Genomic DNA, 69,496 nt, shown 5'->3' on the forward strand with positions numbered 1-69,496 from the left:
GTAGCACTCCTTCGACGTCTTTTTTAGAGAAGGTGATTATGGCCTGATTGTCTCTCTCTTCTGAAGGTGACTCCTGCCTGATATGCATTAATGTCCAGGCATATCTTTTTCTAACAGAACTAGTTTCACCTCTTCCTGCAAATCCTCCATCAATGGTATTTAATGTGTGACGAGTCGTGTGTACTTCATCTATGTTCTTCCCCTTCTTCTGTATAGGGTTGTCTGAGCTAATGTCTTCTCAAGGAGGGCTCATTTTTCCAGAAAGTCCTTCGACATCCTTAACATAGGATAACAACTGACCCTTCTGAATTAAGGCCTCAATTTCTTTTTTTAGTTGATGACAATTTTTTGTATGGTGTTCTCGGATTCTGTGGTATGCGTACCATGCATTGCCATCTTTTCCCATCACAATATATACCTATTTTCGTCATCTGGGTATGGGGAGTAACTTAAGGTGATAAACTTCTTTTAGGATATCTTCCCGTCTTGCGTTTAGTGGTGTGTACTCCTGCTATATTTCAAACAACCACCGGGATGGTCTTGCTATTGACTGATCTCTAGGTCCCGACTTAAAGTATTCTTTCTTATGCCTAACTCATTATTCCTTTTCCCGCACTTTTTATTTTGTATCTCAGGATCTTTTTTCCATGTTACTTTCCTCTCCTTTAATGTAACATTCTGATCGGGTGATAACCTCATCCGTGTTGGATGGCGGCTTTTGTGCTAAAGATTCATTGAACTGCCCTACTTTGAGGTCGTGTTGAAATGCTTGGACGAACATTTTCTGATTCGGATAAGATACCTTAATTTTTTATTCAGTGAGTCTTGCCACATATTCCCAGAGAGATTCGGTTTGCCCTTGTCAGACGCTAAATAGACTGGTAGTCGACACTTTCCTATGCTTACTTGTCAAAAAGTGATGTAGCATCTTATTGGTTAAATCTTGGTAGCTTATGATCGAAAACCTGGGTAGACTCATATACCACCGCAAAGCACCCTCTTTGAAATTATCGGCCATGAGCATATACTTGAGTGAGTCAGAAGCCCCTACTATTGCCATTTGATTATTGATGGCAATAATATGCTCATGTGGATCAGTTTTACCATTGGAAGATACTAACAATGATGGCTTGAAGTTCTTCGGGACTTGATCATCCTAGATAGCTTCAGATAAAGGCTGGGAGTCTACAGGCTCCTCCTTTATATCTCCATCCTGAAGACTTTGTGTTTTTAAAACTTGGACACTATCTTGCAAGGCTTCATTTTGCTGACCAAGTGCTTCCACCACCGTGAGCAATTGAGTTATATCTGGTGGCGGAGTTGGATCTCTTCGACTGGGAGATGATCCCAACATTGTCCATCTGAAGTATTAATACTTTTGCTTATTATTTTGTGTGGCATGGACAAGTTTTACCGAGACCCCACGGTGGGCGCAAAATGTTCTTGCTAAAAAACACTAAAAGGTTGACTTCCTTGTTCTTAATCAAGGAGACCTAAAATGATTGGTTGGAGTGTTTTTTATGTGCGTTTGTATCATTTTTTCTTGTCTTTTACCCTCCAAACATTCTCATAGTTATAGGTATCCATCTCCTTCTCTCCCTCCTTGCCTGGCTCCCCGTATTCTTCATAAATATCATCTGTCAATAACGTTCGTTGTCCTTATAATTGTCATGTAACGTTTGCCTCTTCGCTAATTATAATTCCCCTGGCATAATATATTGTCATGTAATTGTTTCTTATGACCTTTCAAATGGCATTTTAACCTTGTCATCGGATCCGACTTGTACTAACCGGATCATTCTCGACTTATAGGAGGTCGGCTCCGTCTTTCTTATTTGGATACCCTAGCCAGACTCTGATTAGCAGATGACAACACGGCTATCCGGTCTGTTAACCTCACCATACTCGGTTGTCATGCCAACTCGACCTCAGAGAACTCATGTTCACAAATAGGCTTCGTCGATATTATACCCGGTTGGTCAAACTAATTTTCCAGGATGTACACAAAGTATAATACTTTACATATAATATAGATTTGCTTTTGTACTTCTGTCACTTCAATCAGTTGTTGACCTTTGGATATAAACTTCTAATCAGAGACTTCATTTAACAGTTAATGAAGCCTGAGTAGAGTTCAGAACCTGTCTTCAGAACTTGGTGAGACTTCAGAGTCTATAGTGCTCAGAGTTTTGAGACTTCCAAATGCTGGTAGTCATAGTCTTTATCAGAGTATATCTGGATAGTTTCTTTGCAGAAATGTTGACTTAACATTTTAGAAGCTTGACTTCCTAGTAAACACGCTATAATTTATCCTTTGGTTTAGAGTCTAGACATCTTCAGAGTCATAATCTGTTTTCTATTATCTACACACACTTATCAAAATAGTTATAGTACAAAATTGTTATCTACATTTTGTTATCATAAAAAACTTAAGGATAGTTGTAGAACCAAACTTGTTCCAACAAACACTTCTCGTGGTATTTAACAATTTTTCAATACGATTAGTTTGTTCATTCTGTGTAATTCAATAGTCCAACTTGATTATGTTATAAATTGGTTAAGTAAATTTGTTAATCTTTCAATCGATAAGCATAATCCCTTTTACGTTAAATTTGCTTCTGCCACGCAAAATAAACCATGTTTTTGAAACTTTGATAAAAACCTTTTCAAACATATTTTTAACTTGGGAGGTTTACTCACCCCCTCCCTCTAGACCGATTATTGTCCATATTCTCACCCAACACAAGCTATAGACATGGTTGCATAATTCAACATTCTTAAGTATGTAAGGAGAGCTCTAGATCATTGCGAGTTGTTGGAGAATTATCTAGGGCTATTAAGGGATTGTCTTCCTTTAATCATGTATCGTTGGCTCATGATGAAGCACTAACTACTCCCTTTCATGCTTCCAATGTTGTTGTACATGCGCATGACCCACATCCAATAGTTGGACCAATTGTTGTCGCATTATATAGTTTTCCTAGAGGTCCAAATGACATGTCACTGCATCCCGATGATAGAATAAATATTTAATTACTCTTTTAAATATTTATTTTATACAAATTGTACTGTATGATGTCGATGTATTTTTTTTGTAGTACCGTGATAGAATGGAGTGCATAAATCATGCTAAGAAAATATCAAAGTTCCCCTAATAAAATGAACCTTGGTTTCATGACATATTGAAAATATCTAGTGTGATTTTTATAGGACATCATATGGTTATATTGACCATAGTCTTTCGTCTGTATTTGTTGAGAGATAGCATGTAGAGACATCATCATTTCATCTTTCCATTAGTGAGATGAAAATGACCATGTATCATGTCTTATCCATCTTACAATCACATGGAAGGTTGTTGAATTACTCTACCATTTATAGATCTGAGACACTCAACATGATGGTGACATAATTAAGAGTTGAGCGAGTGAGGCCCAAAAGTAGATAAAAGACACTATAGAGTGTCAAGACAAATATTTATTCCAACATAAAAGTATTTTAATCACTTGAATGCAGTTGTAGATGTTGCGAGTGATGATGCACATATTGCATACCATAGACAATGTGCATTGAAGACATACATTCTGATTTTGGTTGACACATACATTTTTGTGGATAAAAATGAGATCTACGTCGATGTTATCTACCTTAAATATTTCATGAACTTAGAGGTTTTCACTAGTACAATTGAGGGGCAACTAGTTAGATTTACATGTATTCCAAGTTAACTTAAGATAGTAAATGGAAGATGAGTCAGATGGTTGGATGTAATTGTCTATTTTATATAATATATTTACATGTCATTTATATATATCATACTACTTGTTCTACATCCTTACTTATATTTTATCTGAACCATTTTCGGGCGTGGATCCTCCAGCATTTACCAAGTATTGCTGGTTGAAAATATGTTTCTAACAATATTGAAAAATTTCCACATGTTTTCTCGATTAACCCACTCATGAGAAATTCAATAACTGAACTATATAAACTTGATCTTTACCAAATTATAGTGGATGGAATTTTTTCTCACCGTACAATTTGCACTATCTATGAAGGTGATATCCAGGTACTCTGGATGGCTGGCTTGTGGGTCTCGACATATGTACCCACGTCTACCTGAGCAAATACTGTAACAGTTCGAATATCTATATGGTATATCTATCAACCCCACGATTGTTGCTCTTATCACTGTCCTCAGCAGGGATGTTGCTGATGCGATATTTTTCGACTATCAAAAGCATTTAATGCTAGAGAATTTACGCTATGTGTCATCTCCTCGTGCATGGAGTATGATATACAAATACATCCAATAATTTTATAGAGTGTACATCCTTTATGACACTAGTGTCAGAAGGAGACCTCTAGACCAGTTCATCGAGAGTTACTAGAAGAGGAGCAAATAAAGATGAATCATCTTGTAGATGTTTTGTCTATGTGTCGATATTGTTTCTCTTGAAAGAGATCTTGTAGCTAGAGGAGAGTTTTAGGAAAGCATTCCCGAAAGAGGCACAATTTAAACCGCAGGATAGGAGACAAAAGAGAAAAAGAGATCTTGTAGCTAGAGGAGAGTTTTAGGAAAGCATTCCCGAAAGAGGCACAATTTAAACCGCAGGATAGGAGACAAAAGAGAAACACGAGAGTTAGATTTACCCGATAGTTGTATTTTAATGTAAATATTTTAAATGACTATGGTGTGAATTATATATAATTTATGCAAATGACTAATATGTGAATGATTTATGCAAATGATGTGTGAATGACTTATAAAAGTTGACACTCTTTTTTAGAAATGACATTTAGTTTATGAATGTCTTATAAATTATGTTATCCAAATTCCATAGTAGCTTAAGCCAACAATATTGTTCCAAAAGTGCATCTAAGGATTGGAATCCAGATACAGAGGTGAATTTGGATATTGAAATTCGAATTCTTCGATATGAGTAAATGTGCCAAAACTAATGCTTCAGAAGTGTATCCAAAAATTTGAATCCAGATTTACCAAAAAATATAACCCTAAATTAGAATCCAGATTTACTCTATGCATATAAACCTAATATACATCCAATATAATCTCAATTTGTTGTATTTTAAGTGCATCCAAATTTCAATCTCTGACCAACCCAAAAGGATAATTTTGAATTTTCAGAGTTTGAGAATATTGTATGTGATATAGTAGGCTAAGAATAACAAACATAAGGTTTTTAAAACTTGCTGATGAAAATGTAAGAAAAGAGGTGTATTCGGCATAGACTGTTAGTATATAAATATGAGATGAGAGGTTAGGGGTAGGAGGCAATACTATGGTCGAAGGCTTGGCATAAAGCAATGCCATCAAAACTTTCATGTTTGTTGGAGATTACAATTTAGAAATATTCCTCAACAGTTAACCGTTAATGTAATATTTTTAATTGCTACTGAACAGTATTAAAAAAGTTAACAGACCGTTAAGTATAATCTCAGATGAAATTTTTTGCAGAATGTTCATCTACTTTTCTTTATCAATATCTTTCTGATATTTACAAAAGGTTTTCTAATTACTTGGCATAGTTTTAGTGAGCAACCCCTATCCCGGGATCATAGCCCCAGTGCCCCTCACAAAGCAAGCAAGTTGCAATGGGAGTTGAAATAAAAAGCATTCCTTTAGCAGTTAAGTCAATTACCCTCACAATTTCAAATTCTTGTCAATAAATTCCAATGTGTTCTAGTTGAGGTTATGACTAATGCCGCCTTCGACCAAGCTTTCTGTTTCTCTTGCTGTTTCCAGGAGAAGGTTGCTCATGAACCACTGGTAAGACTGTTCCCTCCTTTATTCCATTCGAATCTGACATCTTCTCAATTGTTTTTTGTGCTTCTAGAAAAATAGTGATATCTCTTATCTGTTTGTATAGTCACTTAAACCCGTCAGAGAACAATTAAACTGGAAAGCTTCTACACAGAATTAATGAAGGGAGTTGTAATACCTGTTCCTCCAAATCAAGTATCCTCTCATTCTTCGACTTCATTGATGCAGCTTCCCTAAATGATCACATATAAACATGTAACGAGAACATGGTGCGGCAGTAACCAGAGAAAAAAAACAACTTCACTAACATCTTAATAAGTTATGTAAGCATATGACTTTATTTCAAACAAATGCTAGCTTAAGTGGTAATATAATTACCTCTCTTCAGCTTCTTTAACCTTCTCTCGCCACGATTCTTGATTTTTAATGAGCTTCCGATTAACCTAAGGGAAGAATGAAGTGTATAAATGGTAGAGTTTGAGCAAACAGTATAGAAAATGCAGGAGAAAAGTTACCTCAGCAACAGCATTTCTTTCTTCAGTACACTTTTCTAGTTCATTTTGGATATCCAGCATTCCAGAAGTTGCCGCTTTCTCCACTGCTTCAGATATGGAACTTTCTGCTTTACTTTTTGCTTCTATTAGTAAGGATTCATAATACTAAAACAAAAATGGTATGAAGATAATCAGATTTCACAAACACAACATCATATTACTGCAGCTAAAGATCAACCAATTGAGAGTATCATAGCAACTGTCCCAAAGTCTTTCATCATACGTGAAAGCAACCTGAGACTGACAACCACAATAGAAATCACATCACTTCCAATTAGAGATGGAAATATGTTGGACCGAGGTAGGATTTATCAAGCTTAAGTCTCATATAAAAAAAAAATCAAGGCCTAGGCCAGGCCTGTAGTCTCTCAGAGGCTTATTTTTAAGCCTGAGTTTGTCTTTTTGAAAGTCTGGTTGGCCTGTTAGTTTACTTAAAAACCTATTTCATATTAGTAATTCGATTTATGTTTAAATAGACTAACAAGGTAAAATACCAATGATACTAAGAGTTAGTTTGGATTATAACTAATTTGAGCTTACCTAGTGACATAAGTTGTGAGACTATTTGTTTATGATAACTTACGAGAACAACTTATGTCATTGTTCATAAGTTGTTTTCAGCTTATTTTCATACAAAATTTAAGATAATTAAGCTTATTTGGTATTTAACTTGACATTTTATAGAATCTGACAATATAAATATCATATTTCAGTTCTATTAATAATACTACATTTAAATATGCAAAAATAAATAAATTAATAGATTAATAAGTTTAAATTACTAAAAAGGTTGATAAATTTATAACAATATAATATAAAAAAAACATTTTTCATATTTACTTATGTCGGTCGGTCCGGTAGGCTTTAAAGACTTTTTTTTTGTAGCTTGTGTGGCTTAGCCTTTTTAGCTAAATAGACTTACAAAATGACTCAAGTCTTCTCTATCTAAAAAAGCGTCAGGCCTAGCATAGGCCTATGTAGGCTAGGCCGTAGGCCCCTGTCGATCGGCCTGACCTATTCCCACCCCTACTTCCAATGACATTAAAGAAACTGGTAATTTTCAGCAGAGTTGGTAGCTTGAATAATCTATAGCTGTGTAACCCAAATTCAGAGTTTCATGATTACAGAATTATTTTGACCCCTCGGTGAAAAAGTTTAAAGGATGGCAGAGTTAACTTACTTGTCTTTGAGTTTCCAGCTGAGATGTTAGAAGACGATTGTATTCATCCATAATCTGGTCATGTCCATCATTTAATCAGTGATTGAGCACGGGAAATAAAAAAGAAAACTTTTGGGAGCACAAGATACATTGAGTACCATACAATGAACAACTAAATGTGTGACATCAGACCATGAAACAGTGTGATAATCACCTGTGATTACTTATTAGACATTTCATTTCATCCCATTTTATAGAATAAATATATGGATCTGTCTCTATGTCTATATGACAGTGCAGGTATTGAACGACTCATATATAAAGCCCGAGATTAGTTTGCAGCAAACAAAATCATACCACAGAAGTTTGTGTTTCAGACTAATCTGTCCAACTAGTGCCAGCATAAAATAAAATTAAGAGTTCAATATGTGAGACAGATAAGCTCCACTTAAGTGAGCTTGTCACTAAAATGAGCAAATAAAAAGGTATCTACCAATGATTTAATATTGAAGTGCATTGGAGTGTTAACTTGTTAAGGCTAGCTACACCCTAACTTCCCCATTTTAGAGACGCTAATTTTGGATAAACTTTTTTCCATGAGAAACATACCGCTTCGACTTTGCTGTTAAAGAAGGCCCCATTAACTTCTAAGTCTTCATGACATTCACATGTGTCGCAATCCCCTTCCTGAGACATACAGCGAAAATGCATCTCCTCCGACTTGCCATCAATTTTAGATTGGTCCTGATTCAGTCGATGGACATAATTGTCCCCTACATAATCCCAAATTTGTTGTGTTTTAGAGTCAAGAGAATAGCAATGCTGGGTATCTTGCCAATGTCGAATAGCATGCCCTTCTTTATATCTAGATTAAAAAAGAACCATGGTATTAAAGTCTCCCCTGACAAAACAAAAGCATACAACCTATTAAGGACAATAAATTGTGATTGTTTTGTTTAACATATTAACTAGGGGTTTTTGTACACAAGTTATTACCAGTCGGAATTGAAGAACTGACGCTAATAGGTTACCTTCCACATCCGACGAATCCACAAATCATACAAACCCAGACATCATCTAATGTTCCACAAATAAGACAGGCTTGCTTCTCGTCCTGTTGTTGACAGAATTGACAGACCTATAGTATAGACATCATAAGTTCTTTACAATAGTATTCTCCATCAATACAATAATACTTTCCACATGCATTACCAATAAAACCAGTGCTTTAGGTAGCCAAGACATGCATGGAATTTCAGTCAACGAAACATTAAAAAATGCCACTACTAATAAAATACAGACAAAGTGTTTGCGTTACCATTCAAACAAAACCACTCTATATGTAATCATTATTGCAGAGATGGCGCCCTAATTTCCGTCCTTTCTTGTTCATTAGAAAATAAAAAAGATCAATGAATTCTTGCATCCCAACTTCAAAATAACAATTAGGGGGGAAATCAACGGAATCGGTTTTAATATCTGGATTCTGGAATGTGCATAGTTGGCCATGTTTGAAGTTGTTACCTTGATCGTGAGAAGGAGGATGCCAAAAGCAAGGCTATATTTGAATTGGAACAGGCGACTTGAACACCTTTCTAGATATTCAATCAATTTTAGCTCGTTTGGTTTGACAATACTTCACACTCAACAGGAAGTGAACTATGTCTAAATAAATTTTGGAGAAGATAGTCTTCTTTCGTTTCTCGACAATGAAAGACTAAGCTCACGAGCTTTTCCTAGGTTGGAGAAAATTGATAGGAACTATTTTTCCCGTATGATGCACCTTCTATGAAGTCCGAACTCGGACACCGACACGGGACACGACACGACACGGACACGAGGACCCCGCTAATGTAAAAACCATAGGACACAACACCTTTTATTTTACAAGAGTTTGAGCTTTTGAAAGATTAAATTATTTTTTCTATGAAAAAAATTCTGCTACCTTTTAAACCATTCATATTGGGACTTAATAAGTGTATTAACGTGACAATAAGATGTACAAACAAAATTACAGGAGTCTCTCAACTTCCCAAGAGAGTGCCATAATTATGAAGTTATAGAATTCAATCCAAATGTGTTCTTAAATTATTGTTAATGAAGAGCTTGTGACAACCTGTGTACAACTATGATGGATTTCAAGTTTGCGGGTAATAGCAATAGGTGATAAACTTTTAAACTCATTTGAAATCCAAAAGGAGGCAAATTAATCAATGCTCAATGCAAATTAACCTCAAGATAATATCATGGTTAGCCAATATAACACCTAAAAAATTTGTGCCAGATGAATGACCAGGCTTCTTATGAAGAATCATTATCACCTACCGAATACCCAAGATCTAAGAATTTAAGTACAAACTAATGTGTTAGGACAATAGAATTACCTGTACCAACTAAAACTTTAAAGAGTAATAAAATGTCAAAATAGGATTTCAATTTTCATGCACTGAAGAATCTACATACCTGGCAAGACAAATATGTCCATTTTGAGACACAAGGGCATCGGAATGAGTGATCACAAAGTGTTGTGAGTATTCCACTGGTATCAGGGTCCAGTCTCTCTGGCATTCAAACAGAAAAATAAAAGACACATATCACCATAAATATCAATCCATACAATCACAATCACCTCAGACAAACTAAAAAAGAGTCAACAAGATTCAAGCAAACAGAGGGTCACAACAAAGAAAAATGGAACTCACCTAGGCAAACTGGACAAGTTGGTATTTCTGTACAACCGGCAGGAGGAATCCCAGCAACTTCTTCGCATTCTGAGTACTCCACGGAAAGCAAAAACAAAATATGGCATATCTCTGCCTACATTTTGATCATCATTTGAAAAGTGGAAGGGAAAGAGAGAGATAAGTAATAAGCAAGATCACTAAATTTGAAAAATGACAAAAGTATCAACTATTGAGGAAATGCACATAAATACTAGTCCCTAAATATAAGCTTCATTTCAAATCATTAGATAAATTTGTTATTATTTATTTTCAATTATACCCTAATTAATACCATTTTTTAACATAACAAATCAGAATTGAACACTTCCATATAGGCATCTCCAAAAGTAAACTCCCAGTTCCAGTTCCTTCATAAGTGTCATTTTTTTACTTTTTACCCGTACAAAGGAAGCTAATAAATTTTGTTAGGGTTTAGGGTTTCAATTCCATTAAAAATACAAGTACAAACTTATGGCAACCCATTATTACTCACCTCACCCGGAGAAAATTTCTTCCCATTGAATTTGCTATGAAATCCATCAGCAGCAATCTGGTCATTAAACCTAATCAACACACTATATCTATCTTCCATTCCATCGTTCCTGCCCAGTCATAATAAAAGATCAATGTTAAGATATAAACTAGGGTTTTATAGCATAAAAATGCAGTACAGTGTGTGCCACTACCAAGCAACAGAGAAATAGAACTTCTCCAAATGAAGTAACGAAAATGGAATTGAAACAGTACCTGATGAAGAGAAGGTGATGAAGATGATCAAGATGGTGAGGTCCACAGAAACGAATGAAGTCATCGAAGGAGAGGTAATTGGGGACGGCGACGATGAAAAGGAGAGAGGAAAGAGAACTGGAGTTTGGGAGAGAGGATTCGGAAGCGTTTCGGAAGAGATGGAGAACGCCTCTGCGTTCGCTGAATTTAGGGTTTTGAGATTGGGGAGCTGAGAAGATAGTTTCGGGATCGAGGGTGCTCTCGGCGTCTACTGAGTGAACTCGGAGAAAGAACATCGTGAGTGACTCGCTGTGATCGGAGAATAGAAGTTTGTGTCCAAATTGTGAAACTGAAAAAAAAATGGAAGGACTTAATGTGTAAAAGTTAAAATATAATACCGGTTTGGGTTTGGCGGGTTCTTTCTAAATAACCATCATCATTATATAAGGGAAGATTTTATTTTGAGATAAATAAACTCACAAACCATAAAAAAAAAAAATATATATATATATATATATATATATATATATATATATATATATATATATATATATATATATATATATATATATATATATATATATATATATATATATAAAATTCAATCATCTGTAATTAATTTAATTGATCTAATTTTTGTTTAAAAAACTCAATTAAGAATTTCATTTCATATCTAAGATATATATATAATTCCAATCATCTTTAATTAATTTAATTGATCTAATTTTTGTTTAAAAAATTCAATTAAGAATTTCATTTCATATCTAAGAAGTGTTAAATTTTCTTGAAAAAAAAATGTTATTGTCTATGATTTTTCTCGGTTCAATGGATTAATCTATGTAACATGAGTGATGAAAGTTTTAATTTAGAGGAGGAGGAGGAGGAGGAAGAGGTTATGTAAACCAATGATATTTACTCTTTCCTTTTTATCAATGAAAAATGAATTTCTTCTATATTTGATCCAATGATATTGTCTGAGTAGTTTCTTATTTCCAAATAAGTGAACCAAATGTCCAAGAAAATTCATGAACCAATTCATCCATTGACTCGTAAAGAAAGTAAAAAACAATTCTGAATTGTATTTGACTAAATAATGATTCCTATAAAGTATGGCTTAGAGTAAGAACACGTAAGCAAGCACATATTAAAAAAGAAGCATAATAGATGAACGAAAAAAAATCCATAAGAAAGAAAACAGTATATAAGAAAAAAGAATGAATATCACACAAGACAAAAGATTCTAAAATCTTAAGTTTATGGTTTCTTCAAAAGATCCAACACGGTTCTAAGATCAAGACCCATAGTGTCTTGTCTAGCATCCATTGACTTCATCATTTCTTCCATATCATTTGGCTTGATAACCATGGCATGTTGAGTAGCAGTAACATAGGCCAGTTTTTCTTCCAAACGTTCTTGTCTTCTACTTGAGAAAATGGCAGATGCTGAAGTGACATCCTTCAGATTCTGAATGGCTGATACAATAGATGTCTCGAGAGATTCCCTTTTAGCAGCAAAGGTTACTGGGTCAGAGGAAGATGTTCTCTCTTCGATCGGACTTTGTATCTTATCCAGAAGGATTGATTCATTACTTCCAGGTTGGTTTGGATAATAGGTGGATAAGATGAAATGTTAGACTGTGAAGTGTCAGAGGATTGGTTATTATGGACATATAGTTTTGGGGAGGTTTACAGGTGAAGGTAGTCAAAAGGGATGTGTTCAGATTCAATTTTAGATTCAGATGCGAATTAACCCATGGATAGATTCTGAATAATTTATTCAGTTTCGCCCTGAATTTTCAGATACATCTAGACCTTGAAGTTGAGTCGGAACAGGGCTTGATGCTTTATAAGGTGTAGATTTAGGTGAGGGTTGAAGGGGTTGAGTTTCTGGTGGATAGGTAATTTATGGTAGAACTAAGGTTACATGTTTTGCTTCAGAAGCAGAACATGTTTGGGTTGATGGTAGGTTTTGAGGGGAGAAAGTTTGAATAGGAATGGTTGTGATAGGTTTGATGAACATAGCTGAAGAGCTAGAAGAAGTAGCTTTTCCACTATAAACATCTATGAGAAGTTCAAGCATTATGTTCAGGGATGATGGTTGTTCAGAAGCGGAGAATACGATTAACTGATTTTGAACATTAGTGGATTCATCAACAAGGGGAGAAGTATGTTTTGGAGATTGATTGGGTGAGGAAATTGGCGAGGGGGTTGGAGATATGTGGTTTATGGTGGAGTGATCAAATTCATCCTCAAAGATAAGGTTGAGATTAATACCTATTATACCAGTATTCATATCTTCTAAGTAGTCATATTTTCTTCAACAAGAGATTCTGAAACCACTTCTTCAGGGATACCAGAAGCTTTAATCTCAACAGACTTCAAACTAACAATCACTTCTGCAACTTGAACCTCTACAATCTCTAGATCACCAACAACAACAGCCTCTTTAATCAAAGAATCAGAGGTTTTTGGATGCTTCTCTAATTGTTCCAACTATTGACTCCTAATTTTGACGCCCATATTTGGAATTAAGACATGGAGTTCCTTGTGAAGATGTTTCGACTGGATCTGATATTGGAAGCTCTGGTAGAAGATGCCCGGATGAGAGGATCAAGATGCAGCAGGGACTTAGAAATTTTCTTTAGTGTTTGAATACGTTTTCGACGAGAGACTCAAATTCAAATAAAGGAGGGAATTTTTTGTTCTTATCTGAATTGTTGAAGGTACACGTGGAACATAGTGGATAGTTGCATCCATGCAAAGCTCCATTTGTCTCAATGTGATAGAAAGACCGTTAGAAGTGGTTATTTCGATTAGTATAAATAAAAGGTCTTAGTGATAGGATTGGTGTGTGTTCAAAGTGTGTACAAAATCTGTAAAATTTACCAATTATCTGCATGTAGAGAAATAGTAAATTGAGAAATGTACATTTGATTTACACCATTGTCATTTACTTAGAAGTAATTCAATTCATCTTTATTTTCCAGAAATATCTCTTTATTTAAAGGATTTATCTTTGATGCCATTTATCTTCGTTCTTACAACGTTTTCTTTACTTTGTGTTGGTCATTTCCTTTTAAAGTATCTTAACGAATCACTATTATTGCAAACACTGTCAAAGTGTTTATGTTCACTAGAATTCACTTTAAGAAATAATTAGCACATGTCCTAGGATCAATCCGATCGATCCTGTAAGTAATCAAATTTAGTAATTTGGAAGATCAGCGATTATTTACCAATTTTCACGGTAAAGAAATTGGCACGCCCAGTGGGACAATGCTAACGATTTTGAAAAGTGAAATTTTCCTCATTTTTAATTCTGGTTATTCATTCATCTTCTCCCTTTTGAAAGGATTCGTTGTATGTTATTGAGAAGTGGTAAAGTAGCCACAACCAACGAACACAAATTAAGTAGAAGGTTCGCTAGAAGAATGGCGAATTTAAATGCGCCAAATAACTAAAGCTCTCAAAGTCCATCAAACAACAATGTACCACCCCCTCATTCTTCGATAGGGGCGAACACGACTACAATGCACATGTCTGAACCGGTACCATCTCCGATGCCTACGCATTCGATTTCCCATACTAAACATATTCAGAATCAGTGGTTAACATAACCTCCCTATTACAAGGGTCAGGATCTGGGGATAACGTGGGTCGAAATAACCAATCTTTAGGCTTGGGATAACAAACACAAATACCTAGTCTTACCAATAGTTCCGCAGCAGTATGGAGACAACAGATGGACGAAAGCAACCATGATATGGTCCAAATGCTTACCCAAACATTGACCACCGTTTTGGATCCTTTGATTCAAAATACGACACAATCGAATCAGTAGATGACAGCACAGATGGCGCGAATGTCTGACTTCTTGGGTGTACCACAGCCTCATCGACACCCTCTGAGGGATTGGACAAGGGAAAATCAGGGAGTAACCTTCAAGGAAGACCCTACTATTAACCAAATTCCAAAAAATCAACCGCCACCAGAGATGGTAAACCAGGGAGTACGAGTCGAACCCCCTAAGGCTGAACCACAAATCCCCAGAGAGAGAAAGCCAAGGATAGTAATGGTAAATAGAAACCAAAATGTCGATAATGTCACATGGCAGATTCGACATGATGATATGGCAGCAGATAACAATCTAGCAGCCATGGTCGAAAGGATTATGGTACAAAATGGGATAAAATTTGGCCTTCGAAGACCAAATTATACATCACCTTTGTCGGAATATATCCTACAGACAGAAACACCACCTAGAACAAAAATCCCCAAATTCACAAAGTTTTCTAGGGATACTACTGAATCCACTATCGAACATGTGGCTAGATATTTAATAGAGGTAGGAGACATTTTGAACAACAAAAACCTTAGGATAAAATATTTCCCAAGTTCTCTCACAAAGAATGTCTTCGTGCGGTTCACCACCTTGCCACAAAATTCGATCCATACTTGGAATCAGTTGGAGAGAATGTTCCATGAGCAGTTTTACATGGGGCAAACAAAGATAAGTCTGAGGGAATTGGTCAGTATTAAACGAAAATTCACTAAGCCAATTGATGACTATCTAAATAGATTTCGATTACTCAAAACTAGGTGTTTTACACAGGTAACAGAGCGGCCTTGACTATTCTATCAGGAAAAAGTTAGACACTCAGTATTCGAGAGATATGGTCCAATTGGCTTATAGGGTTCGACAGTTAGAACGCTTGAAGGAAGAAAAGGCTAGAGCAAATAAGAATAAAAGAGTAGCCTACGTCGAATTCAGTAATGATGACGAAGGGTCCTATAATGAGCCTTTTGGCTTCGACGAAAATGAGATTGACCTTGGTGAGCTGAAACAAGGGCCACCTTACGCTTGTAAGGTCTTGGCCCCGTCGAATGGAAAGAACCCTATTGAACCAGAAAAGAATGATAAATTTCCTAAGAAAACTTACACTTTCGACGTTACAAAATGTGACGAAATCTTTGATTTGTTAGTTAAGGATGGTCAAATGATAATGCCTCCTGGTGCTAAAGTGTCTCTTTTATAACAAAGAAAAAAAAGAGGGTTTTGCAAGTACCATAGTTTTCTAGGTCATAAAAAATCTCAATGTTTTCTTTTTAGGGATCTTGTTCAGAATGCTATCCAAGAAGGGAGACTCAAGTTTGGAGACAAACCTAAGAGCCAGATGAAGATCGACTCCAATCCTCTGCAAACGGCTGATGCCCACTACACAGAACTAGAGGAAGTAAACATGGTCGAAGTCACTAATGATTTCGACATGACCGAAGTTACTGAGCTGCCACCTTCATTTCTTCTACAATAGAAACCTTCGTATCAACCTGAAGAGGAACCTTTATATCAATCTATGGAGGAACATTGATATCATCATTTGAAGGAACCTCAACATCATCAACAACGGCAAAATTGGACTCGACATCAAGATCTCTGACTCGTACAACTCTACCACTTATACACTCCATATTGCGGGGTAATCGAGATTTCTTTATCCTCCTAAAATAAGAGCATGCGAGAGCTACTATACATGCCCTAAGATGCAACTATTATTCGTCATCTTCTCCGCCTTCACTAGAGTATTCAACAACTACTCTCTATGTTCTATCGGTCAATCTAGAAGCAACCTTGTCGTCTCTTTCGCTGGTCTATACTACAACAAAAAAACAAAAAATTTAAATATTTGAAAATTAATATGGTTTTACCGACATTTTTGAAAATTGCAGTAACCAACATGCATTTTTACCTGTATTTTTCAAACTGTCATTACGCATGCATGCGTTTTTACCAAACATTTCAAAAATGTTAGTAAAAATGCATGTAGCTTACCATATTTTTTAAAATAGCCGATATAAATGCATGTGAAATATGAGATTTTATCAGATATTTTAAAAATGTCGATAAAAATGCTTGTGTTTTGCTAAAAAATCGGTATGAACACTAAATTTATGGTATAAATGTATAAATTTAACAAAAAAAAGGATTACTTGTAAACATTAAAATATTCAATAGAAGCTTAAAAAAAATGCGGTAGAAAATCTAAACTTTTCCAAAATCTTTGAAAAAAGATAAATGAATAGTAAAAATTGTATATTTTAAGTGGAAGATTATTATAGTAAAAGCACTAGTAAATGGGGTGCTAAGTTCAAAGTTATTGGTGACGGATAAAAAAAACTCCTTGTGTTATATTTTTCATATACTGTTTTTTTGTTTTAAATTATTAAATGAATTGGATTAGGCCTTGTATCAATAAAAAATTTGAGGCCCCTTTTTTTAGGCTCTATGCAACGGGCCAGGTTGCATAGGCGCAAATCCGACCCTAAGCAGAATTATCATTTATATTGTGCACTGCATTTTTTGTTTTCTATAGTTGTAACATTCTAATGAGATATTCATTATTCACACGAGTTATAAGTTATGGGATAATCCTCTCCGCCATATCACTACAACTGCAATTGTTTTCTAAATATAACTAAATTTTGTAAAAATTTATGACCTCCGTACCTAGATATAAGATCCCATAGAATAAATTACGCTAATTAAGAAAGTTTGTAAGAGTATTAAATTTATTTTGTGTTTGTATAATTTTATAAGTTTATCCTTAGCAGAGATATATAATAAATGTTTATACAAGTGTATTTATTACAACTTACAGAAAAATAAGTAATATAATTAGAGGTATGTTAGTCAAGAACACAAATAGAAATCACATGAACTACGAAAAGATGGCTATGTTAGGGCAAAACTATGAAAACCAGGTGAACCAAGTGGAGGAAGACGAGCAGAAGGATCGTAGCACCAAGAAAACCAAAGATCCAACAATGCACATGGGTAACGAAGAGGAAATGACAGATGTTTTCTCTTATAAAGCAATAGTCACCGGAAACGCGATGGCCATCGATGGAGAAAGTGGATCATTCGCCGTCATTGGGAATGCTGGGGAGGAAGGAAATCTGTGAGTGGAAGAGAGGAAATATGGGGAGTATGAATGTCCTGAAATCATACTTTCCGACAAAGAATAGATGAGGATTGTTGTCCTTGGAAGAAAGAAGTGATAGTGAAAATGCTTAGTCGGCGAATTGGCTACAATGTTTTAGCTAACAAACTAGACCAATTGTGGGCTAGAAAAGGAGCTTTGACTATAGTAGATGTTGGAAATTGTTTTGCAATATTAGTTCCAAAATGACAAAAGAGTTAAATAGCATTTAATGCTTTGCTTTAAGTCTCACATAGAAAATGGAGACATCCTTTAAAGCATTTATAAATGCTTTGGAACTTTAACTCACCAAAGGAACAAAGAGAATAAGGTGCCACATGGACATGTGGTGGTCCCAAGCATTATGCCACTTGACACAACCAATGGACCCTCGCCGGTGTTGCCACCGGCGACACCGGCTCCGGCTCCGGGACCGGTGTAGTGATGTATTCGTCACTTTATGATTTATTGATTAAATCAAAAGCAAAGCATACAAAGAAATCGAGTCGCCACCGCACTTTTATTTATCCTAAGGAATGGCTAAAAAGCGAACAAAAGCCTAAGAAGTTTTACACATAGAAAACTAATGAAAAGATCAGAGAATCTGGGTAAGGGGTTAATTACGCAATGGGAAGATGAGAAAAGAATATACTCCTAGGGAGCCCTTTTCACACTTGTTGTATAAAAAGTTTATTTGTTTATGACATATTGTGCAAACATGATTGGGAAGATGAGAAAAGAATATACAAGTTATTATTTTTGTGTTTGAACGGATGAACCCGTTGCCTACGTACCTTTCCATGGAAGGTAAGGATCAAAACGCCGTAGTTCGGCTAAAAAATTTCCAAAATATGAGTGGGTTCATTTTAAAACAAAAGCCCTAAGGTCTTTCGTTATCCACGGGAGAAAACTCAACCTTATACAAACAACGAGTCCACCATGTGAGAACAGCTTCAACTTGCTAGTGAGGGGTTAACCCTATAATAAGCAAGGAAGTCTTACAATTCAATCACTAAGGACAAAAAGGTGAGATTAATATCAACCAACTAGGATAAATCAAACCTATGGCTAATGTATGAAAACTTATCAAGAATGGACAAAGCCACAAAACAATTGAATGAGTTGGATTAACCAATTTAGAATTTATTCACAAAAAATGGTCAAAGTATGATTAGAATTCAATTCAAAGAAGTATTATGAAATGGAGTTTGAAAAATCAAAGGCCTAAAGCCTAGGTTTCTAATTTGAAAAGAAATGAGAATGTTTGCACAATATTTGTCAAAGTTTTTGAATTAGCATGTGAAAAGGGAGTTTTGAAAACACACACAAAAATGGAAGGGTGAGGAAGTAAAACTTCTTAGATGTTCACCTCTTGAAATCATATGTAGATGATTCAAGTGTGTCCTTTGGAATGAGGCAACAAAGCAAGTAGGCAAATGGACAAAGCAAGGTGATACCGGATGCCAATCAATGGACTTATACCAATCTCACAAACAAAGGTGGACACCGGATACCAATCAATGGATTTACACCAATCTCCTAAAACCAAACAAAATGATACCAGATGCCAATCAATGGACTTATACTAGTCTCACAAACAAACATGGATACCGGATACCAATCAATGGATTTACACCAATCTCCTAAAACAAACAATGATACCGGATGCCAATCAATGGACTTATACCAATCTCACGAACAAACACGGATACCGGATACCAATCAATGGATTTACACCAGTCTCCTAAAACAAAACAATGATACCAGATGCCAATCAATGGACTTACACTAGTCTCACATCATATCATTGGAACAACTGCCAAGTAATGGGCTTATGCTTGTCTCCTCCATGGACAAAGCAAAAAAAAAAACTATAAAGCAAAGCTTATGAAATGATATACAAATGATGATGATAAATGCACTAAGGCACACTTAAGCAAATATGCACAGATGAATCAAGTAAGCAAACACACAAGTCAATTAGCACACACTATATACAAGAAATTTGGCTCAATCAAGGTTAGACTTTACAGTCAACTGGAATGGGGTAAGTTGTGCTCTTAACCTTAACATTGAGAGTTAAGGTGAAGTAGATGAAAAAGAGATGAGGGGTGTGCCTCATAGCTCTTATCCCTGGTCAGGGAGAGCTTTGAATGATAGAATGTGTGGGAGTTCAGAAAGTTGGAACTCTCTCCACAAGTGAATGACTCTATAGATCTTGGGTTAATGTCCACAATGCATCAACATGTAATGTGAGCAAAAGGATGACACACTGAATAGTAGGAGATGGACTACACATCTCTTTTATCTACCAATTGCCTCATATGAGGACTTTTCCTGCTTGGCACAAAGAATAAACAATCACAAGCATTGCCTCTTAAGGAGGACTTCAGACAGGTGCCTGGCCACATAACAGGCCAGGTCTTCCAGACTACATGAAGAAGAGAGGTTATACTTAAAGTGGTTAAGCAACCAAGCAAAAGCAAGTTCAAAGTGAACTTAAGCAGCTAATGTACCTCTTGAAGAGCAGTTTGAAAATCCACGAGTTCCTAGCCTTGTAGTGTTTAGATCTTCTTCTAGCAAGCTTGTGGAGTGTATTGGATGAGGTTTGGATGTTCAATTGAGCTTGAAGCCACGGATTTTGCAATTCACCATTGATGTTCTTCAAGCTCAAGCTGCTTCAAATGGCACGGATTCACCTGGATCTTGCTCGCAGCTTACTCTATGATGATGTTAGATGAAGAATCAAGCAAGGAAAATGCAATTAGAATGAAGAATTGTGAGAAAAATTTGAGAGAAAGTTTGAGAAAAAAATTCTAGATCTGAGATTTGTGAATTGTGGTTAGTGTTTTCTGTTAGGTTTTCACTTATATACTCCTAATTAGTCAAGTTCCTAATCATGTTTAACAAATGGTAATTGAAATTAATGAAAACAAGGTGTTTGGACAAAATGTGGTTTTTCACCCTTGCATGAAAATGGTGCATGAACAGTGCACAAATTTAGTTCAAATTCACTTAAAATGACATTTTGGAGCTATTGGCAATTGTAAAATATTCAAATGAATTACCAATTTTAAATTGTGAAAATTCTCTCCAAAATCAAGATTTTTGCAAATGATCATGAAATGAGAAATGATGTAATGTAATGCAAGATTATGAAATTATAGGTCATGACAAGAATTTAGCAAAAAGAGCCACATGATTTGGAGCAATGGTTGAGAAGTTATGCACTTTTGAAGTTCAATCCACACTTAGCCATGTTTTGATCATATCTCTTCAACCACAAATGAGAAATTGATGTTCTTGGACATTTTGGAAATGGGAGAGAAAGATCTACAACTTTCATGTTCAACAAAATTTAATTTGAAGCATTTTTGGTGATGTAATCTTGAGGAGAAAACCTTTCCATTTTTGGAAAGTTCAAATTATAGGTCACTTTCTATTTTTGGCAAATTTTGATCTGACTTTATTTTCTTCAATGTTGATGTTTGAAATGTCAAATGAGACTTGTTTGAACATGAATGAAGTATTTCCCATCACTTCCCCCCTCCAAAAATCACAGTTGACTTTCAGTTGACTGGCTAGGGCTTCAGTTGACTGAAGAATGCCTTGATGAGATTCAAGCCTCTACCACTTGGGATTTTGATCCAAAATAACATCATAGCTCATATGAACTCTTGATTAATGATCATGGTGCCCAAATTCTCAAGAATGGCCACCATCTATTGCTCAATGGCTGCCTTTGACTGCCTTGACCTGTGATTGCTTCATCTGCAAGTAACAAGGTTAGATGACATATTTTTGTACTTTTGGTTAGTGAACAAATGAAAAGCAATGACACACAAATGCAAAACATGCTTGGTGATCAAGAAATCACTCTCGAAAGATAACCCACCCACAGGGAAGGAGGCAAGGTGCACAATGATCCTTGAGGAAATGATATGATATAATATGATATGATGAGGTATCTTAGGGACAAAATTGGGGTCTTACAACCGGGACCGGGGGCGTGGGCGTAGAGGCGCTAGTGGCGGCTTGTAGGCGGCACTTGAAATAGTTTTTTGTTATTGTTTTTTGTTTGAATTTTGAATTCAATTTTCATATCTTTTCATGAAATAGTGTCATATATGAAACATTGTGTTTTATGGTGAAATGGTGTTGTTTCATCAAAGGTTGCAAACTTTTTAAACAACATCCATATCTCCTATAAATATATGATTCTATTCAGAAAAATAACACAAGAACTAAAAACGTATTTCTCTTCCAAAATTCCAGAAAAACCTTCCTTGCATTTCGGGTTCTTCACTTGTCTTGTGCAGACTCGAAATTAAGGCTGATATTATCCTGAGTGTTCTTGCATTTTCCAACTCTAAGACATAATAAAAGAGTGCTTGAAATACTTTTAAGGAAAGTGATTCTCAATCACGATTCAGTCCTGGATCCATTTAATTTTACCGAATTTCCTAACAATTTTAAAAGTATTAGTAACATAATGGCTTCAGATGCTGCTGTTTCAAGCATCAAAGTGATGAACCAGGATCTTGTCAAGTTAGATCGATTTGATGGAACAAATTACACAAGATGGCAAGACAAGATGACATTCCTATTGACTGCCCTGAAGGTTCACTATGTTCTTGATCCCGACCTACAACCAATACCTGAACCAACAGAAAATGATTCGGAAGAACTCAAGAAGGAGCGCAAGAAACACAAGGAGGACGAACTGCTTTGCCGTGGACACATTCTGAATACTTTATCTGATCGTCTCTACGACCTCTACACAGACAATCCATCGGCAACAGAATAATGGAAGGCACTAGAATTCAAGTTCAAGGCTGAAGAGGAAGGTACGAAGAAGTTCTTAATATCTAAATATTTCGATTTTAAATTCTTAGATTCTAAGCCCATTCTTCCCCAAGTGCATGAATTGCAAGTTATGGTCAATAAAATAAAGGCAGTAAAAATAAACATCCCTGAGACCTTCCAAGTCGGTGCAATTATTGCAAAATTACCACCTTCATGGAAAGGCTACCGAAAGAAATTGTTGCACAGTTCCGAGGACTTCTCCTTGGAGAAAATTCAGAAACATCTTCGAATCGAGGAGGAATCGAAGGAGAGGGAGAAATCAGAACCCCCTACTCATTTCAAAACAAACGTTGTGACCAACAAGGGAAAGAAGAGACATGATGGCATGAAGAGTCATCTTGGACCAAAGAAAGAACATAACAAGTTCAAGAACTCTGGCGGTCATAAAGGTCCAAAGAACGGATGTTTCGTATGCGGTAAATGTAACACCCCGATAATAATATAATAATTATTTAAATTAAGTTAATAATATGTTTATTAATTTAATTAGATAAATGAATTATTATTATTATTATTTTGGAATAATAATTATTGGGATAATTATTTATTTGGAATAAAATAAGTTGGAATAATAAAAAGTCCCATTTTTGGTAAAAAGGGTTGCACGTGAAAAGGAGAACACAGAGAAGCGGTTGAAAGTGGAAAAAAGGCAAAAAGGTAGAGCAAGAGAAGAGGAAAAGCTTGGAGATCAGAGATTGCTGGATTAACTCAGGTAAGGGGGGTTTATCATCGGTTAAAGGGCATTATGTGATAATATGTAGTGGGTAGTGATAACCATTGTTTTACCTCTGATTAGATTGATGCATGATGAATTTGTGAACTTTTTGGATAAACGAAATTGGGGTATAATTGAGAAAGAATTCGTAGGAATTAGATGTAAAAGTGTCAGATTTTGTGTAATCGAATAAGATATGAATTGTGTTGAAAATATGAACGATTTCTGTGTAGAAATTGGACTGTGGAAAGTTGGATTGGGTAGATCTCGTAGCAGAGAAAGCCATTGCAGATCTGAGAGTTCTGGTCTCTGGTCATACGCGTATGGCACTAGGCAATACGTGTATGAGATGGCTGGTACGCGTATGGAGGAAGCCTTACACGTATGGGTGAAGAAGAGGATATTTTGAACGTAAATTGGTCTCTGTTGGTACGCGTAATGGGGGATTGTTACGCGTAGCATACGCGTATGAGACAGGCGATACGCGTATGGGTTGGGCGAGGAAATGCGCAATACGCGTATGAGAATGGGCATTACGCGTATGGATTTGGTCAGGCGTGGGCAATACGCGTATGGGCATAGGCAATACGCGTATGGGCAGAATTGTGATTTTTCTGTGCTGTTGTTATGCAGTTTTTGGTTGTTTAGGCTGAGTGATGTACTTAGCTGATGTATGATGTAGTAGGGATCATTTCCCGTGGCTTTGAGTAGTATAAGTATTAGTAGAGTGTACTAATACTGTGGTTGTTGTTTGGCATGATCTGATATGCTTATGTGATAAAATATTGATGATGTATGATGATATGCATGTTGTTGTGAATGTATATATTATGCATGTAATTGTGAATGGACTGTTGTATGGCTTAGAGTGTGAGCACAGGTCCATTGTGGATTGTTGTTGATGCTGCATTTGCTAGATGATTAGCATGCATGGCATAGCCTGTTGGGCTGTAGCTAATTCCCATGGTGAGGAATTAGTGAGTGAATTGTTATGGAATTGTTGTTGATGTTTGCATACTAGATAATTAGTGTGCATAGTCTAGCCTTTGGGGCTGTAGCTAATTCCCATGGTGAGGAATTAGTGAGTGAGTCATTAGATCTCAAATGAGTGGGACTAGTGAGCTTAGTAGCCGTATCTGGAGTTGATCGGTGAGCTTGAACTGTATGTTCAAGAATAGTCGGTACCGCATATGTTGAGTCTCATTGCATAATGAATGTATGGCATATAATATGAATGGATATATTCCAGTATTATATGGTTATTATGTGTTGTGTTGTTGATGATTGAGTATGGTTTGAGATTATACATATGATATATGTTATTGTTGGGTATGATGTTGAGTTGGTACTGCCGTTGCTGAGTGTGTAGTCTGGTTAGGGTGAACAAATGCGTATTTACTTAACATTACATAATGTTGTATAATGCTTATTATATTGATTGAGAAACTCACCCTTACATCTATTTTTCAGGTAACGAGCAGTGAGTTGAGTAGAAGCTAGTGCTATGGAGTCTAGTGTCGTCCTTAGTGGGTCATGCTCTAGTAGATGTAACATCGGGAGGGAATGTTTGACTATGTTTTAATTTAGTTGTTGATTCAACTTTACATGTAATGTAGTACATGATTTGAATGTCGATGTTTTGTACCCGCTGCGAATTATGCAAAAGAGTCTTATTTTGATTTAATAAATGAGCATGACAGGATATTTTGATAATTGTTGTGGAATGATTGTGTGACACCCTTCGGGGCATAATTACTCTGATTGATATGTTATTATTTTAATTAAATATTTTGGGGTATTTAGAAGGGTGTTACATTAGTGGTATCAGAGCATAGTCGGTCGAGTCGAGTCGTAATTATTTTGTTTCCCCTGTACGGTATAGGTGTTGTGTAACCTATCAGTACTCATTGTTTTAGTTTGTTTGGGTTTTCAGAATAGAGATGGCTGGAAGAGGTAGAGATGATGATGCGATTGCTGAGGCTCTGGGTATGCTAGCTGGAGTACTTGGAGGAAATCCGAATGTTGTGGGAATGGGAGCTGCTCGTCAACTGAGTGAGTTCCAGAAGAACAATCCTCCGATGTTTAAGGGAGCATACGATCCAGATGGCGCTCAGAAGTGGTTGAAGGAGATCGAGAGAATCTTCCGAGTAACTGAGTGTGCCGATAACCAGAAGGTCAGGTTCGGTACGCATATGCTGTCAGAGGAAGCTGATGATTGGTGGGTTGCTACCCGCACTGAGTTGGAAACTGCGGGGAATGCTGAGATTTCTTGGGCAGTGTTCAGAGAGAGATTTCTGAGGAAGTACTTTCCAGAGGATGTCAGAGGGAAGAAAGAAATAGAATTCTTGGAATTGAAGCAGGGTAACCGGTCTGTTACTGAGTATGCTGCTAAGTTCACAGAACTGTCAAAATATTATACTCCCTATAGTGAGGCTACTGGGGAATTTTCCAAATGCGTGAAGTTTGAGAACGGGTTGCGTCCCGAGATCAAGCAGGCGATTGGATATCAGCGGATCAGGGTGTTTTCTGATTTGGTTGATTGTTGCAGGATTTTCGAACAGGATTCCAAGGCTAGAGCAGAGAGCTATCAGCAAAGGGTTGATAGGAAAGGTAAGAATCAGATTGATCGTGGGAAACCGTATGCAGCTGGCAAAGGTTTCCAGAGGCAGAGTGGGATGAAGAGGCCTAGTGGGGGAGACTCTAGTGCTCCTGTTAAGTGTTACAGATGTGGTCGAGCTGGACATCGTGTTCATGAGTGTACTAGTGCTGAGATGAAGTGTTTCAAGTGTGGAAAAGGTGGTCATTTGGCTGCAGAGTGTCGGTTGAAGACTGTGACTTGTTTCAACTGTGGAGAGTTGGGTCATATCAGTCCACAGTGTCCTAAGCCGAAGAAAGAGAATCAGTCAGGAGGCAAGGTCTTTGCTTTATCGGGTTCTGAGACTTCTGCAGATGATCGTTTGATCCGAGGTACGTGTTATATTAATGGCTTTCCTCTTGTAGCTATTATTGACACAGGTGCTACTCATTCTTTTATATCTTTGGATTGTGCTGTGAAACTTAAGTTAGAGATATCTGAGATGCGTGGTAGTATGGTGATTGATACTCCTGCGAAGGGTTCAGTGACTACTACGTCAGTTTGTTTAAATTGTCCTTTGAGTATTTTTGGTAGAGATTTTGGGATAGACCTTGTGTGTCTTCCACTAGTGCAGATTGATGTTATCTTGGGAATGAACTGGTTGGTGTTTAACCGAGTCTATATCAATTGTTTTGATAAGACTGTGATTTTTCCTGAGATTGAAGAAGGAAAGAGTTTGTTTCTATCAGCAAGGCAGGTGAATGAGGAAGTAGCTGATAGGGCAGAGTTGTTTATGCTGTTAGCGACTATGGAAGCTAAAGATAAACTGGTAATTGGTGATCTAGCTGTGGTGTGTGATTTTCCTGATGTGTTTCCGGAAGAGGTGAATGAATTGCCGCCAGAGCGTGAAGTTGAGTTCTCGATTGATTTGGTACCTGGTACTAGACCGATATCGATGGCTCCATATCGTATGTCTGCTGTTGAGTTAGCTGAATTGAAGAGTCAGTTGGAAGATTTGTTGGATAAGAAATTTATTCGTCCGAGTGTGTCACCGTGGGGTGCACCAGTGTTGTTGGTTAAGAAGAAAGAAGGTACTATGAGGTTGTGTGTGGACTACAGGCAACTGAACAAAGTGACGATCAAGAATCGGTATCCTTTGCCGAGGATTGATGATTTGATGGATCAATTGGTTGGTGCGAGTGTGTTCAGCAAGATAGATTTGAGATCTGGGTATCATCAGATACGTGTGAAAACGGAGGATATTCAGAAGACTGCTTTCAGAACAAGGTATGGACATTATGAGTATTCTGTAATGCCTTTTGGTGTGACTAATGCGCCTGGAGTATTTATGGAGTATATGAATAGGATTTTCCATCCGTACCTAGACAAGTCTGTGGTAGTGTTTATTGATGACATTTTGGTGTATTCGAAATCTGAAGAAGAGCATGCTGAGCATTTGAGAGTGGTTTTAGAAGTTCTCCGAGAAAAGAAGTTATTTGCTAAACTGTCTAAGTGTGAATTTTGGTTGGAAGAAGTTAGTTTTCTTGGTCATGTGATTTCAAGAGGTGGTGTTGTTGTTGATCCTTCTAAGATAGAAGCGGTGTCTAAGTGGGAAGCTCCGAAGTCAGTTTCTGAGATAAGGAGTTTTCTTGGACTTGCAGGTTATTATAGAAAATTCATTGAGGGATTTTCCAAGTTGGCGTTACCGTTGACGATGTTGACTAGAAAGGGGCAAGCGTTTGTTTGGGACTCGAAATGTGAAGAAGGTTTCCAAGAGTTACAGAAAAGGTTGACTACTGCTCCTATCCTGATATTACCGAGTTCGTCGGAACTATTCGAGGTTTATTGTGATGCTTCATTGTTGGGTTTAGGTGGTGTGTTGATGCAGAATAAGCAGGTTATAGCTTATGCTTCGAGACAACTGAGAGTTCATGAGAAGAACTATCCGACGCACGATTTAGAGTTGGCAGCCGTGGTATTTGTTCTGAAGTTGTGGAGGCATTATTTGTATGGATCAAGATTTGAGGTTTTCAGTGACCATAAGAGTTTAAAGTATTTGTTTGATCAGAAAGAGCTGAATATGAGACAGAGGAGATGGTTAGAATTCTTGAAGGATTATGATTTTGGTTTGAATTACCATCCGGGTAAAGCAAACGTAGTAGCTGATGCATTGAGTCGGAAATCATTGCATATGTCTATGTTAATGGTTAAGGAATTGGATTTGATTGAGCAGTTTAGAGACTTGAGTTTGGTGTGTGAGAGTACTCACAATAGTGTTAAATTGGGTATGCTGAAGTTAACAAGTGGTATTTTGGATAAGATTAGAGAGGGTCAGAAATCCGATATGCTTTTGGTTGACAAGTTGACTCTAGTGAATCAAGGTCAAGGTGGTGAATTCAGAGTTGACGAGAATGGTGTTTTGGAATTTGGTAATCGGGTGTGTATTCCGGATGTTACTGAACTTAAGAAGAGTATTCTTGAGGAAGGACATCGTAGTGGCTTGAGTATTCATCCTGGAGCTACGAAGATGTATCATGATTTGAAGAAGTTATTTTGGTGGCCAGGAATGAAAAGAGAAATTGCGAGTTTTGTTTATTCCTGTTTGACTTGTCAGAAGTCAAAGATTGAGCATCAGAAGCCGTCTGGGCTAATGCAACCGTTGGCTATTCCAGAGTGGAAGTGGGATAGTATCAGTATGGATTTTGTTTCTGGGTTGCCGAGGACAAGTAAGAATTTTGAAGCTATTTGGGTGATTGTTGATAGATTGACGAAGTCGGCTCATTTCATTCCGATCAGAATGGATTATCCGTTAGAGAGATTAGCCGAGTTGTATATTGAGAAGATCGTAAGTTTGCATGGTATTCCGTCGAGTATTGTGTCGGACAGAGATCCTAGATTTACATCGAAATTTTGGGAAGGTTTGCAGAGAGCTTTGGGAACTAAGCTGAGATTGAGTTCTGCATATCATCCGCAGACTGATGGTCAGACTGAGAGGACGATACAGTCATTAGAGGATCTTTTGAGAGCTTGTGTTTTGGAAAAGGGAGGTGCTTGGGATTGTTATTTACCTTTGATTGAATTTACCTACAACAATAGTTTTCATTCGAGTATTGGTATGGCACCGTTTGAGGCTTTGTATGGTAGGAGATGTCGGACACCGTTATGTTGGTATGAGTCCGGTGAGAGTGCTGTGGTTGGACCGGAGATTGTTCAACAGACTACAGAAAAGATTAAGATGATTCAGGAGAAGATGAGAATTGCTCAGAGTCGTCAGAAGAGTTATCATGATAAGAGGAGGAAGTCACTTGAGTTCCAAGGGGGAGACCATGTGTTTCTTCGTGTTACTCCGATAACCGGTGTTGGTCGAGCTTTGAAGTCGAAGAAGTTGACACCTCGTTTTATTGGTCCTTATCAGATTTTGGAGAGGATAGGAGAGGTAGCCTATCGTATCGCTTTACCGCCGTCGCTTGCGAATTTGCATGAGGTTTTTCATGTGTCTCAGTTGAGGAGGTACATTCATGATCCGTCACATGTAGTCCAAGTAGATGATGTACAGGTGAGAGATAACCTGACTGTTGAAACATCACCTATGAGAATCGAGGATCGAGAGTTGAAGCAATTGCGGGGTAAAGAGATCGCCTTGGTGAAGGTAGCTTGGGGAGGACCAGCAAGTGGCAATGTGACTTGGGAACTTGAGAGTCAGATGAAGGAGTCTTACCCGGAGTTGTTCGCTTGAGGTATGTTTTCGAGGACGAAAACTCTTTTAGTGGGGGAGAGTTGTAACACCCCGATAATAATATAATAATTATTTAAATTAAGTTAATAATATGTTTATTAATTTAATTAGATAAATGAATTATTATTATTATTATTTTGGAATAATAATTATTGGGATAATTATTTATTTGGAATAAAATAAGTTGGAATAATAAAAAGTCCCATTTTTGGTAAAAAGGGTTGCACGTGAAAAGGAGAACACAGAGAAGCGGTTGAAAGTGGAAAAAAGGCAAAAAGGCAGCAAGAGAAGAGGAAAAGCTTGGAGATCAGAGATTGCTGGATTAACTCAGGTAAGGGGGGTTTATCATCGGTTAAAGGGCATTATGTGATAATATGTAGTGGGTAGTGATAACCATTGTTTTACCTCTGATTAGATTGATGCATGATGAATTTGTGAACTTTTTGGATAAACGAAATTGGGGTATAATTGAGAAAGAATTCGTAGGAATTAGATGTAAAAGTGTCAGATTTTGTGTAATCGAATAAGATATGAATTGTGTTGAAAATATGAACGATTTCTGTGTAGAAATTGGACTGTGGAAAGTTGGATTGGGTAGATCTCGTAGCAGAGAAAGCCATTGCAGATCTGAGAGTTCTGGTCTCTGGTCATACGCGTATGGCACTAGGCAATACGCGTATGAGATGGCTGGTACGCGTATGGAGGAAGCCTTACGCGTATGGGTGAAGAAGAGGATATTTTGAACGTAAATTGGTCTCTATTGGTACGCGTAATGGGGGATTGTTACGCGTAGCATACGCGTATGAGACAGGCGATACGCGTATGGGTTGGGCGAGGAAATGCGCAATACGCGTATGAGAATGGGCATTACGCGTATGGATTTGGTCAGGCGTGGGCAATACGCGTATGGGCATAGGCAATACGCGTATGGGCAGAATTGTGATTTTTCTGTGCTGTTGTTATGCAGTTTTTGGTTGTTTAGGCTGAGTGATGTACTTAGCTGATGTATGATGTAGTAGGGATCATTTCCCGTGGCTTTGAGTAGTATAGGTATTAGTAGAGTGTACTAATACTGTGGTTGTTGTTTGGCATGATCTGATATGCTTATGTGATAAAATATTGATGATGTATGATGATATGCATGTTGTTGTGAATGTATATATTATGCATGTAATTGTGAATGGACTGTTGTATGGCTTAGAGTGTGAGCACAGGTCCATTGTGGATTGTTGTTGATGCTGCATTTGCTAGATGATTAGCATGCATGGCATAGCCTGTTGGGCTGTAGCTAATTCCCATGGTGAGGAATTAGTGAGTGAATTGTTATGGAATTGTTGTTGATGTTTGCATACTAGATAATTAGTGTGCATAGTCTAGCCTTTGGGGCTGTAGCTAATTCCCATGGTGAGGAATTAGTGAGTGAGTCATTAGATCTCAAATGAGTGGGACTAGTGAGCTTAGTAGCCGTATCTGGAGTTGATCGGTGAGCTTGAACTGTATGTTCAAGAATAGTCGGTACCGCATATGTTGAGTCTCATTGCATAATGAATGTATGGCATATAATATGAATGGATATATTCCAGTATTATATGGTTATTATGTGTTGTGTTGTTGATGATTGAGTATGGTTTGAGATTATACATATGATATATGTTATTGTTGGGTATGATGTTGAGTTGGTACTGCCGTTGCTGAGTGTGTAGTCTGGTTAGGGTGAACAAATGCGTATTTACTTAACATTACATAATGTTGTATAATGCTTATTATATTGATTGAGAAACTCACCCTTACATCTATTTTTCAGGTAACGAGCAGTGAGTTGAGTAGAAGCTAGTGCTATGGAGTCTAGTGTCGTCCTTAGTGGGTCATGCTCTGGTAGATGTAACATCGGGAGGGAATGTTTGACTATGTTTTAATTTAGTTGTTGATTCAACTTTACATGTAATGTAGTACATGATTTGAATGTCGATGTTTTGTACCCGCTGCGAATTATGCAAAAGAGTCTTATTTTGATTTAATAAATGAGCATGACAGGATATTTTGATAATTGTTGTGGAATGATTGTGTGACACCCTTCGGGGCATAATTACTCTGATTGATATGTTATTATTTTAATTAAATATTTTGGGGTATTTAGAAGGGTGTTACAGTAAACCTGGACACTATGCTCGAGATTGCAGACAAAATAAAGCAAAAAATGAGATCAATGCAATTCGATCGGATGATGACATAATTGCTACAGTGAGCGAAATTATGGCAATCAAAGGAAAAGTTCAAGGTTGGTGGTATGACACTTGTGCTACGGTGCATGTTACTTATGACAAGGCTGCATTCAAAACCTATTCTGAAGCAATTGATGGACAAGAGGTACAAATGGGAAATGAAGTCCGCTCTAAAGTTGTTGGAACCGGTTCGGTCGAACTTAACTTCACTTCTGGAAAGAAAGTTACACTTGTAAATGTGTTTCATGTTCCAGACATGAATAGGAATCTTGTTAGTGGGGATTTATTGGGAAAACCGGGTATTAAATCTGTATATGAATCGGGCAAACTTATTTTGACCAGTAATGGTGTATTCATTGGAAAAGGATATTCCGCAGAGGGAATGATCAAACTATGTACTAATGATAATATTATTAATGAAATTTCTAATTCCGCTTACATGCTTGATTCCGTTTCTTTATGGCATAATAGATTAGCACATTGTGGTATTAGTTCTATGAAGAGACTAATTAAATCTGGACTAATTTCATGTAAAATAAAGGATTTCAAAAAATGTGAATTATGTGTTGAATCAAAAATGATTAAGAAGCCTTTCAAAAGTGTTGAAAGGAAAACGAAATTACTTGATCTTGTGCACTCAGATTTGTGCGAATTTAATGGCATGTTGACACGTGGAGGGAATAGATACTTTATTACATTCATAGACGATTCCTCTAGATACACTTATGTATATCTCTTAAAGCATAAAGATGATGCATTTAATGCCTTTAAGACTTATAAAGCAGAAGTCGAAAATCAATTAAATAAAAGTATAAAGGTCCTTAGAAGCGATAGGGGTGGCGAATACTTTTCAATTGAATTTGATGCATTCTGTGAAGAGCACGGTATAATACATGAATGTTCGGCACCACGAACACCGCAACAAAATAGCATGGCAGAAAGAAAGAATCGAACATATCAAGAGATGATGAATGCCATGTTGATGCATTCTAAATTACCCCTTAACTTGTGGGGTGAGGCATTATTGTCCGCCTGTCATATAATCAATAGAATTCTGTTAAAGAAAACTGGTATATCTCCATATGAGTCATGGAAAGGCAGAGCGCCAAATATCGGTTACTTTAAAGTGTGGGGGTGTGTGGCATACTACAAAAACATGGACCCTAAAAGAACCAAGTTGGTTCCTCGAGGAATAAGATGTGCTTTTGTAGGATATGCACAACACAGTAAAGCATATAGACTCTTAAATCTAGAATCTAATGTAATTGTTGAATCCCGGGATGTAGAATTCTTTGAAAACCTTATCACAAAGGATAAAGGATCGGAGTCGGCCACTAATAAAGAATCTCATGAAGATAACTCTTCTCGGATTGTAGAAATACAAACTGAAGGCACTCCTATAATCATTGAACCACAACCCGAGCCTAGGATAAGCAAGAGAATTCGGAAAACAAAGAATCTAGGACCAGATGAGATTGATTCTCAATCTATTTCCTTTTATCTTGTTGAGGGAAATTGTAAGAACTTTGTTCAACGCACTCCGATTATTCTTCAAGTGGAAGATGATCCAAAAACTTATAAGGAAGCAATAACTTCAAGGGACTCCACTTTTTGGAAAGATGCTATCCAAGATGAAATGGATTCAATTGTATCAAACCACACTTGGGAACTTGTTGACTTACCTAAGGGATCAAGGCCCATTGGATGCAAGTGGGTGTTTAAGAAGAAATACCATAGCGATGGTACTCTAAACACTTATAAAGCCAGATTAGTGGCAAAAGGATTTAGACAGAAAGAAGGCATAGATTACTTCGACACATACGCACCAGTAGCAAGAACAACTACTATTAGATTGTTGTTTGCCTTAGCATCTTTGAATGATCTTATAATCCATCAGATGGATGTTAAAACAGCGTTCCTAAATGGAGATCTCGATGAGGAAATCTACATGAAACAACCGGAAGGCTACCTGCTTCCTGGAAATGAACAAAAGGTGTGTAAACTTGTCAAATCCTTATACGGACTAAAACAAGCACCAAAACAGTGGCATCAAAAATTTGACTCTGTAATACTCTCAAATGGATTTATTCCTAATTCTTGTGACAAGTGTTTATACACAAAGACGTGCAAAACCACTGTAATATTCCTTTGTCTCTATGTCGACGATATGTTGATCATTAGTAATGATTTAAAAGGAATCTTAGAAACAAAGAAGTTTCTAACATCCACTTTCAAGATGAAAGATCTTGGACTTGTTGACACAATTTTAGGGATCAAGGTTAAGCGAAATAGTGGGGGTTATGAACTTAGTCAAACCCACTATATTGAGAAAATGCTTGATAAGTTTAAACATCTAAACTTTAAGGAAGTAACCACTCCATTTGATCATGCCAACAAACTTCAAAAGCATAATGGAAGATCAGTGGCTCAATTGGAATATGCAAGTGCAATAGGGTGTCTAATGTACCTAATGCAATGTACCAGATCCGACATATCATTTGCAGTCAGTAAAATGAGTCGATTTACTAGTAATCCAAGTAATGAACATTGGAAGGCAATTACAAGGATTTTTGGTTATCTACTGAAAACCAAGGACCTTGGTCTTCACTATGGAAGGTTCCCTGCCATATTAGAAGGATACACTGATGCGAGTTGGATATCTAATATTGGAGACCATAAATCTACAACTGGATGGATATTTACACTTGCTGGTGGAGCAATTTCTTGGAAGAGCAAGAAACAAACATGCATTACACTTTCGACCATGGAATCAGAGTTCGTGGCTCTCGCTTCCGCCGGTCAAGAAGCGGAATGGTTGAGGGATCTTCTGTTGGAAGTTCCATTGGCTAAAGACAATGTCTCAAAAGTGATGATACATTGCGATAGCCAAGCCACATTAGCAAGAGCATTCAGCGAAGTGTATAATGGAAAGTCTAGACATATAGAACTTAGACATTCGTTCGTAAGAAAATTGATTAAGGATGGAATCATTTCACTCACCTACATACGAACATGCTATAACTTAGCAGATCCGTTTACTAAGCCACTGGCCAGAGACTTAGTACGAACAACCTCGAGAGGAATGGGGTTGAAACTCCTTAAATAAAAGTTCCGACAGCGGCAGCAACCCAATCTTATGTTAACAAAACATTAACTTCAAGATTCAATGGGTAACAACAAGTCGTTGAATTGGATGTAAGTCAAGAATTTGGGAAATAAGGTTGACTGTGTTGAATTGAGGGTTGAGGTTTCCAAAACCTCTTAATGAAGTTCATTAACGAAGAAGAGTATCTATTGGAAAGGATGCTATATGTGTAACACCTCAAAATTTGCCCTCCTCTCTTGGGACTAGCTTAACATATTTGAATATCATTTTAGGTCATTAGGCATTGCATATTGCATATCATGTGGTTACATTGTGCAAATTATCCTCCTAAGTCTTGATCAGAAGATGAGGAAGTCAAGGTGCAAGCTAGGGTTTTATTGGACTGGTCATCAATCATCTGAGGATGTGGAGGTCCAAATTAGGGTCTCATGATTCTCAAAGGATATTGGTCTTCATCTTGATTGAAGTGATACATCATCATCATCATGGTTTGACATCATCAAGTGTTGAAGCGGATTCCTTGAGATTAGGGTTTTGACCACTGGTCAACCCTAATCAGTTGCATTGGGTCAATCAGGGCATAATCAGGAGATGGGGTCTATGATGTATATGAGGATCATCCCATGGTTGTATGGAGCTTATTGAGGCTAGGGTTTCACCTTTGAGCCATTTCATCAGAGGATTGGAGCTCAGTTGGATCAGTGCATTGCCAAATTCATCTGTCAGTTGAAAAAGTCAACTGTGGTCAACTGTACATGATCTGATGGATTTGGAGGTGAAAATGAGTTGGATACACTTCATTCATGTTGAAACAAGTGTTATTTGACATCTCAAAGCTCAAGAATGAAGAAAATCAAGTCAGGACAAAAGTTGCCAAAAATAGAAAGTGACTTGTAATAGAAGTTTCCAAAAATGGAAAGTTTTGACCTCAAGACCACGTGTCCAAGGAAGCTTCAAATGAAAAATTGTTCAACATGAAAGTTGTAGATCTTGTTCTCACCTCTCCAAAAAGTCCAAGAACTTGAAAATCCCATGTATGGTTGTCAAGTTATGGTCCGGTGAATTTCAAAAATGACCCATAATCAGGAGGGCATAACTTCCACACGGATTGTCCAAATTGGATGTTCTTTATATGCACAAACTCCATTTGACATGTACTTTCATGGTGCATAATTGGATTTCTTCAAAAATGGTCAATGCAAAAGGTCAAATTTCAACTGGACAGTTAAATGGACCAGGGGCAAAATTGTCCAACTTGTGAAATAATTGGAATTTTTGAGTGGGGATTTTTGCAACACTTCATAAATGGCATTTGAAACTTGTTGGAATATTCATAACATGCTAAGGCTTCATGGTTTGGAAAATGGTTTTTGAAATGAACTTGAATAATTGAACACATAGCCATTCACATGTGGAATTTCCAAAATACACATCCAATGAGCATAAGCCAAGCTGCAACAGCTCACACATGTCATTTTGAGAGAGTGTGATCTGTCCATGAGCTGGCAATGAGTTGGCATGAGAAGTTACATTTTTGCCCTTGGTGTGAAAATGACATTTTGGTAATCACTTGGCATTTGGTTAATTAGTGTGATTAAGCATGGATTAAGCAAGAATATATAAGCCTAATCATAACTAACTCCAACAGAAAATCACAATTCCCAAAATCAGATCCAAATTCTCCAAATTCATCACATTCTCTCAAGAACACAAAACACAAAAAAATCCTTCAAACTCTTCCAATTCTCCATGGAATTCGAAAATTCTTGTTGGTCCAATCTTCATTCAACTTCTTCTTGGACTGTTGTTGGAATTCATCATCAAATGCACACCTAATCGCGACTGTCCATACAAGATCCATCCATGGTGAATTCAGATTTCTTCTTCTAGAAGCCATTGCAATAGATCCTGAGCATTTCAGTCAACTTGAACACGCAAAGAACATCCAATTCGATACTGCCTTCAAATCAAGGTCAGAATTCGAATATCACCATTGCCTTCATGTTTATGTGCGTATTGTAGCTTGTTTCATGTGGATTTCAATGATGCTTCTGGTTTGTGAAATGGATTAGTGTAGAGGAAGTGATGTTGATTAGAAACTTTGATGCCAAACCCTAAGTTCTTCGATTTAGAAAATTTAGGAACAATTGGACGAAATCATGATGATATTTGGACTCTACGTGACGAGACCTTTCCAACGCCTATTCGCTTGTTGATTTTCATTGAAGTTTGTTGTTCTTCATGTTTATGGATTTCTGGAAAAAGACGTGTTGAAGAAGAAGGAATTCTGGAAAATATAGGCTGTTCAATCCGTTTTTTCATTTAAATTTTCAAACAACGTGTTTCCCGCGCCTGTGAAGCATTATTTACCATATTGCCATTAGTTAACTTAATTAAATTAAAACATTCAAATAATTATTAAAAAATCACATGAATCTTAGAAAAATCATAAAAAATAATTGGCTAACCCAAAAAATGTGTGGATTTTTTTGTTGACTTCCTAATTCCCTGTAGAATTTTGTTGACCTATTGTTGGAAGTTGTGCTTGATGGAAATTTAGTTTGACCTAGGGTTATTTGACATGTATGCAATTTTGATACATTTTGCCATTTCCATTGTGAAATCCTCATGCTTACAAAGAAATTCCTGGAAATTTTTGTGGTGATTGTAGACATGTCAATGGTGATTTACATGTAAATTTTGTGAATTTTGGATACCTGGTGATGGAGTTATGAATTTTTGAATCTAGGTGTGACAATTTGTGTCACACCTAGCTAGGTTAACTTGCTGGATTTATTTTCATGACCTAGACTTGTTAGAATGGAATGAAATTTTGCATGGGTGTTCATTAACATGTTAAGATGCTATGTGAATTTTTATGGATTTTTCCATTGCATTTTCAATTTGATTGGTATTTTTCATCTCTGTTGGTCAAACATGCAAGCTTGTGTGACATAGGTTGGTATTATCTTTATGAAATACTCATATGGTATTGAATGAACATGAAATTTGGTATGCTGGTTATAGACACATTATATGACATGATGCTTTTGGTCCCATTCATTTCTTTATTGTTTTCATTGACTTATGAATTTTTGAAGTGAATGCAGGTGTTGATGTTGTGATTTGGCTCATATAATTGTGTCTGTTTTTGTTGATTTTCATTGACATGGTTCCCTTTGTCCAATTGAGCTAAAATTTGACATGCCATACCTTGAATATGTCCTGTTTAGGTGTAAATTATTTGAGGATTTTTGGAATTGTTTTGACATGGAATTGAATGCAATAGTTCTGTTTGGATGTTTGGTGTTCCATTTGACCTAAATTGAATTGTTTTGTGCATGAAATGAATATAATGAATGGTATGAGCATGGGACTAATTGTGTTGGCTTTTGTTTGACATTAATTTGACTTTGGTTAGAGATCCCTTGCTGTTTAGACATTTTTGTCACCTTTGGACCCTAGGCTTGGCCTAGAGGTCCAGTTTCTCACATTTGCTTGATTTTTCAGGATGAAATGCATAATGCCTAAAGGGATTGAGCCAAGTTGATTAAATTGGATGTGTTTGATGTTGAGAACTAACATGAATTTGTTTTGTAGGTTGTGAAGCTTGAGCTTGAACTCATAGCTTGCCTTGTTGTGTGTTATCTGTATAGTCTGACTGATTAACATTTGCTGTTTATTGTTGTTTGTCTGAGTGCTGATGATACTTGATTGATTTCAGGTACATTTAGTTGCTTACAGTTCTTTAAGAACTTGCTTGCTGTTGCTTGGTTTTTAAACCACTTGAGGTAGGACTTCTATTCTTCATGTAGTCTGGAGACCCGGTCTGTTATTTGGCCGGGCAAACTGTCTGAAGTCCTCCTTAAGAGGCGATGCTTGTGATTGTTTAATATTGTGCCTAAGCAGGTGAAGTCCTCTATGAGGCAATTGGTGGAAGCCAAGGGATATGCAATCTATCCCCCACTATTCTGTGAGTCGTCCCTCTGCTCACACGGCTGTGTGTTGATGCATTGGGACACAAACCCAAGATCCCGTGCTGTTGCACAATCGAGTCAGAGTCTTTGAGCGTAGAAGGGTCCCTCCATTCTGGACCCACGCTCCTTTGTCTAAAAGCTCTCCCTGGTCAGGGATAAGAGCTGTGAGGTCTCATCCTCACTTCACCTTTTCATCTGCTTCACCTTAGCCTCGTAATGGCAAGGTTAAGAGCGAGCAATACCCATGTACAAATGACTTGCTTCGGCAGTCAAACCTATTGTTTGAGCCCACTTGATTGGTTATAGTGTGTGCTATGTGGATATCTGTTTGAGATGCTTGTTCTATTTTGATTGATGCCTGTATGCTTGTATGCTTGCTTTCTTCCTGGATAGGATTAGCTTGCAGTTGTGCAAGTAGGTAGAAACCTGAACGTAGGGTAACGATGCATGACAACACTAGGCTCGAGTCCAGCTCCCTGGTAGTGTGTCGTCCCGTGGTTTCTGGCTAGATTTTCTTTCCCTTGAGGGGGAACTACATCGCCCTGATCCTTGTTCCAGACGAGGTATGTAGGCAGGTGGTCGTGCGAGACCACTTCGGGCAACCTTTTTCTTTTTTGTGTGTGTTTACTTGTTATCTGATTGTGTTTTGGTTCGGATGCCGACGTAAGCCCATTGATTGGCAGTCGGGCTCCACGTTTGCCCCTTTGAGTGTGTTTTGGTTCGGATGCTGACATAATTCCATCAAGTGGTTGTCGGGCTCCACGTTTGCCATCTGTTTGCGTGTTTTGTGTTGTTTGGCGTGCGTAAGCCGAACTACAGTGGCTCTGATTCTCGTTCCAGACGAGATATGTAGGCATAGGATGCGATGTCCTATCGAGCTCCCTTCTCTTAACCCCACCTGCGTTCCTTGTGTGTGTGTGTGATGTTTAGCAACCTATTCTTTGTTTTAGAACGTGGATCCCGTCGAGTACGACGGACGTGAGGGGTGCTAATACCTTCCCCTCGCGTAACCGACTCCCTTACCCTTTCTCTTTGGTCGCGAGACCATTTCCTTTCCAGGTTTCTCTGAGCGTTTCCTTTCCCTATCTTGGGATAAATAACGCGCAGTGGCGGCTCTGTGTTGTGTTTTTATTTGAGCCTCGCCGGTTGTTTTTTCGCGGATGCGACAATATGAACCTCACCTATGTGAATTTTGAGATGGTGCCGTCTCAAAGTGAGAGTTGGAGTTTCTCTCATGAAAAATTCATGAAAAGGATAGCATATGGCCATAAATAAGTGCTAAGCGAGATATGTAAAGGAAGAACCTTTAAAGAGTGTGTGTAAGGTAACGCCGGTCTGATCCCATGGATTAATGGTTTAAAAGCTTTGCTACCAAACATTCCGATTAAACTTTGCGTTATCCTCACTAAGGTTAAGTTTAAAATCGAAAGATACTTAACTGTATTAACACTTTTTATATTTCACTATCTGGAATGATTTTTGTCATTATTAGAACTAGTGGGGGATTGTTGGAAATTGTTTTGCAATATTAGTTCCAAAATGACAAAAGAGTTAAATAGCATTTAATGCTTTGCTTTAAGTCCCACATAGAAAGTGGAGACATCCTTTAAAGCATTTATAAATGCTTTGGAACTTTAACTCACCAAAGGAACAAAGAGAATAAGGTGCCACATGGACATGTGGTGGTCCCAAGCATTATGCCACTTGACACAACCAATGGACCCTCGCCGGTGTTGCCACCGGCGACACCGGCTCCGGGACCGGGACCGGGACCGGGGGCGTGGGCGTAGAGGCGCTAGTGGCGGCTTGTAGGCGGCACTTGAAATAGTTTTTTGTTATTGTTTTTTGTTTGAATTTTGAATTCAATTTTCATATCTTTTCATGAAATAGTGTCATATATGAAACATTGTGTTTTATGGTGAAATGGTGTTGTTTCATCAAAGGTTGCAAACTTTTTAAACAACATCCATATCTCCTATAAATATATGATTCTATTCAGAAAAATAACACAAGAACTAAAAACGTATTTCTCTTCCAAAATTCCAGAAAAACCTTCCTTGCATTTCGGGTTCTTCACTTGTCTTGTGCAGACTCGAAATTAAGGCTGATATTATCCTGAGTGTTCTTGCATTTTCCAACTCTAAGACATAATAAAAGAGTGCTTGAAATACTTTTAAGGAAAGTGATTCTCAATCACGATTCAGTCCTGGATCCATTTAATTTTACCGAATTTCCTAACAGTAGACTTATGCCAAGACTATCTTGTTACCTTTACTTGTGAAGAAGATCAGTATACAACACTTATGGAAGGCCCTTGGCTCATATATGACCATTATCTTTTTGTAAGGGAATGAAGTCCAAATTTTTGCCCAACAAGTGATGTTATTGAAGAACTTGCTACATGGGTTCGCATTTCAAGACTGACTATAGAGTATTACATTGATCGCGTCTTCTCATTCATTGGCAATCACATAGGTAAAACTATCAAAGTGGATATAAACACTTTATCAAAAGAAAGGGGGAAGTACACTAAATTGTGTGTCCAAGTCTACTTAACCAAACCACTCCTTGCCATGTTTTCCATTAAAGAGAGGCATTATAAAGTGGAGTATGAAGGTTTGTACCTCATGTATATGTTATGCGGTCGTTTTGGGCATAACAAATTAAGGTGTGGGTAGGTAAAGGAAAGTATAAGAACAACCATGAGTCATAATGAATGAGGAGATAACGAGAAAACTATGGTAGCACATGCACAAGTAGAAGATAGACCATGGCAAGTGGTGCAAAAGAACAAAAAAAAATCACAAGAGAAAGAAGGCAGAAGATCGTCGAATGGAAAAAGGTTCAACAAGTAGAAACGATAGACTTCAGGCGAGAGTTAATGGCATTAATTTCCAAGGATCATCTAGAGAATCACTATTTAATATCATTGAAGATAATGTCTAAGATTTCAATAATGGTGATAAAGGAAAAACAGTTGAAAAAATCCCATAATCATTGAGTCACTAATGGAGAATAAAGAGAAATTATTGGACGCACAAAAAATAAGGGAGGAAAAAAAGGAAACATGTAAGAAGGCAATTCAAAAAAAGAAGAAGAATGTGGCACAGAAAAAGCTAGTGATTGGCACATGTGGAATAGACAAAGGAAAAAGTCAAACGGGCCCACATGACAAGAAGCAAGCCATATTGGAATGTATTATGGTTGTAGGGAGATTGACTAAAGCGATCATAGGCATGAACATAGATGATAGAAACTATAAAAAGTTAGGCCTCGAGATACTTGGGAAGAATTACACTGACCCACCAAAGAATAACCTTGACCAGTTGGGCCCAAAAATCCTTAGAGCCCATGGATCCAGTAATGCAAAAGTAGACAACAAAGACGATTCGTTTGACTTTTAGAACATCACTTCCTCCAACTGCTTGAAAGCTCAAACGGTCAAAGGTGCAACTGAAAGTGAAAGGAAAACAAAGGAAAACAATGATGGAGAATCAAATATGGTCTTGGTGGAGGCGACGCCAAGTGAAAAGCATGGACCAAACTTCTAATCTATTTTGATGGTTTATCAAAATATTCGTCTATTTGTATGGAATTGCAAAGGAGCTTTGAGTAAAGCTTTCAAAAGGGTTTGCAAGCAATATTGGAAAGTCAACAAACCAAATATTATGGTTAGTTTTGAAACTAGAATCAACCTAGAGAAACTTACAAGAACTTTAAAATCTTTGGGTTTTGATGGGTATGACTACACTCAAAATCAAGGTTTTGCAGGTGGAATAGGTTTGTCTTGGATTCAGCAAAAACTTAATGTCAAGATCATGGAGAAGAGTTTTCAGTACATGCATGTCAAAATCAACATGAGTCATCATGAAGAATGGTTTTTCACTCCCATTTATGCTAGCCCAAGTGAAGAGAACAAACAAGACCTATGGAGGAACCTTAAAAGGATTGTTGATACCATGAGAATGGGGTGGATGATAGGAGGATATTTAATGATATCCTTAATGCCAACGGAAAAAGGGAGGAGATTTGATGTCTAAAAGAAAATGTGACACTTTCAAAGCCAGGACTGATCAATGTAAACTGATAGATCTTAGGTTTTCAGGCCACCGTTTCACTTGGGGGGTCCGATTTTCCATGGAGGTAACATAATCTATGAAAGGATAAATAGGGATTTAAGTAATTATAATTAGCGTCTTATGTTCCCGGGTGCTCTAGTGAAGGTCCTTACAAGGTTAAAGTTCTATAACCATCATCATTTGCTCATTCCTTGTTTGAACCTGAAGCGAACAAGAGTATTCCTAAGTTCAAATTTGAAAATGATTGGATTTTAGAAGAATATTATAAGGAAATGATTAATAATAACTGGAAGGAACACCTCAGTCTAGAAGAGAACTTAGAGAATCTGAAGCTAAACATTACTAATTGGAAGAATTATATTGTTAACAACCTGTATCAAAAGAAGAGGCGGATTATGGGAAGGTTACAAGGAATACAACATGCTCTTGACCAAGGTAGATTCTTTCAAGGTCTGTAAAATCTAGAGAAGGAACTTCAAAAGGATTTATCCATTACCGTACAACAGGAAGAGCTCATGTGGTTTCAACGATCTAGTGCCAAATGGCTAACTGATGGGACCGTAACACTAGATACTACCACATTAAAGTTGTTCATCAAGGGAGGAAAAAAAGAGTCAGCATGATTAAAAATAGTAATGGTGATTGGATTAAGGATAATAACATCATCAAGAACATGTTTACTGATTTTTATCAAAACTTGTTCAACTCTAACACTGATGTTAGTGATTGATTTCAAACTGATATTTCTTTTCCACCGATAGACAAGTTTAAGATCTATGTTCTAAATTCGAAGGTGAGTGATGTTGAAATCAAAGATGCTTTGTTTGACATGTCTCATTGGAAAGCTCCAGGCCCAAATTGGCCTTCACCTGACCTATGATAGTGGCTATAGAAAAGTTCAGTTGCAAATTGACAACAAGGAAATTTATCATGCTATCACTAAGAACAAGCCAATCACCACATCTATCAAGAATATGCTAGTGAACTTGAAGCAGATATTGAGCAGAGAGTGGGACATAAGAGTCTTCCATGTGTATAGGGAGGCAAACAAAACTGTGGATGCGTTAGCCAACTTGAGTTTCAACCATGACATAGGTACTTTGTTGTATGAAAGTTGTCGCCCCAACATTTTTGTCTGATTTGTTATGAGAGGTCTCTCCTTGGATCGTTCGTGTGTAGTTTCTTTGTTTTGGGGTTTCAACCCTCCTTGTTATAAAAAGATACTCTCTTCGTTCCTTTTTAAGTGTCATTTTTTTAACTTTTTACATATACCAAGAAAACTAATTATTATTGTTACTTTTCAAACAATAATTCTCTTTTTACCTATAATATCCTTAATTATTTATTACATTCATTTTACTTTTTCTCTCTCTGGATCTAAGAATAATTTTGACAAAAGTGCAGTTAATACTACCTTGAACTTTGTAAGTGACAATTAAAAATGAACAATTTTTTTTCAAAAAAATGACACTTAAAGAGGAAGAGAGAGAGTAATAATTAGAGGTATGTTTGAAAAAAAAACTAATGCACTTTAGTTGAAGAGTGTCTTATAAAAAGGGAGAACTAAAAACCTCAAGAGGATTTTATAATTCAATTTGATTGTGTTATGAAAAGACTTTACATTTCTATATTTATCTTTAAACAACTTATTTCTTACCATGTTCATTCAAAATTGATCTTACATATGCATTATTTTACCTAATAGAAGTTGATCATTTTTTCCTTAAATCCAAGATCATCATTGTAATATGCACCATTAATCAAAAGTTAACTTCTTTAGTAATAATTAATTTATTTATGGTAAAAATATTGTCCTAACTAAATTTGTCCCTTTCAAATTTCATGGTCATATTAATGTAAATTTTTTTAAATTGTTATATCTAAATAGTATTATCTTTTTTAAATTATAAGTGATTTAAAAAAATATTTTAAATTATAAATTAATTTAGAATATAATAAATCAATAATATAATTTATTATTATACTTTTAAGTACCTATCATTTTATTATTTTCCCAAATCATTAATATTAAAAAAAAATCTCATTTCAAACAAAACTAATAATATTTATTCATTAATATGTCTGAAGTGACAAAATAACATATATTGAAAAATTGAGGAGTGCCAAATATATTACTATCATTCTTAATTTGATATTTATATATAGTAATAATTTACCAAAAATTAAAAAGAATAATATAGTGCAAATATTATTCTTTCATATTAATTTATTTTTCTCAATATATATAAAATGCTAAAATAGGTCATATGGAGTATTAAATTGTTTTTTTTTTATTGTTCTATTTAAACATTTAAACCGGAACATTTATTCAAGTCTAGACAATTCAATCTGTCAAAAAAGCAATTCTTCAATATAAACCGATATTTTAGATTAGAGTTTTACTAGTTTTTTTTTAAGAATATAAATGTAAAATACTTTTATAATTGTTCTTCGAATTCCAAAAGAGGATTTACTTAAATGAGACACCATATATATATATATATATATATATATATATATATATATATATATATATATATATATATATATATATATATATATATATATATATATATATATATATATATATATATAATGCTTACAATAAATATACTGATAAACTACATTTTGTCAAAATAAAACCGACAAATAACTTTTAAAGCAAAAATCGATTATTAGTGAATCCTGACTGGGCCTATCCCTTTATGAAAAGAGAACAAATATTGATGATTGTCCACATTTCTTGTTTCTTATATCCTAAGTTAGGGTTAGGTGATAAAGTAAAGTGTATAAATGATAATTATTCAAAATACCAGCATCATAAAAAATAAATTTAGAAATAACTTATTCATACAAATAAAGAAATAACTACTAATTATTTTAATACTTACTTATTTAAAATTAATTCAATCAAAAAATCACTTTAAAATTTAAAAAGATTTACCCTTTATATTATTTTTAACATAAATTAAAACAATTCATACCACTTAAAAAGTAGAATTATTTTTTTTTTGTTACAATAGATATTATATTTTGATCAGCAGCCACATAGAAAAAGTTAAATATAATTACGTTTCATCATAAAAATCTTGATTTAGCTTAAAGAAAAAAAGGGCAGTAAAATATTATGATTATTATGATTATAATATAAAGTGACGTTTGAAACTTTAACTATTTTATAAGAAATAATTAACCATGCACTTGTAAAAAAATATGTTAGCTAAGATGAAGAGTGTTTTCTCCATTATATGATATGACATGCGATACTTAAGTTATTTTAGAAATGTCAAATACTCTTTTACATGTTTTTCTATCACTACAAATAATAGGAAAGATAATAACATTTTACTCACTTGAAAATAATATTTTAATAGGTTTGCAGAAAATTCTTGTTCATTCTCTATTTGATTTAGAGAATCTTATCATATGTCTGGAGCAACTAAGTGTCTTTGCCTTGTAGTAGAGAATTTTTTTCGGTTATTATATTGAAATAATGATTTTTTAGATCGGTATCTAACCTCCATCTTTGGGGTGATGCATCTCTATTCCATCTTTATGGATATGAAGCCAAGAGTAGAGTTCGGGAAGAAGGAAATCTTGTCTCTAGAAGATGAAGAGTTGACACACTATTCTAGAGGAGCATAGAAGTATCAAGGAAGACCGTCGAGGTGATTTCAGAAACTTTGTTAGGCTTAGTGTTCGTGTTTCATTTGGTTAAGTTATCTGTTTGGTTAATTATGGCAAGGTGTCACGTATAATTTATTTTGAAAATATTTTTCGTTTAATAGGGTGAAGTTATTTTCCCCTACGTGCGCAAGGGTTTTCAATGAGGCGCATCACGTTTCTTTATAAATTTGTGTAGACCGTTGTTACAATTTTGTAGGGTGTGATGATTTAATAAGGCATCCTTGTTGTCCAAGTGAAAATGAATTATGATGGAGCCTTAACAAGGTCGTTAAAGTGGCGATGAATAATGTTGGATCCTCATGGAGGAATCCTTATTGTCCATAATACTATTAAACGTTGGATCCTCATAGAGGAGTCCTTGCCGCCCACGAGGCTATTAAAACACTAGATCCTTATTCTCTATAAGCAAAAAAAACTTATCATTGTCATCCATGGATTTATGGGTCATCTCCAAGTCATCTTTAGCCACCTTCAGCTTGTCATTAACATATTTCGCCTCTTTAATGAGGTCGTTTCTTATTTGAGAACCTATCAAAGTTCTTTCTCTAAAATCAAATTTATGAAATGCGACCTCCTTCCCTGATACAAAATTATTTATTTGATGTGAGCGTAGAGTCATTTAGAGTCACTACCTTATCCAGGTATATGACATATTCAACAAAGACTTATTGACGCTCATAAGGCCTCATCTTGGTTATAGACTTGCAATCCACGTTAGGGATCATTCAAAAAAACCTCTTCAAGAGAAGTAGGAAAAGGACTAGCTAGAACATGCATGAATTTACCTTACTCATAACCATCAACATATGATTTCTTTCTCTTGTTAGAAGAATGAGAGGTCGTTGAAGAAGGAAGAGTCACCACATTAGCATCTTCCATCGAGGAACTTCCCCCATCTCGAAAGACCAAGTTTTCTCGCAAAGACATGGCCTCGACGACCTTCACTAATGCTTGAGCTCAAAACTTCTTCAAAGTTTTAAGTTTGTCTTCAAACTCCATATTATCTGTCAAAATAAAAAAGAAACTCATAAATAGTAAGAAAAATTAAATATAAGAATGAAAAAACATAAGATTCATCAAACACGTCCAACTAATCTTAGTATCATCCTAATCTGCTACTAATACCAAGGATTATGTGTCCACATAACATTTCCTCATCCTATAAGATATAGATTTACAATCGTGGAAGGAGATATGATTAAAGCCACTAATGAAATATTGAATAAAATTTAAACTAACTAACTCTCTCTCTCTCTCTCTCTCTCTCTCTCTCTCTCTCTCTCTCTCTCTCTCTCTCTCTCTCTCTCCACACTGAGAAAGATCAAACAATTTAAAGGAAACATATGTTTTTCCCTAACCAAAAATGTTTTGGCTTTAACACCAGGGAATTCAGGGTCACGTACTACATCTAAGGCGCTCTTCCCACATTCGCACATATTTGCCTGGGCCTCGGTCGTGACAGGTTTAATCACCACATAGTCGGAGGAGGTGGTATATCAAAACTCATATGTTAGTGGAAGTGGCCACCAAAGATGATAGGCGTAACATCTTTGGTTTGAAGGTAAGTATCATTTATATACTTTGGGTATTTTGTATCGAGGACATTTACTAAGTTTTACCTTTCTTTGCCTCATTCTGCATATAAGACAATGCTACATATGAGAAGAACGTTAAGGAATACATCCTCACCATTCGGATACATTATTCAACCGCAAAAACTTGGGTTAAGAAATCCCCCTTAGACTAACGATGATCAAGCACAAAAGTCTTCTTAGTCTGAAGCTTGCCTCGTAGGTTATTCATATTTTATGTCCGTGGCGGTTCTCTCAAGTTGTTCTCATTCAGTTTGCTTGTAAGGATATTCCTCTTTTTTGTATGAGCTTTTCTTTTTGATAACATGCATTATATATATAGCATTTATATGTCAAATCGGGTGCTATCATGCTCTAAAAGCCTTCATTTAGTTAACTTTCACACTATTTAGCATTTATTTTATCTGAAATAAACTAACTTAAAAGATTCTCAAAGATATATTATTAGTTAAAAAACTAAATTAATTTTAATAAAATTAAGTCAATAAAGCATAATTTTAAAAGTAAAAAGAACAATTTAATTGACACATTACTCAAAGAAATATGAATAAATAATTAAAAAATAAGAATAAAAGATATACTTACTTCTTTACATATAATATGCATTTGAAATAATGAGAAGATTATATCCTAAAATAAGAAAATATATATTATAAGCTATTTGCTAAATAAAAAATCAGGTATTTAAATGAAAAGTAATATATTATAAGCTACTTGTTGGACCATGACAATATTTCTTTTATTAGTAATATATAGATCAGAATAATCAATGAAAAGTATATTCAAAGAATTAATAAACTAATTAAATACACACACAAAATTATCATTTTTTAATTAGTTAATATCCAAAAAGAAAAATCTTAAATAATGGCTAAAGAAAAAATATATACATATAAGTTGCTCTCAAAATAATTAGCAGGAAATGATATTCTCAAATATACTATTAAATTTATTATCAAATAAAAAAAAACCTCTAATAGCAAACAATTCAATTTTCAATATGTTTGAATTTTTTTAACTAATTAATATCTTTTTTAAAAAGTCATAAATTCTAACAATAAATACATGTAATTTTTTTTGGCAAGATAATAATGGACATATTCCATTCCAAATTTAAAATAATAAAATATTGTAGCAATATATAACTACATTTCCAAATATAATAAAAAATCTGTAATAATATAAATAAAAAATCTAAATAGGATTTTGGGTTGTTACGCGTTTTCATAATCACTTTCCTTGTCTTCCTCTTTACTTTCCACGTTATTAATAAATTAATTAAACTCGATTTAATTAATTAAACAGTATTTAACACCTTATAACACACGCACGCACGCACAAAGTAACATAACACTTGTTCAGTTCTTCTTCTTCGTCTCAAAACTCTGTCACTTCCATTCATATTCAGATCTTCATTCATTCATTTCATCCTTTTTCGATTTCGATTCGCATTCTCGCACATTCACGACCATTTTTATCGTAAAATTCTTCTGAATTCGAAATGCCATCATCAACATCGAGAACAATTCGTAAAGCAATTGGCGTAATGAAGGATCAAACAAGCATCAGCATAGCGAAAGTAGCTGGAAATTTAGCTCCACACATTGAGGTTCTAGTCGTCAAAGCAACAAGCCATGATGAAATTCCTGCTGATGATAAATACGTAAGAGAAATTTTCAATTTCACTTCTTATTCTAAAACCTATGTCAATGCTTGTTTAATCTCGGTTACGAAAAGATTAGCGAAAACGCGCGATTGGATTGTTGCGGTTAAATCGCTTATGCTTGTTCATAAGTTTTTGACTGATCGACATCCTTCATTTGAGGATCAGATTGTTCATGTTCATGCTACACGTGGGGGGATGAGGGTTCTTAATATGAGTCATTTTAGAGATGAGGATCATTCGAATTCTTTGGATCATGCTAGTTTTGTTAGGGTTTATGCAATGTATCTTGATGAAAAGGTTGCATTTTTGGTTTATAAGAGGAATTTGAAAGGTGGTGTTGAGTCTGGTGATGGTGAATTTGTGAACAGGGGTGAGGTTGTTACGCCTGCGAGGGAAATGAAAGCGGAGAGGGTTTTAGATAGGTTGAAACATTTGCTTCGGATTCTTAATTGCGTGTTGGATTGTAAACCGAATGGGGCTGCGAAGAATAATAGGTTGTTGTTGCTTGCGATTCAATATATTGTGAGGGATAGTTTTAAGGTGTATGTTGAAATTTGGAATGTGTTGGGGGTCTTGATGGATAGGTTTATGGAAATGGAGTATGAACAATGTGTGAAAGCTTTTGAGTTTTATGTTAGAGCTTCCAAGAATATGGATGAGTTGGCAGGTTTTTATGGTTGGTGTAAGGATATGGGAATCGCGAGGTCCTCTGAGTACCCTGAAGTACAGAAAATTACTGATAGTCTTTTGGGGACACTCAATGGTTTCTTAAAAGAAATGGGGGATAGAACAAAGAGTCCTGAGATGAAGGTTAAGGTAATAGGTTTGGTTACAGAACAAGAGTTTGGTATTAATGAGGTGAAGGCTCTTCCGGCACCCGATACAGAGAATTCAACACCTCAGTCGCAATCGCCTCCTTTGGCTCCCGAGCCTAAAGAAGCCCCTCGCATTCTACAGGAAACAGGTGACTTGTTGAATCTAAGAGATGATGATGGTGTTTTGGCCGATGAGCAAGGTAATAAACTTGCAATGGCATTGATCTCTGGAGTTTCGACAGTTAAGACAGATGGTCTGTGGGAAGAATTTAGTGCATCTGAAGTGAATTCAGTGTGGCAGACACCTGCGGCTAAAATAGGGAAAGCGGATTGGGAATTGGCATTGGTGGAGACTACTAGTAATCTGTCGAATGAGAGGTCTGATTTGGGAGGTGGTTTTGATTCACTTTTACTGAATGGAATGTATGATCAAGGTGCTGTGAGACAACATGTGAGCTCACCTGATATGAGTGGTGGAAGTTTTAGCAGTGTGGCATTGCCAGGAGCTGGTAAGAATACGACACCGGCTCTTGCTTTGCCTGCTCCAGATGGAACAATGCAAGCTGTAGGAACACAGGATCCATTTGCAGCATCACTCTCTGTGCCGCCTCCTTCGTATGTGCAAATAGCAGAAATGGAGAGGAAACAGAATCTGCTTGTTCAGGAACAACACCTATGGCAACAATATGGGAGAGATGGAATGCAAGGTCAAGTTGGTTTAACAAGTGTTGGAGGTGGATCATCTCATTATCATCATGCTCCCGGTTCACAACTTATGATGAGTTATGGAATGCCACAAGTTGGTGGGATTGGACAACCTGGAGGCTATTACAATGCACCTTTTTGACACTGTTTGGATTATCAAATGTTGTATCAAACTATCCGAGTCAGGATGAGTTTGGTTCAAGACATTTGGTTCCTCTTAAATAAGTCTTTGTTTATGTAGTGAATATAAAAAACAGATTTTGAGTTGTGCTTTGCCTCTTTTATAAAATTATCTTACTAAGTTTGGATTATAAGTCAAATTCAATGTAACTTCTGCATATCAAGAGTCTATGCAAAAATAAAAGCAAAAGCTTTTAGAGTTTCACTCTCCACAAATTTTACTTATATAATGTCTTTATCTCTTTAGTTCATTCCTTTGGCATACATTCTCTCCTTACTCTTATTTGGTTTCACTTTAATATATATATATATATATATATATATATATATATATATATATATATATATATATATATATATATATATATATATATATATATATATATATATATATATATATATATATTTGTCGTTTACATCTTTTAAAATATATTTTTTTATTAAATCTAAATTTAGGTGACATGAGATTTTCAGATGTTCATCACGATCAAATGGAGACTTCAAACTTAAAAAGTGCTAACATAGATAATGGTATCCACATGTATGATCAAAACGATGTTCCGTCTAAAAAAAATTCATAGACTAGAAAATTTATTTCTTTATTACTTTTTTATTCTTTAACCTATTCGACTTTTAGTGCAAGGCTTTCTTTTTCTTTATCATTTTCTTCGTTTTTAGTAAGATTGTTTAGTTCAATTTTATATTATTAGGATGTAGATAAATTTATAAAAATCAACTTTTAGATTCAAATATCACATTGTCTTTAGATTGTCACATGCGGTTTATGCGGTTTAAGTGTTTAACTACTTTACTAATTAAATCTTCATTTTGAAAAACTTTATTACTAGAAATTTTTAAGTGATTTATTATATGAATGAAATGTTTTTCAATATCTTGGATATTTTCTTCATCCTACCACTTTTTACCTATGTTGTACCTTCATGGATAACTTGAATAATATCTCACACTTCTTTTATAGTTTGAAGTGGATACATGAAAAAATTCATCAATACTTAAAATTATAGTAATGATAATTTTAACTTTCAAACTCACATCGAAAAGAAGATACACTAATATATATATATATATATATATATATATATATATATATATATATATATATATATATATATATATATATATATATATATATATATATATATATAAAGGGATAAAGAAGTAATACACTAAATTTATCTCAATTCTATTCAAAACCAGGTCTATGTTTAGTCCATCAGAAAACAAGCTTGAAATTTGTACTATCAATTTGATTTTTTATCATTGGTTCAACCTATAATCTGTTACACCAAACTTTTATATCAGATTTAACTTGTAATCTTTATATAATATTCGTTTAAGAGAACACTTCTCTCTTGATTTTACAATTACATATCATAAAATTACATAAATGGATTACACAATTATCTATTTAAGACTTTACTCTGTTAACTTTTAAAATTATATTAAATATGTATGAAAATTTATGAGCAAAGTGAGAGTAAGAGAATAAGGGAGAAGGATTTTTTTTCTTCAAAAAACTTGTGTGTTTTGAAATGAGCACAACCTCCTTTTATAGTAAAATAATTAGACAAATTTGGAAAATTTTAGAAAAGCTTAATTCGTTTCATAATCGAGAATGTTATGAAAGTAAAATTTATGCATAAGAAAAAAAGAAAAAGTTCGCTAGATCTGAATCATAATATATTATTAGGTGTTTTTCTATAGAACTAGATTTAATCAAGGAGGATGAATTCCATGTCTAATGCGGTGGTTTGCTGATTCCGATGTAGTGGAGAGGGGGCTAACCTGCAAGGTTAGCACTCCAACGCTCAAGTTAATAAGAGAATGAGAAGTGGAGTTTGAATGGAAAATGATTTGAATATTTATGAAGTGACACGTTTTCCTCTTAAATAGGGGAGATGGTTGACAACTGCACGGACGTGGAATGGCATGTGAAATGGTTAGCATTTGGATTGATTGGGTTGTTAGTGTGACATTGTGCAAAGGGGAAAGGTATACCTACTCCCTATTCAATAACTTTGTTATTTTCTTATTGGCTCTTCATCTTCTAGGCCTTGCGGACGACTTGGAACAGTTGCCATCAAGCATTTGACTCTACTTTGTAGGGCGATGGTTTGTGATACGCATCATTACTCGGACATGGTATCCATGAATGTGGAAGTCCTAGATGAAATTTCGTCTTTCTCGAGAATGTGTGCATTAAATTCCCCTTTGGAAATCGTAACATAATAATATGAGTGTTTGCCTTTATTCGCTAGCTAACAATGACATTTCTCTATTTTTTAGAGGGCTTGAGTACTTCCGAACTATTTCTGAGAAGATATCAATCATTGGTAGTACATGGTGGATCGTACAGTCCTTGGTTCTTGAAAGGTGTATGAAGGGTCTTTAAAGCTTTTCTTTTTCTTTTTTGATGTTGTTTATCTATGAAGAGAGTGTTTTGTTCTATTGTTGAATCAAACTTAAATGACATTGTTCATCGATATTGGTTCTGCATGTTAGATTGATCCTTCGTGTGAACTCGGAGCCCATATCTTTTTTACCCTTTCATTAGGGCTTCCAAGACAGGGATCCCTCGAACTTTCTTGTTTCATTGTACTTGCATCAGTTCTATTATGATATATTTTAAACATTGTGATAATATCAACTTCAACCAAGAAGGCTGGTAGGAATATTTCAAGAGATTTGGTGGATCCCAACATATTATGGACTATTGTCTTCGCCTCCGTTTGTGAAGGTGTATTTGATTATGCTTTTATCGACGTGGGTCCTTCGAATGATTTTGGGTGTGTTCCCCTGGACAAAAATAAGAGGATCTACAATCGATGGGATGGACGCTTTATTCCTTTCCACAAATGTTTATTCTCTATTATAGGTTACAGTCTTCCTTTCAACCAATTTTAGGTCAGCATGCTTAATCGCTTGTTGATATACCATTCATAATTGCATCTAGTGATTCGTTAAACATTCCTAGCATTAGTGCGAGTATAAAGGAGTTAATCCAATCATGACTCTATTCTTCCACCTTTTTAAGCTTCAAAATAGATCTTATTACACAAAAGGTTTTGGTTTTCTCTCCTTGAGGCAACATATCTGGTACTTTGAAGCTTATTCTGATAACATTAAGGATTTTGATGACCTTTTTTTCCTAGTTCTTCCTCTGACCAAGAAAGCGCATGCGAAGATCTATCATTTGGAATCTGGTCATTCTTTTTTCTGTTTGGAATTATTTCATAAGTATTAGACTCAAGGACACTACATGACAGGGGTTGGGTAATATGCTTACAAGGAAGAAGACCTGTCACAGGAGGAACTCTATTTGAAGAGTCAACTAGTGGCTTTCTGTAATGAGCTTGTTCGTATCGGTGACTCTTCGTGAAACCAACTAAAAAAGTGCATTCATACCCGTTGGTTGGTAGATGCCAAATCAAATAGGGAAAGGAATTTTTTTTAAGTCTCTTTAGGGCCTTATTCCTTGTTTTGTTTCCTTGAACCATTTTTAATGCCTTTTTCTTAATTGTGCAGATGTGATGAAAATCGAGGATGTCATGTGGCGATTGAAGAAAGAGATCCAAGTGACTGTTGCTTTGGTTAGAATTTAAGTACCCCTTCTATAAAGGGAGCCTCCTCTTTTAATACACATAATGGGATGCCTTCTGGCATAGTTACTGAAGGATTGTTTGGAGAATTACCCTTCCCATTCGAGTAGAAATTTGGGATTCTCCCACCTAAGTTGTGATGTATAAGGTCTTATCTCTCTGCAATCGAATGGAAAGGGATGGTTGGAATCCACTCCAGAGCAATAAGGGGTTCAGGTTGAGAACCTCCTTCCAGGCGTCCTCGGTTTAGAATTGTATAAGGACAAGTCTTTGTTTAGATGGAGACGAAATTGGTATTGCTAGCCTGTCTTTTCCCAAGAACAATTAATGAGTTTTGGTCTTCTATTTTTAACAAAGATTATACTTATTTCTCAAGTATTTTTGAGGAAGATAGACAAAGGGAATTAGATGAATTTGCTTTCCATACTCATCGGGCGTAGACTATTTTAGCGCTCATGGATGTTGGCCACAAAGATGTTTTCTTGCCTTACTTCCTTCAACAGGAAAATGAGAAACTCAGGGAATTGTTTGATGATCTTAAAGCCAAGTGGGATCGGTAATTGGAGGAGGTTTGAGGTGCTTAAAAAAAGTCTTGGTCATCAAGGTTGTTGTGGAATCTTTCAGGTATCATAGTACTCTTGTGGAAAACGGCTTTCTCGAGAGGTTGCTAAGAAGAATAAGGTTTTGGCTTATGTTCAGGCATATTCATCCAAGACAGAGGCTACCCTAGGAGAGACGAATCAATTTTTAGATCTTTCTTAAAAATGATAAAGGAACTGGATAAGTCTTTGGAAGAATCTTCGGAAAGTCAGAAGAAGATCGAGGACAGTCTTCTTACGACGCGCCAAGAGAACCTCGATCTTTCTAAAGACCTAGCTAAGTCATTACAAGAGGATCTCTCCATTATAAAGGGTGCTTTTGAGATTGATTTGAAGCAAGTGGAATATTTGTATTTGATCGGACTGAGTTTTTGAGATCGAGTTCGGTTTAATCAAACTATTGAGGAATGAAAGGTGGTTTCCTTTGAGGACTAGTGAGAGATTTTTTTACCAGTGTGCTTGCATCTGACATATGTGTAACTTTGACATTTTTTGTCTTGGAAAGTATATATACACTTCAATTTGTTATTTATTCATATTTGTACCCGCTTGTTGTTTATGGTCCCAGGTTTATTCTCTAGGAATCAGTTTTCCCTCAGAGTTTTACTTAAAGTTTATTGGACATCTTTGAGGATCATATATGGGAAAAGGTCGGTACCCCTTAAAATTACCATAGGTTAAAACCTGGTTCGAGGTTGATACATTGGAGGACCTACCACGACTTATGGAGTGACTAGCTACCAAGATGGGGGTGAACCGATTATTGGCCATATTTTAGGCTTAACTTCTTTATATGTACGTGTTGGTATCATGGGGTTTTAACTACTTTAATCATACGTTTATTGCGTTTGTGATAGCACATATCATTCTTTGTGATGGGGCTTCAATCTAGTTGGTGGTGCCCCTGACTCGTCGTTACCTTTTGTTCCGTTCTGGAACCAGAAAATGAGTGATAATTGAAAGTGATTATGGATCTGAGATTCTGGGGCGGTGGAGGTGGAGCCTTACAAGGTTATCACTCTAATGCTCAAGGTAGTGTGTGAGGGACAAGACTGAATTCAAATTGTGTTTGAAATTTGTTACCTCATTTTGACGCATTCTCTATATAAAGTAAGAGATAAAAATAACTAACTCATTATTTGTTATGAATAAATTGCAGAGAGTCGTTGGATGTGAATGCACTTGAGACCATTTTTTATCATTAGAATGAGAATCTTCATGCACTATGAAGGTTTTAGAAGGATTACAATCCCCTTAGGGTGGTCGGCCGGGGTCGACATAGTCGTCCCAGAAAAGTTGCCCAGGATTAGTCACCATTTTACTATATTTTATTATTGTTTTAGCAGTAGATTTGATTTTTTGTAAGTGCTTGCATCGCATTTAGATGATTATATAAACTCTATATGTTGTATGAGGATTTCAATGTTTAAGAATGTACCATGCATCATATGATATTTTGGGAAAGGATTAACGTGTTTTGTAAGTTAGAGGTAGTCAAAGAAATGGCTGAAAAAGGAACGCGATGAATTTTTAGAAGGTTCACAAAGTCTATTTTCCAACATGTTTTACATGATGATGTATGTGTGATATTTCGATCATATCTAGAGCATCGTAACTTATATTAGTATGGGACTAGTGGAAAATGAAAGTTAACATCAAGGGTTATAACTCTTATGAAGACACCAAAACCTAGTTAGACTTTTCCCCTTCTAGCCATACATGTGTCCATACGTATCTAGGGGTCCCAAAAATTAGATTTTCTTCCCATAAATGTATGGCGGCATAATACGCGTATCCATACTCGTACGGACGTCCAAATCCACCCTAAAAGCCCAAAATATGCATTTAACCATAAGAAACCTAATTTTCTTGATCTATCATGCATTTGGACTTAAAGAATCATCTTGGAGCAAGGAAAACATGATAGAAACAACAGGAAGCACCAAATTTAACAGATTCCTCCATTGAAGCTTTCATTTTTGTGATCATTGTGTAATGTTTATCACTTTTATTGTGTCTTTTATTATTATTATTATTATTATTATTATTATTAGTATTATTATTATTATTAGTAGTAGTAGTAGTAGTAGTAGTTAAACTCTCCAATGCTAGGGATGAGTTACTGTTCTTGATAAATTTAATTTTTCAAATTGATCGTTGTAATGGCTGATATTTTATCTTCTACGTGATTTATTTATTTATGTTCTTAATATGTGTTCTTTTTGACAAATTGAGGATGATTTACAATTACTTGTTAGGAAGGACGTTCAATTGTAATAATTGATTGAAATATTTTATATAAGATATCACATAGGACTATGGATACCATATAGAAACATCATGAGTATAAGGTTGTGTCATCAAAGGGATGCGTCTTGGTAATGCATCTTCAGACGCATCCTGATTCTCATTGAAACACGCATCAACTGAGTCTCACCCCATATTTTTTCCATAATTTATTTTGGAGATGCATCTCCGGAACAACTCTATGTACACCATGTACTCCTCAGTAAAACACCTTTTTTTGACATAAATTGTTCTGGAGATTCATCTTCATATTCACACCAGACAGAATCGAGATATGCATCTCCAGAACCATACCAGACAATAATTTTTACTTTGATTTAGAGATTCTCTGATGAATTGAAGATATATTACGATATATTATACATATAATATCATTTTCAATTTCAATATATATATATATATATATATATATATATATATATATATATATATATATATATATATATATATATATATATATATATATATATATATATATATATATATATATATATATATATATATATATATATATATATATATATATATATAGAGAGAGAGAGAGAGAGAGAGAGAGAGAGTACACAATGAAGTCAAAATAAAATAGAACTGAAAATAGTGCTCCTAATACAAATACTATATATTACTGCGTATGACAGACTCAGGGCCCCTATTCCTACGATGTCTCCTATAATGCAGTGCCTCTAATGCCTCTCTCATCATGGCATCTACAACGCCCCTAGCCTTAAAGCCTTATGGGAAAACTCATTTCTCTATATACATCTGCCCAATCTCCATGGTATAGTGACATCTAGGTAACACATCAACAACATGATTTACCCTAGCATGCTCCTTCTCTAGTATCTCCTGATGAGTTGACCTAGATGGATCTTCTGGAGCATTATGTATCATATAAGGATGCGATACCCTGAAAAACCATTGGATCCATGTACAACACTTTATTCGCTATGAGTTATGGTACTTTGTGCCTCCTTTGTTACTAGATGACAAAGATAATTATCAAACATGGTATCCATATCTCTATGTGTCAGAGTAGGAGGAGCATACTCAAAATGATCTCTGGGAATAAACTGCATGTAGCTAAACTGCCGCATGACACACTCAAGCATATGAGGATATGTCAGACATGAACCGCAAGCCAACCATCATGAGTATAAGGTTGTGTCAAAAGGGATGTGTCTCACGATGAGTGACGTAAGTATGGAAGGGTATATCCTCTTATACCATGCAGTCAAGATACACTATGTATGGATTCGTCTCTTGATTTCCTCTGAGCGAAACGAATATAGAAGCACGTGGCATATCCTTAGGGTAAGTCAGAAGACATGACTAGTCCGATATGCGTGGGAAGTGCTAGAGGATCTAAGACTGAAAATGGTACATATGAATCATTAGTAAAATATATAGAAACGGACGTAGCAAAAGTGGTATGAAAAGACAATATAAACACTAAAAGATGCACAAATATTAACGTCAACAGTGTAATGTTGGATGTCGCGTGTTTGGTCTCCCACATACAATGTTTGGATAACTTGGAGTATAGGTAGACCAAACAAGCGGCCCCCTAATGATACTCATGGATCCTCTCAAAGTCATTGAAGTATCGCAGGCAGACCACATCCATATAAGTGACACTCTTGTCCATAAAAAAGGGCATACCAACCAAATACAACAAATATGCTCTCAGAGTGTATGCTATATGTTGTACAACCTGCTCATTATCACCACCACCCTGCTCTGTATCATCCATTCGTTGTGTATACAACCTCTCCAGGAATTAAAACCTAGCATGTTCCCCTGGGTGGCTTCTAACTCCTTCATGGCTTCCCTTAGGTCAGCTCCAAGATAGTCTACTTATCATCTCTAGTGCTTCATCTCTGTTAATCTTGTCATGGTCTAAAAATCTCCTCCATACCGAAAGATGTACTAGGCACGAGACATCATCCAATGTGATAGACATATCACCATGTGGAAGAATAAATGATGACTTCTTCGACTGTCATCTCTCTATAAACGCATACAACATACCATAGTTAAATGTATTGTAATTGGTCCTGCATAAGTCTCCTAACCCAAATAAGTGCAACACATCCTTAAAGTATTTCTCATTAAGTTGTTGCAAACTTGTAATCTTCTGGTCATGGTTGATGAATTTTAAAGCATCAAGGTCCTGCAAAAAATAAATCATCATTGAAAACTTAGAATATTATAACAACCATGATATTTCAAAGAATGGATATAACTGAATTTTACCTCTCCGTCCCAAACATATATGGAAGTATGGTCCGAGTATAGAGGCAGCAACGATAAGTCTGACGGACCTCCTTCAAACCCCTCGGGTGCCTGTGGATCCTTGGGTGCCCCCAGTACCACCCATTGTGTTCGTATGGTGCCTAAGTAGGTGACATCAGTCTTCTACGGGAAGATGAAAGAGGAGATGCATGAGCCCTAGAAGTTGATGTTTTTGCATCAATCGAACTAGAAACAATAGGTGGTTGTGAGGCCTGGGCTATTTTCCTCTGAACCAATGTATGTTGCGCAATTGTGGCATGTCTCAATCTATCTTGTTTATTATCCATAATGCCTGTAAGTCAACAACACAAGCATTGTACATATCAAACACAATGAAATCAAGCCAAAAATGCAGGCGGATAAATTCCAGAGATGCATCTCCAGATTCTGGAAATCAAAACATTGGAAAATTCCATAGATGCATCTCCGTGAGGTTCTGCAACTCAGGAGCACGTTAATGCATTAGTCATTTAAACTACCTATCGAACACATTTTTTATTTCAATAACATATCTAACCTACTTATTACATAGCCTAAGTCTCAATTTCTACAAATATATATGTTGGTGTAAGCCCTAGAGGCCAATACTTTTGGTACTTGTATCGAATTATTTATTAATAATAAAAGGCTTTTTCTTTATTATGTTTGTTTAATAAAGTCCCTAGAATAGTTAGTCCGTTTAATGTATCAAGTATGACTTAATCATGAGATCACATTAAACATAAGGACACTATTCTTAAAGTATCCGTAGTCAAGCTTTATTGTGAAGTGGGATAACATTAAAGCATGAAGACTATTATGTTTATAGACTGATGATCACATCTCATGGATCATGGATAAAGAGTTATCAAGTCTTAAACATAGGTATGAATATTAAGAGTAATATTTATACTGGATTGACCCGCTATGAGAATACTATATAGAATGTTAGGCAAAGTGTCATAAGTTATTCTCATGGTGATAATGGTGTATACCACCCTTCGACCTGAAACCACTATGGACCCTAGATGTAGAGTCGAGTGCCTTATTGCTGATCAAACGTTGTCCGTAATTGGATGACCATAAAGACAGTTGATGGGTACTCCACGAAGCATGCTAAGGAACATGAGTGACCTAGATGGAATTTGCCCATCCTGCGTAACAGGATAAATGTCTATGGGCCTAATATTGAACTGGACAAGGATGACACGGTCTATGCCTTGTGTTCAATATAGACATAAGGGCAAAAGGATAATTATACACATAATTATTATCACAGAAGGATTTGTTAAATCACATGACATTTTCGTGTCTTGGGTAGCAGTGATGTGTTGCTAGATACCGCTCACTGTTTATTATGTTAAATACGTGATTTAATATAATTGCCAATGCCGCGAAAACCTATAGGGTCACACACAAAGGACAGATTGATGAGAGATAGAGTAATTAAGGAATACTATAATGTACGGTGCCCTTAAGTGAATTATAGAACATCGTAAGGTACGGTGTACTTAAGTAGAATACGAAATATGGTAAGGTACCACGCGCTTAAGTGATTTTGGCATATTATAAGATATGGGCCATATACACTTGAGTGGGCTTTTTAGCTTGCATCCCACACAAGTGGTTCTATAAATAGAACCCTTGTGTAGAAGCATTGTCACACTTGCAATTTCGTTTCTCTCTCTCTCTCTCTCTCTCTCTCTCTCTCTCTCTCTCTCTCACACACACACACACACACACACACACACACTCAAAGCCTTCATTCGTAGCAGCTAGCACTGAGATTGAAGGAATCCGTTCGTGTGGACTGAGTAGAGGCGTTGTCATCGTTCAACGTTCGTGATCGCCACAAGAGGTAGCGATTCTATCACTGATCATGCCCATTCGTAAGGATCATTAAAGGAGAAATTTTAAATTCCGTTGCGTTTTGGATCGCCATTCTCCTTCAATATATAGAAATAAAAAAAAGTTTAGAAAAATCATAAACTTACCAAATATGAAGTTAGTATGATGTTGAGTGAGCTCTTTGATCGATTTGATGTTAATGGAAAAACCTTTGAAGTGTGTAGAATAATTTTGAGAGAATTTGAGTTGAAAGAGTTTGAGAAATTGAGAGTTTGAAGGTATTTTGAGAAGTGAAAAAGGAGAAAGGGTTTGGCGTGTTTTTTTTATTAAAATAGCATCAGAGATGCATCTCCGTAAGTTACATGGAGATGCATTTTCATAATTTTTTTGGGTTAAATATCTTTTTGGTCCTCATAAATATTCCAAATTTAGTTTTTAGTCCCTCCAAAAATTTCCTTCAAAGAATGATCCTCCATAAATTTTCCATCCATACAATTAGCCTCTGACGTTAAGTGAGACTAACGGACGATGACGTGGCAGTACACGTGGATGAATTCTTAATTTTATTTTATTTTAATCTGATTAAAGTATAATGTTTCTACTGTGGCTTATAAAATATGTGGATAAATAACATTTCCCCAATTTTACCCTAACCTATCATTTTCTCATCTCCTTCATCGTTTTTGCATAAATTTGAACAAGTCAATATTGCCATTTTCAATTGCTTCGTGTTGCGTCGCTGCTTTGTTTCAATGGAACCTTTGAAGACAAACTCAACCAAAGGCATTTCATTTATGTCTTCTTCTGTAAAATCTCGAGATATATATTTATATGGGTGTCATAGTCATATGGTTCCGTAGCAATTCAATAAGGGACCAAATAAAGGAAGGCTATTTTGGAGATGTCCCTTTTTGAAGAGTGATGAGACGTGTGATTTATTCATATGGGATGAAGACATTAGAGAAAAATCTGGAAATAAAGATAGGAGAATTTTGAACTCAGAATTGGAAGCTATGGAATTTTTGAAAGAGTTGTATGTGGATACAAAGAATAAGACCAAGAATTTGAAGACTAAACTGAAAGTAGAGGAATTTTCTGGGAAATTGAAGATGTTTTGTTTTGTAATTTCATTTATGTTTAATGTTTATTTTGTTTTGAAATGTAATTTTTAATGAAATGTATTTTTATGGAAATCTATGTATTGGCTTTGTGTGTTAATGAGATGTTGGTTTTCTATTAAACAATTGCTAACATTTTGGCATAGTAACTATTGGATTTATGGAAATCTTTGTCTCAAATTAACTTGTTTTCAGTTTCCTAAGCCTATCACTTTATCTATTTGGAATTGGAACATGCTTGAATTGTTTCCTTTTTGGTATCATGCTTTTGATATGTTATGATAACACAGTGTTAGTAAAGTAATAATCACAAATTAACTTATAAGATCAATGCTACAATAATTTACAGGGTCACTCATAAATAACATGTCCAAATCTGATTTCTTGAACGCAATAGTATGCTTATTTTTGGTCTTTTTCCAATAAATGTTCTGACACCAGTTGACATGGGTTTGGCAAGCACACTTTGTATGGCAGACACACTTTATTTGGCAGACATACTTTGTTTGGCAGGACTTGTATAAACACGAATTGGTTAAATGTCTAGTATGACATTCTCTCCAATGTCTTTATCATTCAATAATTGAGATAAGGTTTCAGGATCTAGAGCATAATATCTTCTAAGTGCATCATTATGTTCACCAGATGCAAGTTGAGTTTTAGGTTCCACAGAAGGTTGAGTTATAGGTTCCACAAAAGGTTGATATACAGGTTCATCATAAGGTTGAGTTACAACAATTGCTTATATTGCAGGTTCTGCAGAAGGTTGAGTTGCAATGATTGCTTGTATTGCAAGTTCTACAGAAGGTTGAGTTGCAACGATTGCTTTTGTTGCAACCATTTTTCTTTTTACATGGGTGTCTCTTGCTACCTTTGGGCCTTCCCTATAAGAAATACAATAACAATCCCAAAATGATTGTAAATAATTTTCAAGCATAAGTGATAGTAAATACATGAAAGTCAACTACTAGTAAGTGATAGTCAACTATTAACCCTTTTCCTTGGTCTTGATTGGACAATTGGAGTTTGGCTTTCCTGAGTGGGTGTGTTTGAAACAATTTTTTTTATCTTAAATGTTGTAGTTATTAAAACTCTATTGCATAGTACAATGTAGCTACACTTCTTTTTGTTCTTACAAACAATCCTACACCTATTGGCATCATTTTTGGAAAATCTTACCTCCCTACGATTCAAAACATTGTGTTCTAGTATATCCATCTTAAATTGCTTCATTACATTCCCACCTTGAATGTGAAATCTTTTGTAAGGGTTTCCTCTTGATTGAACCTAATCACTACAGTCATGTCATCACAACTATCTTCATATGCACCACTATCAAGCTCATATGTCATATAATCTTCTTTTATGACATGTTACCTATCCAGATCTTCTATGGTAAACATACAGTTTTTTTGTTGATTTGTATCAACACCATCAATATTCTCCCTTCTAGACTCACCTTCATCCACCCCTAAGTTAAACCCTTCATCAAGGTCTTCGTCAAAAACTTGCATTCTCTCTTCTTCACTGCGTTCAAAGTGTATACCATTCATAAAGTCTTCACTTGATTCACTGTCCTCATCACTCTGATACTCATCACTTTGATCCTTACCACTTACATGACCCTTTTTTTCTCTCTTAACCTCTCCATATAAGTCAAATCATCTGTAAATCTTTTGGGCTCGGTATAAATTTCAAATTCCCAATTATTCTTCTTAGCAAACAAAGTTAACAATGATGCATCCTCATCATTTCTAAATGGTTTTATATCTTTTTCCAAACAACCACCTTCATGTTTCCACGCATTTTCACTTCATCAATAGTAAATGCAGAGTTCATCCTCTTAATTAGGTCACGAGCTTCAAAGAATAACTAGAAATCAGTGTCTTGTCCATTGAATGCATAAATATCTCCACCTTCATACCTTAACTTTGGGTCTTTTACAAAAGAACCTTTTGTGTAAAATACAACCTTAAATAACCCTATCATGTACATTACAGGTATGAAAAAGGGTAAATTTAGCATTATAACACAGAAATGAACCACACACAACTAATAACCCTAGAAGTTTACTGTCAACACGACAATTTTTCAGGTGGACCACACACAATGCAAGAACCTATAACTATGTCAGATAAAAATTGAATAAACATAAACAATTAGGTACCATAAACAAATCAAAAAACACAACAAAAAAATGAATAAACATGTACTAACCTATCTTAATGTTAGGACCACAGTTTTCAAACAAGAAAAATCTCCGTAAACCCAAACAAAACCTTGATATGTGATACTTTAGAACATCAATATCAATGATTTATTCAAACTTCTTCAACGGAACTTCAAATGTTTTCAATGGAGCGAGAATGAGAGAGACGATTATGAATATTGGACATTTTAGGGTTGCTAAAAAAAGACATAGACGTTTGGTGTTCTGAAAATTAAGTTCTAAGCCACGTATTTCATAACCCACACTAGATATAATATATTTTAATATGGTTAAAATAAAATAAATATATAATCCATGTGTACTGCAACATCATCGCCCGTTAGGCTTACTTAACGTCAGGGACCAATTGTATGAATGAAAATTTTATGGAGGATCATTCTTTGAAGAAATTTTTTTTAAGGACTAAAAACGAAATTTAGAATATTTATGAGGACCGAAAACATATTTGTCATACCCCAAATTTGTCCATTTTCTCATTTCATTCATTCACTATAGGCATTACATTATTCCATTTAGGTCATTTTACAACATTCAAAAGTCAACTAAAAAAGAGTCAAAGTCAATAAAAACTATTTTTTGTGATCATTCAAGTTTGATTTTTGTTGTAGTTTCTGATATGATTCCATTCATGATCCAATTTAAATTAATCATCCATAATATTTACCATAAATCATGTTCGTTACATCACATTTGAAAATAGAAGGAAATTAGAATTGGATTTTGATTCAATATTTGAATTATATGTCATAAATATATTATTCTCACACGCTTTTACAAAATCCACACACTCACACCTCAACCATAATTCATTCTATATAATCTCACTCATTTTAATTCATTCTTGACACTATTGCACCCTACCAATACTACCTAACAGAGCTACAAAAATCCATTACCCTTGAGCTTCAATTTCGCAGACCTGCAATCTCCCAAAACTTCCACAAAAAGCTTTTCCTCCATAGCTTGTTAGAGCTTCAAATTGAATCTCTAAAGAAGTTTGATTTGAAGTTTCATCAACCTTGATAACAGAACAACCTCATGAGCAAGCATCAGAGGAAACGGAAAAATAGAAGAAGAAGGAAATAAGAATCAGAAGTAGAAGAATAGTAGAAAAGAAGAAGGAGAGCAGAAGGATAAAGAGACAACGCCTAGAAATCTTCGATCAACCAAGGAGCTTGATTATTGTTTTGTTATTTTCGTGATTTGTTTAAGTGTTTTTCTGCTTGCTAAATGTCGTTGAATGTTTGAAATCCCCTTCCCCATATCAATTGTTATTGTATGATGATAATATGGTTGGATCGATTATTTTTCTAAATGTTGTGTTATGATGTTTTGTTGTCGTTTTTTATGATTGATTCATGCTTAAGAGGTAGTTTTAGGTAGGGTTAGTGTTTAGAATTTTTGGATTTGCCTTGTTTTGTTGAAATCTGGAAAATCACATGAAGAACATTCATAGTGTTCGTCATGTTCTTGTTGTTTTTTGAGTTTGGAGAGGCTTTTGATCCAAAAAATGAAAAGTGTGTGTTTGTTTGAGAGAGAGAAAGAGCATATAGAGAATAATTGAAGAGAGAGAGAGGTTTGAATGAGTCTCATGCGCTGACTCTAGGGGTGGCAAACGGGCATGCCCGCCCCGTTTAGGCCCGTCCCGCAAAAGCCCACAAAAAAACGGGGCGGGGCGGGACGGTCATAGTTGAGGATGCGGGTCTAAAACTTAGACCCGCCCCGCAAAAAAATGAGGGCGGGGCGGGGAAAGCCCGCGGGCACTGCACTCTTTAAGCCTAAAAAGCCCGCGAAAAAAACGGGGCGGGGCGGTCACATTTGAGGGTGAAGGCCTAAATCCTTGGCCCGCCCCGCACAAAAGTGCGGGAAAAACGAGCATTCCCCGCGGGCCGAGCCCGTTTTGCCACCCCTAGCTGACTCCTTGTGTTTGTGTGTTTTGATCTCAGCTCATTGAAGGCCACGAGGCGTCCTCAGGAGAGTTGGATCTAGTGTCAAGGGGCCCCTGTACAGGGATCCCCACCATGCGCCCTCACATTTATGCCCTCGAATCTGCATCCAACGACTATGGTGATTTGATCAAGAGATCTAATCAAGACGACATGATTGCCATCTAATGGCCACGTGCGTCTGGGCCTTGATTCTCCTTCTTTTTTTCTTTTTCTTTGGGCCTAGCTTTTGTTTACTTAAACCACGCCCTATCAACTTTTACACCCACGTTGATTTTTTCTTATTTTTATTTTCTTTCACATTGGACCTCAAGTCCACTGAGTTGTTTCTTTTTATTTACTTTACCACCTTCTTGATTATTTGTACCCTTTTATTTTATTTTTATTAATTAACAAAAAGATAAAACAAAAATTAAAACAAAAATTAAATTTTAATTTTTTCAAAATTAAAGTCAATCTTTTTAAGAAAAAAATTAAAAAAACACTTGATCAACGTCAAATTATTTTTCAAAATCATTTCAAAATTGAATCATTAACATTTAATCATTTCTTTATCAAATCAAATCAATATCAAATCAAAAATATTTTAACTCATTTTTAAAATGAAAATTAATCAAATCATTCGATCAAAATCAACTCAATTTTTGCGCGTAATCAAAATCACTTCAAAAATATTTTTCTCAATAAAACTGATTGAAAAGGGAATGGGGGATGCACATCTTTCTGCTCCTCAAATAAACTAGTGGTTGGCGTATGCTTCATCGCTTGAATATCCGTCTTTCGTCAATAATTTTAAATTTTCAAACTTGGACGAAAAAGGAATGGAGGATGCATATCCTTCTGCTCCTCGAATAAACGAGTGGTTGGCGTACGCTTCATTGCTCGAGTATTCGTCGTACACCTAAAAATAATTTCAACCAATCAAATCATTTTCCACCCTAGCACGACCACAAACTTTTTCACAAAATGGATGATGTTTTATCCATTCTACCGTGATAGAAACAAACGCTTAAGTCTCTCACGCGCGAGCATAAAAGTAACATTTAAATGCTAGAATGCGACCTAAACATCATTAACTAAAAACAACTAACAAACACTCTTTTGCTACAAAGAACTACGTAACTCTGAATTCCTCATCGCACATGAGGATACGTATGAGCGAGATCCAACGTCTCGTCAAGTATTATGATATATATATATTATTTTTTTTCCGATCAAAACTACGTAGTTTTGAATTCCTCAACGCACTTGAGAATATGTACAATCAAAATTCACAATCTTGCCAAACACCCAAATAAAAAACTTATTTTTAATCATTTTTATTTCACATTAATATTTTTAATAATTAGAAGAAACCAAATAGCGTACGTTAATACTAATATTCACAAATATTTTTCTCCCGCATAACCGACTCTTGAACCCAAATTTGATTGCAACAACGATATTTTTTTTCTTTAAGAGTTTTATCAATATTTTCTCTTTTCTTTTAAAACAAATAAACATTGGTGGCAACTCTGTTATTTATTTCAAACGTTTGTACACTCGGTATTTTTCGCATCACAACAATATTTAACCCCTTTTTTTGCTTTGTCTTAGAGACCTAACTTAGGAACGAATGTTTTTGAGGAGCGTGTATGTGCTGTCACTAAAGATATTTTTTATTTTTTACGACAGTGTGATAGCCATTCTTAAAATGCCTTAAACAATTCCCTT

General features: G+C 35.8%; 2 protein-coding genes across 2 annotated transcripts; one reads left to right on the forward strand and one right to left on the reverse strand.

Annotated features, from left to right (window-relative positions):
• Positions 1–5,302: 5,302 nt before the first annotated feature.
• Positions 5,303–11,351, reverse strand: LOC127073528 (BRAP2 RING ZnF UBP domain-containing protein 1). The gene is made up of 11 exons (XM_051014700.1): positions 10,969–11,351; positions 10,715–10,823; positions 10,201–10,315; positions 9,962–10,059; positions 8,530–8,636; positions 8,108–8,363; positions 7,520–7,573; positions 6,301–6,444; positions 6,164–6,228; positions 5,964–6,018; positions 5,303–5,879 (listed from the first exon to the last, which is right to left on the reverse strand). The coding sequence occupies exons 1-11, from the start codon at positions 11,241–11,243 to the stop codon at positions 5,721–5,723; spliced, it is 1,437 nt and encodes a 478-aa protein (XP_050870657.1). The 5' UTR covers positions 11,244–11,351; the 3' UTR covers positions 5,303–5,720.
• Positions 11,352–49,802: 38,451 nt separating this feature from the next.
• LOC127073529 (putative clathrin assembly protein At2g25430) lies at positions 49,803–52,049 on the forward strand. The gene has a single exon (XM_051014701.1). It carries the CDS (start codon positions 49,980–49,982, stop codon positions 51,804–51,806), a length of 1,827 nt encoding a protein of 608 aa, XP_050870658.1. The 5' UTR covers positions 49,803–49,979; the 3' UTR covers positions 51,807–52,049.
• The last annotated feature ends 17,447 nt before the right edge of the window (positions 52,050–69,496 follow it).

The sequence above is a fragment of the Lathyrus oleraceus genome, chromosome 4 (assembly GCF_024323335.1).
Source record: "Lathyrus oleraceus cultivar Zhongwan6 chromosome 4, CAAS_Psat_ZW6_1.0, whole genome shotgun sequence".
Classification (NCBI taxonomy): Eukaryota; Viridiplantae; Streptophyta; class Magnoliopsida; order Fabales; family Fabaceae; genus Lathyrus; species Lathyrus oleraceus.

Excerpts from the sequence above, each read along its gene's own strand:
- LOC127073528 (XM_051014700.1), bottom strand. The coding sequence starts at position 11,243 with ATGTTCTTTCTCCGAGTTCACTCAGTAGACGCCGAGAGCACCCTCGAT. Across the intron at positions 7,574-8,107 it reads TTAACAGCAAAGTCGAAGCG|ATTATGGATGAATACAATCG; the intron begins GTATGTTTCTCA and ends GGACATGACCAG. Across the intron at positions 6,229-6,300 it reads AAAGAAATGCTGTTGCTGAG|GTTAATCGGAAGCTCATTAA; the intron begins GTAACTTTTCTC and ends TTCTTCCCTTAG.
- LOC127073529 (XM_051014701.1), top strand. The coding sequence starts at position 49,980 with ATGCCATCATCAACATCGAGAACAATTCGTAAAGCAATTGGCGTAATG.